Source organism: Cajanus cajan, chromosome 6 (genome assembly GCF_000230855.2).
Source record: "Cajanus cajan strain Asha chromosome 6, NIPB_CcT2T_4, whole genome shotgun sequence".
Lineage (NCBI taxonomy): Eukaryota > Viridiplantae > Streptophyta > Magnoliopsida > Fabales > Fabaceae > Cajanus > Cajanus cajan.
This window is the reverse complement of record NC_138522.1, coordinates 48,397,430-48,450,023: the sequence shown is the minus strand read 5'-3', so window position 1 is coordinate 48,450,023 and position 52,594 is coordinate 48,397,430. Positions and strand designations below refer to the sequence as shown.

At 34.8% G+C, this 52,594-nt stretch overlaps 6 protein-coding genes across 35 annotated transcripts in view; 1 reads left to right on the top strand and 5 right to left on the bottom strand.

The window, feature by feature from the left end:
• Positions 1 to 13,224, bottom strand: part of LOC109788676 (Tetratricopeptide repeat (TPR)-like superfamily protein) — a 25,764-nt gene extending 12,540 nt beyond the window's left edge. For 24 of the 30 annotated variants that reach the window (XM_083077426.1, XM_083077422.1, XM_083077428.1 and 21 more), the window contains exons 1-5: positions 10,360 to 13,224; positions 8,825 to 8,940; positions 8,133 to 8,315; positions 1,124 to 1,318; positions 46 to 117 (exon numbers count right to left, since the gene is read on the bottom strand). In XM_083077426.1, the coding sequence (XP_082933552.1) occupies positions 10,463 to 13,012 (2,550 nt within the window). In that variant the 5' untranslated portion in view covers positions 13,013 to 13,224 and the 3' untranslated portion in view covers positions 46 to 117; positions 1,124 to 1,318; positions 8,133 to 8,315; positions 8,825 to 8,940; positions 10,360 to 10,462. Of the gene's footprint in view, positions 1 to 45; positions 118 to 1,123; positions 1,319 to 7,921; positions 8,028 to 8,132; positions 8,316 to 8,533; positions 8,584 to 8,824; positions 8,941 to 10,359 lie in introns of those variants that run through there. The other 6 variants (XM_083077421.1, XM_083077418.1, XM_083077419.1 and 3 more) reach the window with 6 other exon arrangements.
• Positions 13,225 to 22,233: 9,009 nt separating this feature from the next.
• Positions 22,234 to 25,892, bottom strand: LOC109796226 (uncharacterized). Its single transcript, XM_020355908.3, has 3 exons — positions 25,177 to 25,892; positions 24,720 to 24,907; positions 22,234 to 23,444 (listed from the first exon to the last, which is right to left on the bottom strand). The coding sequence occupies exons 1-3, from the start codon at positions 25,718 to 25,720 to the stop codon at positions 22,932 to 22,934; spliced, it is 1,245 nt and encodes a 414-aa protein (XP_020211497.1). The 5' UTR covers positions 25,721 to 25,892; the 3' UTR covers positions 22,234 to 22,931.
• A 3,757-nt stretch (positions 25,893 to 29,649) lies between these two features.
• On the bottom strand, positions 29,650 to 31,435 carry LOC109796227 (U-box domain-containing protein 30). The gene has a single exon (XM_020355909.3). It carries the CDS (start codon positions 30,917 to 30,919, stop codon positions 29,678 to 29,680), a length of 1,242 nt encoding a protein of 413 aa, XP_020211498.1. The 5' UTR covers positions 30,920 to 31,435; the 3' UTR covers positions 29,650 to 29,677.
• A 2,578-nt stretch (positions 31,436 to 34,013) lies between these two features.
• LOC109796225 (alpha/beta-Hydrolases superfamily protein) lies at positions 34,014 to 36,077 on the bottom strand. The gene is made up of 2 exons (XM_020355907.3): positions 35,492 to 36,077; positions 34,014 to 35,152 (listed from the first exon to the last, which is right to left on the bottom strand). Exons 1-2 carry the CDS (start codon positions 35,926 to 35,928, stop codon positions 34,234 to 34,236), a joined length of 1,356 nt encoding a protein of 451 aa, XP_020211496.1. The 5' UTR covers positions 35,929 to 36,077; the 3' UTR covers positions 34,014 to 34,233.
• Positions 36,078 to 43,841: 7,764 nt separating this feature from the next.
• On the top strand, positions 43,842 to 44,883 carry LOC109796232 (uncharacterized). Its single transcript, XM_020355915.3, has one exon. It carries the CDS (start codon positions 44,238 to 44,240, stop codon positions 44,727 to 44,729), a length of 492 nt encoding a protein of 163 aa, XP_020211504.1. The 5' UTR covers positions 43,842 to 44,237; the 3' UTR covers positions 44,730 to 44,883.
• Positions 44,884 to 50,602: 5,719 nt separating this feature from the next.
• On the bottom strand, positions 50,603 to 51,454 carry LOC145958735 (uncharacterized). Its single transcript, XM_083076255.1, has one exon. It carries the CDS (start codon positions 51,452 to 51,454, stop codon positions 50,603 to 50,605), a length of 852 nt encoding a protein of 283 aa, XP_082932381.1.
• Positions 51,455 to 52,594: the final 1,140 nt, after the last annotated feature.

Genomic DNA, 52,594 nt, shown 5'->3' with positions numbered 1-52,594 from the left:
AATAATGCAGGAGAAATGTACTTGAAAAACAAACTTGTGGCCAACCATAGTGGATGATTCTTCTGACATTTTTGATTTGTTAATACCCATTCCAAAAGCTATCGCGGCAACAATGACCTGATTAATAAAACACATGCATACAGCAAACATGTTATTTGAAAAATCATTTTATGGTTCCAGAATGAAGGAAATGATTGAAATTCTGTAGTAAACACAAACAACATGGGAATAAACAAGGGTAAAAACAATTCAGATCCGTGTCTCGAAATCACCAAACTTACACAAAATTCAGCTCTTCATTTTTTTGAGCGCTTGATTATGTAAAGACTTAAGCAGTAGAAAACAATAAATTACAAAGAAACACCAGACTTACTAATAAATAATAAATTCAACTATTAAAAAATTATCTTAATTTCTTTTATACATCAACTTACTCCATACATAATTTATTTTATGGACTAGCTTCTTAATTTTATTTTATTTTTATAAAAATATTTAAATTAAGATAAATTGATTTTAATATAGAAGTAATAATTTAACCAATATTAATTTTTAAAAAAATTAATATTTAAACAAGAATTAAGATAATCACATTTTCTATAAAATTGTAATAAATACATCAATTAACAAAAAATAATCAATAACCAACACAATCTTTCCTAATCTTTGAAAATATCAAGTCATTTTATATTTGATTGCACATTCAAATATTTTAAATATTAACAACGTTTAGATCCAATGAGAACTTTAGATACAATGAAGATCATCCATGATGCATACATCAAAATTCACATCAGCAAGCAAGGGATTAGAAATAGTCAGACAACTAACTACAACAACTTTGATTATTTTAAACCAAATCTAAGAGCCTTCATACAGAAAATATCGGAAAGGGGCAAGTAGTTAGTCATATACATACAAACAAGAATGAAGTTCAATTCAAAATTAGAGAAGGACTCCAGCCTCATTGCACCCCAAACACAAGAAAACAAGAATCATAAAAAATAGAAATAAGAATCGAGTTCAACTCAAAATCACAGAAGGAAAAGCAATCATGATCGTATCTCAATTTAATAGACAAAAAAAGATAAAGAAAAGAAAAGCAAACGAAAGCACTACTTACACTTGTCCATGTTCTTCGGCTTCTTTATGTTGTCTTAATGTTGTTTCTGGAAGGCCATTTGAACTTCGAAGAAAGAAAAAACAGATGAAAGAGGCGCGGAAGAGAACTCTTCGAAGATAGAAGAAGCAAAAACAGAGGAAGAGCACAGACACACTTAAGAACGCTTAAACTCCGGACACAGTAATGCATTTCTGACTGGTGTAATCAATTTAATTATTATTGTCAGTTTATGAGCTAATTTTTTATTAAATATTAATTATTAAAATATTATCTTAATTCATTTTATTAATCAATTTAATTCAAGGTTAATTTATTTTATAGGCTAAATTTTCATTTTATTTTTTTTTATAAAAACATATTTAAAGAAATAAAAAAAAATGGAAAATGCAGGAAAAACCAAAACAAAAAACTAGAAATTGCAAAAACGAAAAAGCACATCTGTGCAAAAAAAAAATAGAAAGAAAAAACTGTGAAACCCCCACATCAGCCAAGGTGGTAATATATTAATAATACAAAGGTGCTTACATTAATATTTATTAAATTTGTTAATTTATAATTATTAATATTTAGCTTGTGTAACATAGGGATAAATACTTATTTTATGCAATTCAAATTTATAATTAATAAATCTTCTATATATAAATTATATTTTAAACTTATTATAAATAATTTATATTGTTATATACAACTCTTTTAATCTTTGAAAACTTTTTAAATACATATTAAAATTAAATTTAACAAATAAGAATGATAAATAAATAAAAAAGTGATTAAAAGAAACTCTTAAAAAACACTTTCATTAAAAAAAAACTTCCTAAACTCGTTAAATATAATTGTTCTAATTTAAATATAAATAGTTTTTTTAAATCATTAATATATAATTATTTTTTACAGAAAAAATAATCTAAAAATTATCTTATTCTACTTTTTTTTTCTTTCCATTTCTTTTCATACACCCCTTTACTGATCTCATATTAAATATAAAATAATAAAGGATTTGATTTGAAGTTATAGTAGTTAAATGAATAATAAATAATTAATATCTTAATATTTTTTCTTCTAAAGTGAGAATAAAGTAGATGTGAGAAGAATAATGGTATAAAAGCTTTTTTTAAACTAAAATTAACTCATGCACTTTTTAGCAATAATAACTTTAATGTTGAAACTCCACATCTTATGTATGTAATTACAATTGCTCACCATTAAACAGATCCTAGTAATTCAAAAGCTCTCTTATTTAAACAGATCCTAGTAATTCTCTATGCTGATACAAGAACAATTTATTTAAACTTTTCAAAAAATGATTATAAAATTATTATTTATTTCTTAAAATATAGATAATTGCTTATTTTTAAAATAATAAATTTAGACAAACATATAGAAAAATAGAAATAAAATTATTATATTAAAAAAAATTAAATAAAAGAAAAACAATTTACTCTGGCCAGTTTATTATACATATTAAAAGAATATAATAAACTCTATATATATTGTCAGCTTATAACAATTTTGAAAACTAAAACAAAGGCATGATCTTTCTATAATTTTATATATATTTTTTAAATTATTATAGTCAAATTCAAAAACAGGTTTGGGGCCACCAAGATTTTGGGATCCATTTGTACAAATTAAAAAGTTATCAACTATTTTATAATAAAACATAAGTCCTGTCCATAAGACTAGCTAGAGATGATAAAGAGCATAACAAACCCAAATAAAAATAAGAAAGTGGGGGCATTATATAAGCATAAAAACAACACCCTGTTTGCAACAAACTTGCTATCTCAAGCTTTGGCTAGTGCCTGCTCTTTAGATAAATTGCATCTTCTTTTAGATACGGTCTTTGTGGTAAACCATTAATGCACACGTCACATCTACATGAAGGGGGTGTAACACCCCAGTTTTTATTTCATTTTTTATTTTATTTTATTGAGAGTATTTTGGTAATTTTTATAAATATATAGGGGTGATTTAGTAGCTTGGAACGTGTAACGTAATAAGTTATTTCAGAAGGCCCAAAAGCCCAATATGAGTGATTCAATAGCCCAAAACGAGCCGTTCCCAAGCTAGAACGGACCGTTCCAAACTAGAACGGGCCGTTCCAAACTGGAACAGGCCGTTCCAAACTACTGAATTGACCTATAAAATGTAATTGAGAATGGAGTGTTTCAAACCCTAGAACAGGCCGTTCTGGATGGAGTACGGGCCGTTCTAGATGGAGTATGGGGCGTTTTGGAGGGAGTACGGGCCGTTCTGGATGGAGAACGGGCCGTTCTGGATGGAGAACGGGCCGTTCTGGTTCAGTCCCAAAACGGGCCGTTCTGGTTTCAGAACGGGCTGTTCTGCATGTAATTTTTACACATGATGAAGGGGTACAGAACGCGTCGTTCCGGATTCGGAACAGGCCGTTCTGGCCACTCCTGAACTTCTATAAATAGAGTTGGGTGGTTGAGGAGAAAATGAGGTTTTTAGAGAGAAGTTTTAGAAAGAAGGACTCTGGGTCTGTGAGCTCCTTTCTCTCCCAAATTTCTCTGTATGATTCCTTTTCTCCTCTAGATCACTAATGCCTTCTGTCTTTTCTTGAAATTCGGACTAGGAAGCTTGCTTTGGGTGGATTGAAGTTACGGGTTGAGCTTCGGAAAGGGAATTCCGCTTCTTGGCTATTTTGAGTCAATCTTCAGGTAAGGGAAGCTAGATTGTAAAGTTGTTGGTTGTATGTGAGTTGGGAACTCAGTTGGGTACTTAGGTTGATTAGTATGAGTTGTGTTATGTGATGAAAATATTGTGTGTTGCTAATATATGATTAAATATTTACTAATGATGTTGTTGGAGATGCATGTTGTAGTTAAGTTGTGAAGTTGTTTACAAGTTGTGTGTTGATCTATGATATTGTTGAAGCTAGTTAAAATTAAGTTGATAAAGTTGCTATATGTTATCTGTGGATATGTATATGTTGTGAAGTGCATGATGATAATATTGTTAAGTTGTTAGAGAAAAGTTGTATGTTGTTATAAAGTTGTATGTTGTGCCATGTGTTAAAAATATATTATTTTATGATGATTGAGTTGATTCTACTGTTTAAAGTTAAAATGAGATGTTGTGTTGTTAAAATGTGTTGTTAAACAATGTGGATGAGTTGTTATGCTGATAAACTATGTTGTTCAAGTTGAATGTTGATTGAGATGATGAGTTAAAAAGTTGTATGTTATTTAAGTTGTTAAGCTGATTAAGTTGTGATGATGAGTTGTGATCACTAGGACTAGGGGAGATATTTTTGAAGTTGCTCATCCTATTGTGTGGATTGAGATAGTTGTGGTGCTCTGAGAGCCCAATTTGTTGAAAAACCCTCCTTGGGAAGTTGTCTCTTGGAGTGGACGTTGTGTTGTTCTCCTCTAGGACTTAGTTGATCCCGTGTGTGGGAAAGGTCGAGGCACACGTGTACAAAGCGACCATGGTATAGGGGCCAGGCCGAACTATAGTTGCTCAAGTTGTCTATTCAAGTTGATATAAAGATGCCTATTGTTGTGAAGTAGTATAAAGTTGTTTGTTGTTGTAAAGTTGTAAAGTTGTCTATTGTTGTAAATTTGAAAAGTTGGGGACATATGGTGAAGATATATGTCCTATGTTGAGATACATAGTACTAAGGAGATAAGTTGAAAGTTGTTTTAAAGTTGAATCTTTTAGTACTATGTGAGCGACATGGAAATAGTCGATCCATGTCATGGTTGAATGACCAATTTGAGTAATGTATCTAGTTAGAAATGTAGTCTTTGACTAGGTACTGGAGGGTGTTTGGTACTAGAAGGACAGTGAGTGGGCTAACTCCATATGTGGATTGGTGATGCAGCCAAGGCCGTGGTAGGCTCATACCCAAACCCTTCTATCCTGACAGTAGTACTGGACTTCCGAGTCTAAGTGGCACACATGAGCAATCACCTATTGTTGTCTATACCTGGTTCTCTTCGGAGTTCCTAACATTGTTCTATACCTGACCTGGTTGAGATAGGTCAAACATTGGATTGGGTAGGGTTTATGCTACCTAGACTGCTCAACCTCAGTTATTGGAGATCTCCGAGTTGAAATGCATAACGACGCATAAGTTGTTGATGAGTTGATTTGTTGTTGATAAGAGTTGTATCTATGTTGTTATGTTGTTAAGCTGTGATTGTGTGTATGTTGACCCTATTAAGGATGATGATAGTGTTGTTATGTTGTAAGCTGTTTTAAACATGTGTTGTTGAAAGATGTGTAATATATGTGTTGTTTGTCTTCTGTGTCGGATGTGAAGATGATTATAGTTGTTATGTTGCATATTTGATATTTATGAGTTGTTTATTGTCTCTAGCTTACCCTTACATGTTTCCATGTAGTTTGGACTACGATGATCATACGTTGTATGGGAGCAGGGCATGGATAGACTGGAGATAGCTGCTAGAGGCCACAGGAGGTGCCTGGAGATGGATTTTTTTTTGTAGGCTACCTTATAGTAGCATATTTTGTTGTATATAATTGGTTGTCGTTGGTTGCTTGATTAGCAACTTGTGTTGTAAATATTTTATTATACTATTTTAGTATATATTTTTCAGTAGTGTGTAGTGTTATTCGTAGTGTGACGGCCATGGCGGGTCGTTACAGAACGGACCGTTCCGGAATTGGAACGGGCCGTTCCAAACTACCAAAATGAATGTGAGTTAGTAGCCCAAAACGGGCCATTTGAAGTTGGAACGAGCTGTTCCGGACTATTAAAACTGCCTATAACCCTATATGGGAACGAGCTTGGAACGGGCCGTTTCCAAAATATGGTCGTTGTGAGTAATAAATGCAAATCAGAACGGGCCGTTCTGGTTTGAGAACGAGTCATTCTGGATGTATTTTTTACCCATGATTTAGGGGTCCAGAACGGGCTGTTCCAGATTTGGAACGGGTAATTCCGGCATAGCCTGATACCTATAAATTGAGCTCTCTACCACTCCCAATAGGCAAACCTCTCATTTTCTGATTTCTTTTCTTCTGCTCTCTCTTCTTTCCCTCTACTTTCTGCTTCAGACCGAGGGGAACCCAACGAGGGAGACCAACCAGATCTTGTGTACGTTTAGCTTCTACATATCAAGGTACGGGAGAAAGGGGAATTATTTATGTGTAGAGTTACATGAGAAAATTGGGTAGAGGAGGAATCTCGTAGGATTAGGGGTAATTTAATAATTATTTCTGTTTGAGAAATTGATGATCCTATTAGACTGTATATGTATTGAAGATTAGAAATATGCTAATAATTTGTAAGAATGATGATCTGGGAGAGAGAACGAAATTGTAGAAAAGTGCTTGTGAGCTAAGTTTTGGAACAATTGGGGGTTCTATTGTTTATGTTAAAATTCTATTAAATTGATAATTCCATTTATTATTATATTAATTTATGAATGTTATTATTATATTACTTGATAAAAATTGATGATTTAGATGTGAATTGCTTGAGGTGTATGAAACCCATTATTTTCGATTTATCTGATGTGTGTATGGAATTGAACTATGAGATGTTGTGTGGAATGTGAATGAAATGTGATTGTGGTTCTTCACACCTATGACCAGGGGTGAGCACGGCCCGAGATTGTTACATGGGTATTGTGACCTTGGTTAACATGTCAGGGGTGAGCACGGTCTTGAGTTAGGGGTAACGTGACCTTGACACAGTGTTATATCAGGGATGAGCACGACCTTGGATTGTTACGTGGGTATCGTGACCTTGAATAACATGTCGAGGGTGAGCACGACCTTGGGCTAGATATGCTACAAGGGAATCGTGACCTTGACATAGTTTGAAGTGCAAGATTTATGATGATTGGTGTGATTGAGAATTATGACGTGATGACGATGCATGATTGATTGAAACACGATATGTTGAAATATTTATGAATATTAAGTTATAATGAGATAATATGTTGTGTTTTCTCATGTGCTATATATATAGATGTTTTCTTTTCTCACCATATGATTTGTGGATGTTTTAGGTGAGGAAGATCCGACTTTGAGTGGCACCTAGAATGCCAACCGTTGAGTTGTGGGTGTGCTCTGATATTGTGACATCGGGACAAAGAAGTCTAGGATAAATTTTTATATGTATTTAAAGTTATACCTTTTCTTTTGAAACCAATTTGTAAACTCTCAAGTTTTATTTTCAATTATTATGTTGGTTATTGATAAATAAATGTGAAGGTTTTATGTGAATCCTTTTAACAACTTTGAAAGTTTATTTTTCTTAATTTAATTACATTAATAATTAGAAATAGACTACATTGTATCCACCTAGTAAAATTATCATAAAAAAATAATATTAATTTTTCCATATATTTTCAAGTCTACTCGATCATAATATGAATATCCACCAGACATTCTAAGTATGCCCTTTTTAGTGGGCCTTTTACTGGTGCTCCTTTAATATATTTTGAATATGGATCATAGCATCCAAATGGCCATCATAATTGATAGCTTACTGCGAGATGTCTCGATGTGACAAAGGTAATTTATTTTTCTGACTAATCTTCTGTATTTTCCCAGGTTTGACCTCTTCCTGTTCTAGTTGAAATTTGACATCAGGATCCCTACCAGTGTCATTGTGCTTTGAATTCTTCAAACCTATTTCCTCAAGGATCCATGTATAGTTGTCTTTCAAGTTTCAACAATTTCTTTTTTTTGTCAATCTCATGGAAAATATCATTAATTTTCAAGATTCAAATAAACAGATATACAACAACGAAAGTTCAAAGCTGAGGCAATCAACATAAGATAAAAGTAGTTTGATACCTCATTTTTATAACACCTCTACCACACCACTCTTGCTTTTTAAGTAACTCCAGCCTTTTTTTTCTTCCTGTTTTTCTTTTTATATAGCAAAAGAACTCCTGCTATTCTATTTTGACAACATTAAGAAGTGGAAACCACTAAAGTTGTCCAATATAGAATATCCTAACTAGTGATCTAAAAATTGGAACAGAGAGGTTAATCTGTTAATTACCTTTTTCTAAAGAATGTTAAGTTTCTGTCTTGTTGACCTGCAATTCCTTCAGCTACTTCGTTTGCCTGATTGTGTCATTCAACCTGTGATATTTGGAATCACTTGGAATGGACCATATCAACTAAGCCTCCAATACTTGCAAGATTAATAAGTTAATGCATATGACCATTGAAGAACCTGTTCCTTCAATTTAATGATCAATCAATTAATTCAAGGATCAATTTAGCTTTCAAAACCTTGAATATAACATGTAGCTAGCCAGCACAAAACTATAGAAAATTGAGACAAGCAAATAGAAATTCCCATGGACATAAAGAATATAAGAAATAACTTCAACTAAAGAAAAAAGATCACGCTTCTTGTTATATTGAACTAAACAAAAATATTTTTTTTACGTAAAATTAACAGCTCTATCATAAGTTAATGCATATGACCATTGAAGAACCTGTTCCTTCAATTTAATGATCAATCAATTAATTCAAGGATCAATTTAGCTTTCAAAACCTTGAATATAACATGTAGCTAGCCAGCACAAAACTATAGAAAATTGAGACAAGCAAATAGAAATTCCCATGGACATAAAGAATATAAGAAATAACTTCAACTAAAGAAAAAAGATCACGCTTCTTGTTATATTGAACTAAACAAAAATATTTTTTTTACGTAAAATTAACAGCTCTATCATATCTTACTTTTGCTTTTCCTTAGAATCATGGATGATTTTGATGTAACCAACTCATTGGAAAGAGATCAATTTCCAATTGTACAGGCGGTAACGTACTACTGAAGATTGAAGAAATCCTGAAATCTTGCGGAAGAGAAGAATGATCAGCTTCAACCAGAAGAATCCAAGAGGTACATTGAAATAAAGACTTAAGTTGTCAGCATCAAAAACATATTGTGTAACAACCATATTTTCAAGGATGTTTCTTCGACACAGCAGATATTTGGCACAAGACTATGTGATTAGCTTCAATTTGGTGTATGTGGTCTGTTTGAGGAGCATTCCCTAGTAGATATACAAAGAGATTGAGTAGTATCACTTCATTGATGTTTTGCTTTTTATTTGTTGTTTATTGTTACTTGTTTCATTATGGAGGGTCCTTTATCTCCAATTTCCTCCATGAAACAAGGAAAAATATTAGAAGGAATTCATTAAAACAAAAAAGAAAATTACGAAGAAATTGGTGATAAGGATTCTTCTACCATGAAAAAGGGATTAAGCAAAAACATCAATGAAGTGAAGCTTCTCAATCCCTCTACATATAGTGCAACTAGTCAGATGTTTAAGGTCAAATAGGATATCCCTGTAATCTCCTCTCCCCATCGTTTGAGATATCATTTATTAGGGAATTCCCCTTAAACAGACCATATACTTTATACCAAATTGAAGCTAATCACATGTTCTCTCTGTCTTAATGAATTCCTTCTTTCATTAAAAAAAAAGGGGAGATAAATTGAAGCAATAAGAAAAGTTTTAAAATGTGATCCATCAACCTAAAACCAAAATTAAATTGTTTGTTGTTTAATTCTCCCTTTTATTACTTGTTTGTTGGAGAAATTGACCTATTTGTTATCCCAAGTCATTATAATGGCAACGACATACAACAATCAAACCAAAGGAAATGAAATTTCCAAGTCTTACATATCAATCTAGGTGCAAAATTAAATTGTTTGTTGTTTAATTATCCCTTTTATTACTTGTTTGTTGGAGAAATTGACCTATTTGTTATCCCAACTCATTATAATGGCAACGACATACAACAATCAAACCAAAGGAAACGAAATTTCCAAGTCTTACATATCAATCTAGGTGCATACACTCGAACACAACAAAAAATTTTGTTTGTTGTCTAATAGTAGAAGTATGAAAAAACAAAATGGTAAAGGTACATAATGCATAAATTCAACCAAAAAAATTAAATAAAAATAAAAAAGCATAATTAAAAAAGAATAAACAAAAACAAAAAACAGAAAATTAGGTTCTACAAATCATAAGTGTAAATTATAGAGAATTTCATAATAAAGAAGGAATGTAGGAGTTCCAAGAATGACTGAATTCATTTAGCAAATGCATGAAGCTCAACCGTAGTGACAGTTCTCATATATAACTTTTTAAATGATATTATCGGAATTATAACTTTTGAATCATATATAACTCCTACAAAATCCATATGATGAACAATAACTTAATTATTATCAACATAAGTGATAATTGAAAGCATACCTATTAGTTCGGATAGAAGTTATTTCACAATGATATGGGTTGCATCAAGAAATATTTTTCATGATTGTTGCTGAGAATATGAAAGAAATCAATATTTCTCCACTCAATTCTTGCCCATGATTTGAGGGTGTAGTGGAAGGTAAGGTTGAGGAACATAACCCTGTTTTCTCAACTCAAGAAGGAGACTCTTCAGAATCAAATAGATCTCAACAGATTCCGGGTGATTTCCATCAGCAGCACAAAACATATGGGTTCCACCATTGACATCAATCCAGCTGTATCCAGGTATTTTCTGGACTCTGTTTTCCTTCATTAAACTTCTTACCTTAAGAACACTTGCCCATTCACCAGCATCAGCATGTACATTTGAAAGCAATACATAGTATCCAGAATTTTTTGGGTCCAATTCAAGAAGATGTGTTGAAGCTAGTTTAGCCAACTCGACATTGCCATGAAGCCGACAGGCTCCTAGTAGTGTCCCCCAAACACCTGCATCTGGAGTGAATGGCATGCTCTTTATGGTATCAAATGCTTCATGCAAACGACCAGCACGACCATACAAATCTACCATGGATGCATAGTGCTCCATCCTAGCACAAATCCCATATTCTCCAGTCATGCAACGAAAATAGTGTGTGCCTTCATCAACTAGGCCTGCATGGCCACAAGCAGATATTATAACAAGAAAAGTAACATGATCGGGGCGAATCCTAGCTCCCAACATCTCATGGAATAAATCAAGGCATTCTCTAGGGTAACCATGGTTTCCATAGGCAGCAATGATGCTGTTCCATGAAACTTCATTCTTCCCATCCATCAAGTCAAACACACACCGAGCCAAAGCTAATTTTCCACATTTAGAGTACATATCTATCAGTGCACTTGCAACAAAGGTGTCACAAGAAAATGCATTTCTTATTACATAGCCATGCATCTCTTTCCCATAATAGAGTGCTGATGAATTGGCAGCAGCAGAGAGAGCAGATGATAGGCTCACGGAATCAAACTTGGCTCCACTCATTCCCATTTGATGAAAAAGATCAATGGCCATTTCTGGTTTCCCATTTTGTGAGAAGCTTGAAATCATTGAGTTCCAACAAACACTATCTCTTTCGGACATTCTTTTGAAAAATTCATAAGCAAGATCCAGTCTTCCACATTTTGCATACATATCTGTGATGGCAGATCCCACATTAACTACACTGCCCAGTTGTTTCTTTAGAATATCACAATGCAATTCCTTCCCTAATTTCAGAGCTGCCAAAGCAGCACAAGCTGGCAAAACACTAGCCATTGTTAGGGAGTTAGGCACCATTCCCTCTTGAATTAACCACCTAAAAATGTTTATAGCATCAATATTCAGCCCATTAAGTACATAACCTGAGATCATAGCTGTGCAAACTGCAACATCAACCAAAGTATTTTGCTGGAAAATCTTGCGTGCCATCTTCACATCTCCACCCTTGAAGTATATGTCAATCAGAGCACTCTTCAAATAGACATCAAAAGGTATCCTATGTCGCACTATGTAACTATGAACTTCCTTACAATGTTTGAGACTCCCAGATTTAAGGATAGAAGGAAGGAAACTTGCAAAAGTGACCGAATCTGGTTTGACACCAACAGAGATCATTGCATTAAACAAAGGTGCAGCCTCATCTGTAAATCCATTTTGTACATATCCAGCAATCAATCCATTCCATGTCACTGTATCGGTTTGTGGCATTATATTAAATAACTTGCGAGCATCAAAAAGGTTCCCACATTTCGAATACATGGCAACTAGCGTGTTTGCCACTTGCGAATCAAACTCAAACCCACTACCAATAACAAGACCATGAAGCTGAGTACCAACACAAAATTTCCCTCTCGTAGCACACATAGACAAAACACAAGTATACGTCACCGAACTAGGCTTACAGAAAGAGGTTCTCATTTCACGAAAAGTCTCTATTGTATTGTAAAAATCTCCACATTTCACGTAACCGTTGAGCATGACATTCCACAAAATGTTGTCTCTCTGAGGCAATTCATCAAACACAAGCCTTGCATCATTAATATAACCATTATCTGCATACAACTTGATCAAAGCACTACCAACAAACAAGTCCATATGAAACCCCATGTACCGAATCATATTATGAACCACCATACACAACGACACATTTTTCAAACCTCCACAAGCTTTAATCACATAAGGGAATGTGTATTTGTCAGGTGAAACTTGACTACCCAACATCTTGAAGTAAAACAACAAGGCAAAATCAAACCACCCCAACATGAAAAACCCTCTTATCATCTTATTCCAAGGAAGAGCATAGCACAATTCAAGCCTGAAAAACAAGTTTCCAGCATCCTTGATCCTACCACAAAGAACATACAGTCCCAAAATATTTGAACTCAGTGTGCAAATATCACTCATGCCACCAACAATGACCTGAGTATGAACCTGTCTAACTTGTTGAAGCATAGAAGCATCTGAACAAGCCTGGAACATAGATTCCAATTGGGTTGTGAGAGAATCTTGAGTTCCTTGGGGCGAAAAATGTGATTTTGATATAACATTGTTGCAGATGTTTGTTGCAGTGTGCATGAATTTGGACCTTGAAATTGCAACTCTAAATATAGAGCATAGATTTGTTGTGTTGTACATTTTTCAAAGTGAAAGAGGCATAAACCATAATCAAGTTTCAGAAATCAAAGTTAAGTTGATTCGCTGTTAGAGCATATACCATAATCAAACTTTTCACAATTGGTTTGGTGGCATGTCAAAGCGAAACAAGTAGCAGGAGCCAAACATACGAATATTTTGTTTCATGTTTAGTTCTATTTCCTTTATGCTTGCCTGATTTTATTTTTATTCTTCCCAATAGGACTTCGTTTTTCTGTGCCAAAATAAAAAACAAATTATGAGAATTGTGTTGTGATTTTAATAACAAAATGATTGCTTTATGATACTAATTAATTTTGTCAATTGCTTTTTACTTTGCATAATCAGATAAAAAAACAAATTATGAGAATTTTGTTGTGATTTTAATAACAAAATATTATTTTATGACACTTTAATTTTGTCAATTGCTTTTTTTTTTTGCTTTGCATAATCTGATATAGCATATGATCAACCAATTATTACTAGCAATAAATTGATTATTTCCATGTGATACTGAATTTTAATTATTGTTATATTTTTTTTTGTCTCTTTTAATATTTTACTTTTGATTGAATTGAAATCAATGTTATCAGACTTGATCATTAGGTGACTCGGTTAGAATATTGGATTAGTGGTCAAAAGTTGAACTAATAAATTATCAAATGACTCATATGACTCGATCTATATTAAAAATTTATAAATAATTGACAACATGTAAATTTATGCTTCAAAATAAATATTATAAAGTAAAAACATATTATAAAGTTTCCATGAATAGAGACATTAAAATTTTCAAGATTGTAGATACTTATCAAATCAAAATCAGAGCAACTAAGTAACATAATAAAAAAGAATTAAAAAATCAAGCACAAGCTAGTAGTAAAAGAATAACCTTCACCTGATCCAACCAACAAGCAATACACAAAATAATAAAAATTAAAATGTAGTTAACGACCCATGTGTTGCAACCGAAATCACGATGGGACGGCGAAAAATAAATTAAAAAATAAGGAGTCGCCACCAATGTTATTTTTACGAAAAAAAACATTGAAAAAACCATAAAGTAAAAAATAGTCTACGAAAATCAGATTTTTGAGTTCGGGAGTCGATTACGTGTGAGGAATGTATTAACACCTCACAACGTTCGTCCTAAGACGATTACCTTTAATTAATTAAACAAATTATATAAAATATTTATCTCACTAAAATGATCAAATATATTTTATTTAACTAATGCATTAAAAAAGGTTAAAATTATTATTGCTATATAAAAAGGAAGATAATATATTTTTATTTTTTGGCTCGACAATATTTATTTCTTGCTCCTACGTATCTCTATGTGTAATGAAGAATCGGAATCACGTAGTTCTTTGTAAAAAATATTTGTGTGTTGATATTTTTTAATTAAATTTTATTTTTGTTAAATATAGGATTCTTGAACTGTCTCAGTTCATTCACCCTAAAAATATAAAATTGACTAAGGTGTACACCAAAGTCAATTCAATAAAATTTTAATTATAATTATTGCTATAGATATTATTATCTTAAAAGATTTTTTGGTTGGACATTTTTGTTTTTGGAGAAAAAATTTAAAGATATCAAGTTGTCACAACTTGTATTTTAAATTCAAAGGTTAAAAAGATGTCACATCTAATTAACCATTCCTCCAATAAAATTTTTGATACAATACTTCAAATATTTATATTGAATATTCTAAAACTATATTTTGATATTTAATCATATTTTTCATTTAAATAAGACTTTAAGATGACAAATAATCTTTTTTTTAAATGATAGATATTATTAATAAAATAAAAAAAATAAAAATAAATAAATAAAAAGAAGTGAATTCAATATACTCACTATTATTCGCTCAAGAAGTGATAACTTGCTGGTCTCTTTCTTTGAGTTCCCTCTAGTCTTCAGAGAGTGTAGAAGAAGAAGGAGTCCAAAGTAGAGATGTGCATGTGTGGGTGTGTGGGAAGGTCAAGGTGCTGCTGTGTATAGACTTTCAGGAGTGACCGGAATGGCCCGTTCTGGGGTTGCGTATTTACTCACAACAGCCATTTTTGGAACGACCTGTTTCAGTTTAGGAACGACTCGTTCTGGGATAGAATTTATAGGTATTTTGGTAGTTTGGGAACGGTCCGTTCTGGGATAAAATTTATAATTCTTTTTAGTAGCTTGAAACGACCCGTTCCAGATTGGGAACGGCCCGTGCCAGTTTGGACACGGCCCGTTCCAGTTTGGGCACGGCCAGTGCCAGCTGGGGAACGACCCGTTCTGGGCTAGAATTTATATGTCTTTTTAGTAGGTTGGAACGGCCCGTTCCAGTTTTGGAACGTCCCGTTCCGGGCTAGAAATTATATGAAATTTACTAAATTACCCTCCATAAAAGTATAAAAATTGAGGCGTTACATTTGGCTTCCATATTTTGTCTTTTTTATTCTTTCTTGTATATACCTTTTTTGCTATTTTTTTTAAACAAAATTAATATTTTCCGGACGAAATTGGGTTACTACACCATGTATTAGAGAAAGGTCACTTTGAAGTGTGATGAGTAGATGACAAATGTGACGCTGTATGGTAAGCATAGATGACGAATGATGACAAACACTGAAGTTTGTGTCATTGTATGTAGAGCTGTCAAAACGGGTCACTCGGCCCGGCTCGGCCTGGGCCACCACGGGTTGACCATTTGGTGGGCCAACCCAACCTGGCTCATTTATTAGTGAGCTCAAAAAAATCGAACCCGGCCCGGCCCACCACGGGTTGGTGGGTTAAACGGGTTGGCTCACCATAAAAAAAAAATTTCTCATGTTTTTTTTCTTAATATACTAAAGCCCAAAAAATTCAAACCTATTTTAAAAATCTGAGATTCTTAATTAAGAAATCAAAAAATGAATCATTTGTCTCAAACATTAAATGATAATTTTAAATACAATCAAATCAAATCTAAATAATCTTAAATAGATAAATATAATCCAAAATCGTCTTAAACTTCAAATATAATCCAAAATTATCTTAAACTTCAAATACAATCCAAAATCATAAAAATTACAAATCACAATTCAACATTAAATCATTATTGTCTCATGTTGGGCTGCACCATGGCTCAATAATTATTATATTTTTTTATAAAAAAAAATTAATCACGAGTTGGTGAGCCAATCCGGCTCACCACGGGTCCAAAATCAGGAGACAATATACTTGGACATTTTTAAATATTCTTTTGACCTAAGAAATTTTTCCAGTTCAAATGTAAAGTTAAAAATTTCTTCGTAAGATATTGAGTTCTGCCTCGATCTTCTCTTTCTTTTTATTTATACCCTTACCATTCTTTTCACTGCCCGGTCCTACATAATATTTTTCAATATCTTTTCCTTGGTTTGAGAGAGATAATTCAAGATTTATTCGATCGGCTTATTTTGCTTGTACTCGATTTCGAGTCTCTAATTCCAATTCAAGGGAATTTTTTTTTCGATGGTCTAAAAATATCTATTATTTTTTTGTTTCTAGTAATGTTATTTTTATTTTCACTAACATTTTGATTTACATAAAAAAAAATTAAAAAGGAATTTGATTGGTATAACCCATGGATTATTCCTATATGCATTATAAAATATCAAAAATTTGGAAAAGAACCAAAATTCCGGATTCGATTTGGAACGATTTAGTATTTCTCTATTGATTCCCATCCAATCGAAATACTTTCTATCCAGATTTTTCTCCATATCTTTAATACCATCTTTCACTAGAGAATTCTTGATAAATATATTACCTATTATCTCTAATATATCCAAAAATTCTTTTTTATGGGTGTTGTAATTAGAAGAAATCACTTGGTTTTTATTCACTTCAAAAAGGTCTAAATCCATAAATATATGAGTCTTTCTTATCTGCATAATTGATAAAATTATAGGATAAGAGATCATATGTATATTGTTTTTAAATTTTTTTTAATGTGTATACTTGTTGCTTTTTGTAAATAATTAGTGGCTTTTTTCATATGAATCCCATTTGGTTAAATCTTTATGTTTAGTTACATGACATTCAATGATTTTTTCTCCATTTTTGTGGTACTAATCTGGACCATCTACTTTCATATAAGTAATATTGATAATAATGATCCCTTAACAAATTTGTCCATTGATTAATTACCAAATTGGGAGGGTTCTTTTGTTTTAATTTAGAATGAAATATACCTTGTACTCCAAAAAAAGAATTATTTATTTCGTTTTTAAGAAGAAGAAAAATTTTCATGATATTTAAAACTTAATATCTCAATTTTAATATATATATATATATATATATATATATATATAAGTCATCAATCATCATTTAGATAGAGATAAAATGTTAAATTACTTACTAAGCACAAAACACACAAGCAACAAAGCTTAAAACTACACAAAATAAGATATAACTTGCACTCTTATTTATCAAGAGGCTTAAAACACAAAGTAAACTACAAGTTACACTTTTATCTTTCAAGAGACTCATTTGTAATCATCAAAACTAATTAGGATCATGTCTTCATCTTGAGCTTGATCAACAGTAAAGGCAAGACAAAGAGTAGTGAAAGGAAAAGGACTAGGAGTGAGAACTCAAAGTGAAAGGGGAAAGGAAAAAGAGTAAACATGTGGGAGGGGTTAGGGATAGTTAGGTCTTTTAAATTTGTTTTTAAAGTAGTGAGAAAGAATTAAGAATGGGAATACCAAGGTCCTTAGACCAAGTGGATCACTATTCAGCCTAAAAAAAAAGATTTGTCACTTCTTATTCCTTTTCTTCTTCTACAATCAATGTCAATACTCTTCATATTGTAATTCGTTATTTTTATCCTAACATCATTACTTATTTATCCTCTACATCTTTGATTTTTTCCATTGACGAAGGCTATGGTGGAAAAACACATCATGTCACCCACCGTGAGAAACAATTTCTACATTGTTAGATCTATTAAAATTTAAATGAAAGGCCAAGATTTTTTATTTTAAAATTTTATTCTTATTGATATTTTTCCCCCATTTTTCTTGACCTCTTCCACTCCTATACTTTCTTCCCTGACAAAAACAACGCAATGGGGCTTTCTCTCTTCCTCTTCCTTGAGACTTTCTCCCTCTTTCTTGGAGATGTTGACACTGACAACGATAGTACAACAAAAATAAAAGGTGTTAACAACAGAGAAATCTGTGCACTGTATATGCAGTCACACTCCTTATTAAACCCTTGCAAATCAAAAACCAGACAAATTGTGAACAAATTCAGTTGGGGTGAGGGAGGTGAGAGAAGTAAAAAAAATGAGGGAAATGACATTGTTAAAAACGACGTTGTACGACGGAATATAGTGACAACCAAGAAGACAAAATAACAGTAAAAACGAAATGTTTGGATCCTCTGAAGAGAGTTAATATAGGAGTTATTAAGAGTAGTACATCATCATCATAAACGACCTATAAAGATGGATCAAGTGGTCTACCTTATATTTCTTCATAAAATCTAGTTTCAATTTAAATTCAAATGAGGTTGCCCAAATTTCACTATGCTGACCTTCCTCTTGGACCCGTTTCGAAATATGAAAATTTTAGTTACATATTCTGTTTGATTAAAATAGAAGAGGAGAGGAGAAAGCAACTGTTATTGTTTAGTTGACAAAAATAAATAAATTCAATTTCTTTCTCCTCTAATCTCCCTAAAATTGAAGAAAAACTAAAATTGAATGAGAAGAATTTGCTCCGCTCCAACTAGAGCCGTCAAAATGGGCTGTGGCCCGTGGGCCAACCCGGCCCACCTTGAAAACGGGCCGGGCCGGGCCAAAATAAACAACAGCTTTATGGTAAGTGGGTAACTTTAAACCCGGCCCACTTTTACCCGGCCCACTTGGGCTAAACCCGTAGTGGGCCGGGCAGCCCACCAGCCCACCTATTTTTTTATTACAACTGAGCCAACCCAAATACTAAATAGGAACAGAGACTCAGATTCAGATAGCATAAAGTGGAAAAATTGAAAACCCTATTCTAGCAAGGAAGGGACCACGCCACTCTGCCTTCAGCTTCGGCATCACGAAGGCTCTCTCTGCTTCATCTTGGTGCCCCTCTACACTGACTCTGACTCTCCCTTTGCAAGTGGCTTCAACTTAACGAAGGTGCCCCTCTTCACGACTCTGACTCTGTTGCTAAGTTTCATTTTTTTTCTTCTGACTTTGTAATTTGAGAATATGGCCCTTTCAAACCCCCAAGAGATTAGACGTGAGCCTAAACGGACAAATGAATTTTTTTTTTGATATGATTGCACGCAGCTAGACCAATTAATTAACAAACCTTAAACCAAAAACTTGTGTCGAGCGTGCAGGATAGTCCAATAGCGCCGGCCATGTTAGAGAAACCTATCATATGATTACAGTTGCTATTCATCTAATTAAAATATACTTTTTTTTATGCTATTTATTATTATTATTATTTTGCAAAATGGTTTTATTATGTGGTGAAGGCGTGATTGCAATTTCGTGTCTGGGCGGTGGCTTTTCTTGGTTCTTGCAACTCAAATGCTTATTACTTTATTTATTTTATGATATTTTTTGAATTTTATAAAATTTATTAGTTAGATGACAATTTGCAAAAGGATGGCAATTGGTAAAAGTTGGGCAAACGGAGTGTTTGTTTTTGCAAACAAAAAAAAGAGGAAAAAAAACACTATTATTAGTCAACTTTGGTGAGTTTGATTTTTCCCATTAGTATACAGGAATGATTAAGTGGGTCCAAACTAGTTCTAGCTTAGGTGAGCTAACATAAGCCTCTTATTGTGTGTTTTCTAAGGTCTTTTTCCATATGCTCCACCTACTCCTTTGTGTATAAATATATTATTAATGTCTTGTTATACATTATTAATGTCTTGCTATATATTATTACCAATGATATATTGGTGTTTAATTGTATGAGTAACTTCCTTTTTATTAATGCTTTCAATATACAGAATGGAATCTGAAACCCATGAGCAAATTATTGATGTTGGGTTAAATGAACAACTTTCTCCTATTATTGAAGATATTGATGATTCTAGGCCAACTAAGAAGCCTAAAACAACCACATCTAAAGTTTGGGATAATTTTACTAAACTTGGGGTAAAAGATGGTAAAGAAAAAGCTAAATGCAACCATTGTGGTAATGAATATGTTTGTGGTGGTGTAAAAATAGGAACTTCATCCATGTTACGTCATTTGCAAAAGTGTGACATCTTAAAGCAAAAACAAAAATCTGCACAAATTGGAAATATGATAATTGATCAAGCTGGCAAGTTGAGGTCTAGAGAAATAGATCAAAAACATTTTGAAGATTTGCTTTCAAGGGCTATTATTGAACATGGGTTATCATTTAGTTTTGTTGAGTATAAGTGGATTAGAGAGTTATTTTTGTATTTATATCCTGGGTTAAGAATTCCTAGTAGGAATACAGCTGTTTCTAACCTTTGGAGGATTCATGATGAAGAAAAAGTAAAGGTGAAAAATGCAATGCGTAAAGCTAATAGTAGGATTTGCTTAACATCTGACTGTTGGACATGCATAACTCAGGAAGGATACATTTGTGTAACTGCTCATTTTGTTGATTCTAATTGGAAACTGAATAGTAAGATTCTTGCCTTCTCTAAGTTAGATCCTCCACATGGTGGTCATGAAATGGCAAAAAAAATCTTTGAAATCTTGCTTGATTGGGGGATAGATAGGAAAGTGTTTTCCATAACTTTGGACAATGCAAGTGCCAATGACACAATGGTAAATTTCATGAAAGCACAATTTAATTTGCAAAATAGTTTAATTTGTAATGGCTCATATTTTCATGTGAGATGTAGTGCACATATACTAAATCTCATTGTTCAAATGAGTCAAATGCTTCAACTTCTAATGTGTCTCTTCTTCCACCACAACCAATTTCATATACAGATGATGAGCAAGTACTTGATACCTTTGATGTAAGTTAATAATTTTTTTAAGTACTTTATTTAATTTCATTTTTATTTAGTAATTATCATTGAATAATGAATATTGAATTTATTTTTCTTTGCAATCTCTTAGGAATATGTTGATTATTTGAGCCAAAATGCTACTGCTAATGGAAAATCTGAATTGGATCTATATTTGGAGGAAGGAAATCTTGATCCAAAGTTTCATGAAAAGTTAGATGTGTTAGCTTATTGGAGGGATCGTCATGATCGTTATCCAAACCTCTCTCGGATGGCTTGTGATGTGCTGAGTATTCCAATCACTACAGTTGCTAGTGAATCTGCTTTTAGTCTTGGGTCTCGAGTGCTAACTAAGTATCGCTCTACCATTCTTCCTGAAAATGTAGAGTTACTTATTCTAACTCAAAATTGGTTACATGGTTTTGAAGAATTAGGTAATTTTTATAATGAAAATTTTCTTATTTATTTTTACAATAACTCATCCTAACACTTTTTTTCCCTATTTGTAGATGGAGATAAAATGGATGTGCAAAGAGAAGAAATTGTTATTGACATTTCCATGCAAGATTCTAATTAAGTTTATTTTGCAAGACTTTCGTATGATAAAAAATTGAAGCTTTTTATTTTGAAGTTTGGAGTTTGATTATGGTTTGTAGTTAATTTTGTATGATGAGACATTGAAACTTTTTATTTTGGAGTTGAACTTTGATTATGGTTTGTAGTTAATTTTATATGATGGAACATTGATATTTTTTATTTGGACTTTTAGCATGGTTTGTATTTAATTTTATATGATGAGTTATGATTTATGAGTATTAATAATGTTAATTTTATGATAATTATGTTATTTGAAATTTTAATTTTTTTTTTGGTGGGTTGGTGGGCTGGCCCGTTTGACCCACCAACCCGTGGTGGGCCGGGCCGGGCCATAAAAATTCTGAAAAAATATAAAGTGGGCCGGGTTGGGTTGGCCCGTTTTTTAGGTGGGCTAAAGTGGGCCGGCCCACATGGGCCGGGCTGGCCCGTTTTGACAGCTCTAGCTCCAACCAACCAAACTCTATATTAAGGTAAGGGTTAATAGATTAAAAATGTTTTTTTTTTATTAAAAAGTTCATTGTCAATATATCTGTGGTTTCCAGTAAAATCTGATTCATTCATTAACTTTAAAATAATGATTAACAAACTCGCTTGTATATATTTCTATAACAACATAACTTTAAAATAATCATCATACCTTTGGAAAGCAGGTCATCGTAAAACTAGTGATCTCTCTTCTAAATTAATAACCTTCTATTTCTCATGCACTCAACATAAAATATCCACCACGGGCGGGGAATCCGGCAGAGGTGTACTTTACAAGAATATCATTCCATCTGATCATTCAAAGCTATGCAAATAATCACTTTATTGTTTTCAAACAGTTGACAGCAAGGCAATCAGGAGGACGACACCCCAAAAAAAGAAAGAAACAGAGAGATCCTAAACCCTACTACAACCGCCAAAAAAACATGAGAAAATTCAATATCAATTTTTGACGACAAACGAGATTTTATATACACTTCTTGCATCTATCTGATGTACCTTTATGAAACAGAGCTGTTCGGATTGATGCACATATTTCATCCCACATTCTCGTTTTGGCTCTAAAACACAGGTACTAAACATTAAATCGGTCTTAGCTCCACTATTTCCTTTTCATTTGAATTGTTTCAAAATACAGCATCCACCTTAGAACCCATACCTAGCCTTGCGGCAATAAAGATGTAGGGAATAAAGGATTAACAAGTTCTTTTGACTGCTTCACATAGCATCACAGCTTTTGAGCAATTTCGTTCACCATTCATTATGTACAGAAGAATGCTCCAGACACCTGCACTTTTGTTTTTCCAAACATCAGGCAACTCTTTTCACTGTTCTTAGTGTCTACAGGCCCTAAAATTACCACAATCATGTCCGGATTAAAGTTTCATACCACCTTTGAACCTGTGCTGGAACTAACAGGTTTAATGCCATAATCATCATCCTCGAGATCGCTGAAAGATATATCTTCTTCATTCACCATTGGGTGAGTTGTTCCACCATATCCCCCTGAATCAGAATCTTCCTCTGGCCATTCATCATCATCATCATCATAATCCTGAATGATAATATGAGAAGGTCGACCACATTTTAGATCCTTGTTTTCAGTTTTAATAATTGAATTTTCCTCAATAACAGACTTATCAGTGAAATGCACTCCAGAACTTTCAACCATGTGCTTGTCAGTTTCATAATCTGACATCATAGAGAAAGAGGTTGTTCTATATCCAAATGTCCGATTAGGCATGTCATCAGAATAACCATCATCTGATAAGTTGGGAGTAAAATCATCATGCTGTGCAATGTCTCTTGGGTAGGAAGCATTTCTTCCAAAAATTTCAAATTCAGGCTTTGTTTGTTTCTGCAATTCCTGCATCCACATTGCTCTGGCTGCCATGACCTGCAAGCGTTAAAACTAAGACATTGGAAAAGTTCATCTACCCATGAAGGTATATATACTATACTAGCTGATGGTAGAAGTTCAGGTAAGCTTTACACGTGAACATTAGAGACCAATATCGTTGATGATCACTGGACCAATCTAAGCAAAGTAACGCTTAAATAAACTAAATTTTCTTCATGGCTGAACAATAATAGATCCAAATCATCCAAGTCATCCAATATCAAACTATTCTCTTCTCAAAATAGTTATAAACATTCTAATCTGGAAGAAGAAAACACTTCTGTTACCAATTCAATTATTAACCATCCAATCATAATGCATAAGTATAATGAGTCAAGAAAAAATAAAAGTTATAATTTTTCTTCTCGAGCCTTGCTACTATTTTTGTCTATATTTCAAGCAAGAGACATAATATTTGAAGAATGCAGATTACAAGAATATAGTAATCTTCCTTGCCAAAAGAATCAAACATTGCTCTATATGTTTTTCAAAATGATAAGAAAATTGAAAGAATAAAAAGATTTAACAAAATGGAGCACATAACAAATAGTTATTCACTTATTGAAGTCCAAATAAACAACATAAAGACAGAGATGGACAGTTGATGAGAATATATTTTTGAAACCCAAAAAAATCTCCTAAGTGACAGATATTTAAATATTCTTTAGATGACCATTGAGAACTTACAGTGATGAAATCATTAAGAGACTGAATAGTTTCATATTCTTAAATTCAGAGTCTATGAATTCTAGAATGAAATAACTTGAACCAGCGAGAAGGACTTCAAGATGTATTTAAATTTAAGTATTTAACATATAAGCCTTTCAGCTCAATGATCAAATTCCAAAACATACAAAGTTGAGCACTTAGCAGAACACAACAGCAAGGTAACTTTTGTACTCCATACCATTCAGACTGGTTTGTTATTTAAACACACTACTTGTATTTTACAACTATTCTCGCACACCACCACTACATTTACCAATTAATTAGAAAAGATGATTGGTCATTCTTATCCTATAATCTAATTCCCAAGTAAATTCTCAACAGGTGACTTTGAGAACCACCTATTTCCAAACTGCAAGCGAGCTCTTCCATCAAATAACGATATTGGAACATTCATTCCTAGTCAAACGGGGTCTAGAAAATCATAATTATACAAATAAACGCTGAAAACAATTTAATATGACTTCATCACCAACATCTTGCGAGAGATTATACAATAGGGTGATTGCAAGAGTTACGGAAAAGCCAAAATCCAATGTAACAGACCTGGGGTGTAGACAAAATCCCGGCATCTTCTTTATTGAGCCTTGAATGCAAAAGTACAAAATAGACTTTCCAGAAGTAACTTTCGCTCATATGACAAGGACATAGTTCGATTCTGAGGGCAACTAATCTAGGAGTCAATCTTTCAACAACCGCAGCATGCTCTTGTTGTGCATCAGACATGTCAAAATCTAAAAGTAGAATTCATCACGTTAAAATCTCAAAGGCATGTAAGGATGAGCAAAACAAAATCACGCAACCCGTGACCATACCATTACTGATTACTTACAATGTAATATAAAATCAATTTTCATCCAAGTTTGTAAGGCATGTAATGTAATATGCAATGCAATATAATTAACATTCAAGAGTGATCTGGTCTATAAGACTATAACTAAAACCAAATTGGGAATGTGCGTTAATGATTCTGTGATCTGATCCAATTAATAAAGGAGGTTACCGTCGGTGTCGTCTTCCTCCTCAATAGGAAAATCCAACCACGTCTCGGGATGCATAGCGATGTTCATGGCGAATGCCAACACCTCTTCCGTAATTCCAACCGCGCGTAGCTCGAAACCGCAATTCCCTTCCGAATCGGATCCGAAGGAAAACGAATTCGGTTCAGGACCGTTCTCCTGTTCGGCGTCCGAAGAGTGATCGGAAACCGCGGCAGCGTCATCCAATTGTGGTTGAGAAATAGAGCGATGATTGGATTGGTCGGAGACGAAAGGAGAGGGATCGGATTGAGAATTTGAAGGTGGCGGAGCGAGGAAGGAGGCCATTCCCCAAAATTGACGAGTTAGGGTTTGCTTGATTTCGTCGAGGTCCTCTTTGACTCCGCGTCCTTGCGTGTCTTCGTATTCTTCTGGTTCTGATCGGAGCACATTTTCTGGCGGGGGATCTTTCGATGACGTGGTAGGTGGATCGAGTACGACGTCGTTTTCTCCGTCTCCGTCACCATCGAGCCGGAGAGAGTTTGCGAAAGAACGAGCCAGCCATGACATTTTCTATTTTTCTAAAAAAATAAAAAAGGAAAATAGAAAATGGGGTATCCGGAGAATGTGACCTGTGAAAGGTTTATGGTTTCGAATTTTTGATTCAAGAGGAGGTCGTGGGCGCGGATCGGCTGCTTTCTGCACTACCGTGGGCGTCTACTTTAGTTACACGTTTGTTATCACCCCAACAATATACGTAACGGTACAAAGGGAATTTGAAATGCAGATGAGATGTCCACCCTGCCACGTCCACGTCATTATAAGTGAAGGATTCACAAATTAAAATATTATTAATACATCTTCCACTTTTTTTTAATAAAAAAAATACTAGTGAGGTAGTCCCAAGCCTATCTGGTACAATAAATATACTTATATTAAATTTATTACTATTTATTTTTTCAATCTGTATAAAAAAACTTAAATGTTAATTTAAAAAAAATGTATACACATTTTTTTCTCTCCGTGAAATAGCATGAGAATCTCAATGCTTTTACTGGTTTCTAATATTTATGCATTTTGCACTGGGCTATTCAGCTGGGCCTCTTTGGCCTAACCAAAAACAAAAAGATTGGGGGTTGATGATATATACACCTTCTTTTTTTATAAGTACACCTCCTTTTAAAAAAAATAAAAATTTTAAAATATTCTTAATTTTTTTATTTTTATTTTTTAATTTTTTAATTTTACATCCACAACATTTAATTTAGTTTTTTTTTTCACACATCTTTCCTCTCTTTTTTTTTTTCAATTTTTACATGCACCTCCTTATCTTTCCTTTATCTTACTTATTTTGGTAGCATGTGAAAACTAAAAGAGAAAAAAAAAAGTATGTAAAAAAAAAAAGAAAGTAACAAATTGAAAATTAAAAATGTAAAAATAGAAGATTTAAAAACAATATTTTATAATTTAAAAAAAATAATATAAAAAAGGTGTACTTACAAAAAGAAGAGACGTATATATCATGAGCCAAAATTTGGTCATTTCCAATTTGCTTCCACGAAGAGCCAATTTTTGGTGGTACAAAAACGATATTCTCCGCCTTCTGGAAAAAAAAAAAACGATAGTATTCTTCGAAGAATGGGAGCAACTTAGCATAAGTTTTGAAAAGCAATCTGTTATCATACAATTTGTTTTTCATTTTTTTAAAATTTTTAATAATTAACTATTTTACAGAAATATTAACCCTGTAACGACAAATAGTTCAACCTATCACAATATAAATTATTTATTATAATTATAAAATATAATTTATATAAATTTTAAAATTATTATAAATTTTAATTAATCACTTCCACATCTATATGTTAAGTACAAAAAAGTATTTAATTTGTAATGAAGTTGTTCTAAAACATATTATTGAGATAAGGTTATTTAGAGGGTTGTCCAATTCAACTTATTAATCAAAATAACGAGATTTGTGTCACATAGAGGGTATGAGTGAACCTGGCTACTTCTATACCATGTAGAGAGTTAAAATGGACTTGTTCTTACCGGAGATCGGTCAAGGGGGACGATATGCTAGGCAAGATTGGTGAGTTTCTTTTGCTGGGTACGTCGGCTGTTCCGAAGTAGGGGTGGTACCGGCAAAAGAGACTCTGATACTAAAGTTAGTCTTTGATAGTGTAATCATCTCATATATATAGTGCACGTACCTCGATGTTAATTAGGATTTTCCTCTTATGCGAGGGTAACGTTGATTTGGGCCGAGGTTGATCTTGGCCCGATATGTAATAGGACTCTGTTTTGGCCGATGTCATGTGGCGCGTATCCGATGTCATTTAGCGCTTTAGCGCCGAGCTCAAGCTCGATTTCACAATACAAATAATACAGGACTCATTATTCATTAGTTACCATTTATACTATATGCTTTATTTGGGTAAAAGAAAAATAAGTAGGATAAAAAGAAGTAAAAGAGAAGAGATAATGAGTAGATAATTAACATATGCGTAGGATGTTTGAATTGAAAGAAGTAAGAGAGAAATATGAAGAAACAAAATTAGATTTTATTATAAAGACATTTTTATCCTTAATATAAAATACATACTATAAAAAAGTATAGAAAAATAATAGTTAAAATTGTAAATTTAAGTGAAATTCATATTTTTCTCTTCATTTATGTATTTTCTCTTCATATATCTTACTCATAAAAAATACTATATTTTCTCTATTCTCTATTAAAACAAATAACTTGAAACTATTTTTTCTCTTTCACTTATCTCTTCTCATTTTCTGTATTCTCAACGTTTATTCAACCAAACAAAGAGATAAACCCTTGTGTAACATATTGACATCTCACATGCAATTTATCTACTAAAAGAAAAAATATATTTGTAGAATCAAGAGAGTGAAAGACAAAAAAATTTATAAAATAATAAATGATGTGATAAAGAGATGATAAAAATAATATTGTGAAAATTATTATATTTATATCATGAATTGAAAAAAACACATAAAACTAGTAAATCTAACTTATTTTTCAATCAGTATGTTTGTTAGAATATATAATAATATATTCTAATTTATTATAATATCTATTAAGTGTATATTTAGTTTCTTATTTATAGTTAATTTATTTTTTAATTTTAACCAAATTAATAAAATCAGAATATATTATCATATATTCCAACAATATTATTAATACATAAACTTTAACTAGTTAAACTATGGTTATATGTATGAAACTAGCGGGACTTATCCGTTAATTTCAATCTAAAGTTGATTAATCTCGCTACTTTCCTGTAAAAAAAAAAAAAGCTCGCTACTTTAATTTATAAGTTAACCTAATCAACAATAAAACAACTTAATGGCAGTGACATTTTAATATTTAATTTTTAGAAATGTTTCAACATGAGGGGGAAAAAATGGATCAAAACAAACAATCTCGTATGGTAATATTTAGTTTCAGAACATCCTAGTTTTGTTGCGTAATCCTTAAATTGAGGGCAAGAATTGGCTCCAAAATTTTGAGTGTTCAATTGAATGAGCCCGCCAGTCCACGCCATGAAAGACGAGATTTGACAAAATTAAGATATGAAAAAGCATGCCATAAATTATGTCTGTTATCTTGTCTTCTTCAACTTTTTAAAAATGACTAGAGTTTTTAAGAGCCATACATTACAGACTATACAGTCTATTCCCGATCTTGACCACACCTAAAAACACCTAATCCAGATTCTTTCCTGTTGACCCTTTATCTTTGCTCCGAACCAAAACACTTTCTGTCCTATCATCAACAATCGCCCTCTCCTTACAATAACACAACTAAATTCATTATCTGTTTGGACTTTGGCCCACACCAAATAAAGATAATATACATTTTCTTCCATTTAATTGAAAAAGTAGAAAAAATATCCTCTAGAAACAAAAATTAAAAATTATATTTATTTTCTTTTCATTTTAATTCAAATTTAAAATTTTATCTATTTCATGGCTCTCTTTTCATTAAACCAAACAGAGCTTTAATTAACGAATCCACCTCCAGCTAATCCTAACACACAGGAACAAAAAGGTGGGGTTCAGAATAAATTGGACTATTGTTACATTATCTTTCTATGATCTTACAACTCAGCTCCCCACAATTATTTCAAAAGCACACAGCGTTATCCGATCGATGCTGATTTTGAATTTCCAACCAACTCTTACCTAATAAGTACCCACTCGTAGTTATATTACATCCGTCAATTTGTAATTGCCCTTCGTTAATAGAAAATAAACCCCTCTTATAGTAATATTTCATAAAAAAAATACAACACTTGTGCACCATAATAATATACACCCCAAGATAATCTCTATCTGAGACTAATTTTTGAATTTACAAATAAAATATTCATTTAAAAGATTATCTTTTTCTTAACCATGTTTTTATCTATATAGAGACTTAAGGATTATATGGTAAAGAAAAGATACTTAATTGGGTAAATATGAAAAAGAATATGAAGTTAAGTATGAACAAATATATGTGAATTTTCATTGTATGGTTGCAGTAAGCATACAGTTGGAAATCAAAATACCAGTAGAGTAATCTAGACTGCACATTTTCAAAAACTCTGCGGATTTCTGCTTGAGGACGGGGTTGCAACCACTCTGAATGACTAGAAGTAGCTTTGGCGCCAACCCTGCCTCCACAGCTTTGGAAGCACATTCTTGTGGGGCAAGCTTGTAGATAGCCCACAATATCGACAAGGCGAATTGCGTGCAACTCTCCGAAACTCTCATCAACAACTTGACCACATTGGGAATAATATTGGGACACTCCTTCAAAGCCAATCTTCCCTCAGGAAGCGTCGACAAAACCTCGAGAATATGAAGAGCTATCTCCAAACACTCGTTGTTCAAAGTGGGCAAAAGGTGAATCAATTGAGGCACCGCGCCTAGGGTGACAAGGGAGGTTCTAACCGATTCACGCGAACACACGATGTTGAGCAACACGAGTCCCGTTAAAACACTAGTTGGGTGTTTCTTATCTCTAACTAGCCTTAACAAGCCGACTAAAAGACTCAAACTTGAAAGAAACTCAGCGTGGGATTCGGAGGCGTTGGCTTCGATGAACAAGATTTGAATCAAGTTGGCGCAGTTCATCTTGGTCTGAAGGGTTCCCTCGTTCATGATGTCGACGAGCAACGAGACCTTGGAGGGTTGCATGAGGGTCTTCTTGAAGTCGGAAGACAAATCCAAGTTGACGAGAATCCCAATGACCTCGGAGCCAACGGCGTGGGAAGTGAAAGGGCCCAAGAAGGAGGAAATCAAGGGAAGGGCGTTGTGTTCCAGGACGGTTTTCCGGGTGGAGACGTGGCAGTCGAGGAGCTGGCGGAGGTGTTTGAGGGCGCGAACTCTGTTTTGGCCCTTGACTTTGGTGAGGGTGTCCAAGAGGTGTAAGGCGGTGGCGTGGAGGTGGTGGAGTGTCTTGGTGAGGGCGGAGTACTTGTGGGAGAACCAGGTGAGGATGAGGTGGCGGAGAGTGGCGTTGGGCGTGAGGGAGCGGTCCCAGAGGTCTTGCATAGTGGTGGGACACGTGTTGTGGCCGAGGGAGAACCACTTGAGGATGTTGGACCGCTCGTAGGTTTGGCCCGTGCAGAGGGTCACGGGGTCTTGCATCGCCTCCAGCGATATGGGGCACACGAACACGGAAGGGACTTCCATCGTTGACGACTCCAGCTCGCAAATCACCGTCTTCAGATCCAAGGCCTTGCCTTCTTTCGCTCCAGCCATGCTTGCATACGTGCGCTAGCTCTTCCGTGTGGGAGAGAGAGAGAGAGAGAGGGACAACCTTTCTTTAACTACTGTGTCACCTTTCTTTGGTCAAAAAACGAGTGCCCCGCTTTTTTTTATTCATCATCAACCACATGATTGACCCTTAATTAATTTCCCATCGCCATTCGCCAATACCGAGGTTGCCACTCTTCCTCCTCAACCCAAGCAAAATAAATCATTCACCCCGGCCCATAAGAGGACAACAAAATGAATTCTACAGACTGTACCCAAACATACAAAAATTTAGTTGGAAGGAATAGAATACTGAATACCCAAGAAAAAGCTGCCTTCTGTATTTCTTCTGCTTCTGCCACTGGGAGGGATATATGCTACTACTTATTTACCCACCTCCAACAATAAATGTAAATATAATCTTCTCTCAATTTTCTTTTATTTCTAATATAATTCCACATGCTACATGTTATTTCACGTGTATTTATAAAAATACTTTACTAGAATGTTAAAAGAAGGGACTAGGGAGGGTTACGTTGCGTTAGATCTAAAATTGTGATTGGACGTTAGAGCCTTTATTAAACGACCCTGCAGCACACGGGTGCAGTGACATGTAATTTTTTTATTAATTTTTTTTATGTGATAGTATAGTATGTTAAGGGACAATCTTGAGCTTGAAGACGCAACCTGGGACCCGGACAGATAGTCAAAAAGGTATACACATGCCACCGAACCAGAATTATTGAAGACTGTGCTCAAGCACAAGCTCAAGCGATGTCGTTTCTTTCTCTCGAGACTTTCCAACTATTCCAATTTTGTTATTCATTTCGTAGAATAATTTTGATAAAAAAAAAACATAAGCGGAAAGGTGTATGCGCAGAATGCAGATAACATTTTTAATAAGTATATGAACCACACGATTGGTATCTAGGTGAGTGTATATAGTATATTGTTGTTACTGGAGCAGAACAGAGTTTGGAGGGAGAAAGGCGTGGGCAGAAAAGAAAAAGATTAAGCAAGTGCACGAGGGCATGTCTCTCTTTTGTATTTGCGGAAAAAGTGGTCAAAACCAAGTGTCAGGGGTGGAAACAAAGAATGAATTCTAAAGAAAAGTAAAGTAAATGTGGTCAAAATATTTAGCTGGAGGCCAAAGGGTGTCTAGTACGAACCCTCTATCTGTGAACCTCACTCACGGTGGGAGGAATTCAACTTTCCATGCTTCAACTTCCAACTTCGAACAACTGCTTCTTCAACCACTGTATGTTATTCAATGCTTGCCTGTCACCATGTTTCCATTTTTAAATCTAAACAAATTACCGTCTCATAAAGTGAACCAGACCAAAATCAATAATTTTATCTCCTTTTTTTTTCTTCAAATTTCCAAATACAGAAATATTAAATAGAATAATACAAGTCCAACAACCTTTTAAGTTACGTTTGATTTCAGAAAGAAAATGAAATGAAAAAATAATGCGAAAAACAGTATGTTATATTTTTTATGTTATTTATTAGAAGAAAAAAGTTATAAGATTTTTTTTTCTTACTTGATCGTGTAAACAAAAAAAATAGTAGTATATAAGATAAATATAATTAAACGATTTAAAAAATATGAAAAGAACGAGGACTGTTTGGTCTTTTTAAAAAATAAAAAATACTCATCCTTTCTTATGAGTTTACTTTGTTTAAACTTTTTTTTTTCTTATAAAAGGCGTTTCTTTTTAATAAAATAAACATTTTCTTTTTTACTTTTGATTATGTTTATTTAAACTTTCTTTTTTAAAATAGTAACTTTCTATGTTTTTAAGAAATAATTTTTTATTTATTTTCAAAGAATTATTTTTTAAAATATTTTTTTTATATATCAAAATTTAAGTTTGATTGTAAGACTCGTACCTTTCTTGTTACTCTTCCCACTCATCTCTTTCTCTGTTTTCTTTTTAACTCACTTGTTTTTGGTTGAGGAACCTCAAATTCAAGGATTCATATAGATGTTGGACAGGAGCTAGAGTATACGATCCTGTTTTATTTTGTTTTGTAGAATACTGTAGTTGGAGTAATATTTTTTGGTTGGCATTGCATATATATTTTATGGACTATTGAGCCACTTTTGTTGGATGATCGTAGTTTTACGTGTGTTGATTAATAGTATACTATTTAGTATATATATATTTTCAGTTGATTTTAGTTGTTCCTTTGCAGTGTGACGACTAAGGCGGGTCGTTACATTAATCTTCATGGTAATCATATTTATAATCTTTCTTATTTATAAAAAAAATACAAGAATCCATTAATTATGTTGATTCTATTTAAATTATTAATATGTTAATCAAAATTTTAGAAAAGTAGTTCAAAGTTTAAACATTATTTTTTAAGTCAAAAATTTTTGCAGATCACCACATTCCTTGAGTACGTGGTTAAATTTTAGGTCAATGTGTGTAGAATGACTCTTGTTACTTGTTAAGTGGTGTCAACTACATAAATAAATATCAGTACTTAAAAAAAAAATCAGTTATTGATTCTTGAAAAAAAAATTGCATTAAATAAAATGTTAAAAATTAATTTATTGAATTAAAAATATTTAATCAGTTGTTGAACATAATCTAATTGATGAAATTTTTTAATAACAAATATAATAAATAAATATTAAATATATATACAACTGTTATATTAAAAAATTAGTATTTTCCTTGATATTGCAATAATAATATTTTTAAACGAGTTTTTAAATATATAAAAAAAACTAATATACTCAACATCAATTTTCTTAAAATTAAAATTTTTTCTTTTATCAAGCGCACCCCTTAAGAAGATGAAGGGAAAAAAGAAGAAAGAAAACTTAGAAATTAATTAATTAAGGAAGCTGACAACAATCAAAAGTAAATAAAAAAAAATAAAGAAATAAAATCACCAAGTCCACCATATTAAAGAAGAATTGAGACAAATTTGGGTTAATGCAGAGCCAAAATTGGGTCCTGTTAAATAGGAATAAATATCAAATATTGAGTTCATCTATCCGAAGACAGGTTAGGTTGTCAATACTTTTTTATGAATGGTTGATTTTTCACAATTATATATCTACGACTCCAAAAGCATCTCCCCATTGATGGAAAAATGTTATTGTCTTCATGTTATAATTCACGTTAATCAAACCAATCTAATCAACTGTCTCTCTTCAATCTTTCTTGTCATCTAACCAATCAAATAATTAGTACCACAACATTTTAATCCTCCTATGAACAAGAACATGCGAAAAGAAATCCCACGCAAAATTTAATCCGCTGACAACGGATATTTAACTACGGTTCAAGTGCATTGATCATTTACTCCGAAAGCACATTGATTAAATCAAGCTCAGCACGGGAATTGATTTTACTGATCTCACCTACTATTTGATTAAGTGCAACTTCATCTTTAAGTATTGAAGTATGCGACACCCCATCCATCTTGATCACTTTCAGGTACTGATTTCCCTCCTCTTTCCACAGTGACTGAAGCGCCAACAAGCTCAACATGTTGACCGTTCCATCACCATCCCCATAAGAAATTTCTGGCCGTTCATCAAAATCACCGTTCCCATAAAACAACGTTTCCAAGGTTCTCACGCCCGTCCCCATAATACAAGTCACAGGCACTTGTGGTGTTTCTATGTTGGATATCAAGGGCACAATGCGAGTTTCATAAGGGTATACCCCTTCTGGAAAACCAATGTCTTTGAGAAAATCAACCATATCATGTGCTGAATAGGTTCTATTGGGAGTGATAACTATTGGTTTTTGGGGACCGAATACTTTGGGATTAGGCAAAAGCCATAGGTTACTCTCGGAGCTTCTTTGTTCGGGTCTCACTAATAAAGGGTCCACTAGGGGCACTCCTAGAGTGTTGCCAGATGCAAAGGTGTACGTTTCGTCTATAGCACCACCCCATGGAGCTGAGAGAGCAATGAAGTGTTTGATGAATTTTTGGCGCCAAGAGAGGGGGTTTCTGTTTAGGAGTTGAAGTACAAATAAGCCTCCTAAGCTATGGGAGAGAAGTATCACTGGCTTCCCCCCATTGGAAGCACTTGCCTCTTCTATCAAATTCTTTAGGTCTTTTAGGAACTTGGACCCCACTTGGGAGGGGTGCCCTTCAGCAGCTAGGCCATATCGAAAGTCATAGGGGGCTCCAAACAGAGTTTCACCATCAGCATAACCAAGCTCTTGCAATGAATCTACCAGGGGTGCCATGTATCCAGTGATATGCCTATTCATGTATAAGGTACCATTTATTAATGAAAAATGTTATAAACAAGGTACCAACATAATTCAGACACGATCAAGTATTATTCGAATAGTAAATTTTAATCTATCTAGACCTTATTTAATTTTTATCTTTTTAATGTGCACGCGTCTCATAAAACTATAGAACTAATGATTGGACAAAAAGTTATATATAGGACCAATCAATGTTTGTTTTTGTTGAACTTTAGCATTTGTCTAGTAGTAATATAAACACATAGGTAGTACCAAACAGTCTGTAAGGGAAAAAAAATGGAAGAAGCAAGTGCAATGGGAGAGAGTAAAAAGAAAGGGACGTGCTTACTTGAGTCGAGGATTGAGATAAAGAAGGGAGTTGGTGGAACCAAAGTGAAGGACGCGGGTGTGAACTCCAGGGGTATTAAAGTAATCATCGAGTTGTGGATGGTAATGGAGCATCATGCGTTCAGTAAAGCATTGCGTGAAAGGGGAAAGGATGACACTGGTATCAAACCAAATCCTGAACCATCCTTTCTTTTTCTTGATAAGAGGGTACCACGAGTCGCAGATGAAACTAGAGGGCTTGTACTCATTGCTCAATTTAGCTTCTAGTTGGTTCCCTCCGTTACCAGGTATTAGAATTAAGGGGTGGAGGTTGCCACCAGTGCTTGCGCCACTCGTGCATACCAATGACAGCATCACAACCACTGTCACTGTGACAACGCCAATCTTCACACTCTGTTCCTGTTCCTGTTCCTGTTCCTGTTCTTGTTTGTTCATCATAATATGGACTACCCCTTTCAAGTTTCAGCTTCTGGGATTTGTTTTTAGTGCTATAGACGAATGTGTTATCAATTTATCATTCATGCCAGAGGTAGGTGATATGAGAAGGACGAAAGTGTATGTGGTGGAGATTTTTTTCCCGATTTGGGATGCTAAGATGCCATGTTGTCATTTGTTTTTACCACTTATTATCACACCCATGGATTCAAAGGATTCTTTTTGGGTCAAGATCAAACTAAATTCAAAAGGCCCAAAGACTCGCAAACACACAACTTATAAGTTTGGGCCTAACTTCTTCTTTCGTTAAAGGTTCATCATATATACACCTTCTTTTTTTTTTTTTTTTATAAGTATACCTCTTTTTAAAAAAATAAAATTTTAAAATATTCTTAATTTTTTATTTTAAATTTTTTAATTTTACACTCACAACATTTAATTTAGTACTTTTTTTTTAATATATTTTTCCTTTTTTTTTTTTCAATTTTTACATACACCTCCTTATTTTTCCTTCATCCACCTATTTTGGTAGTATGTAAAAATTGAAAGAAAAAAAATGTGTGAATAAAAAGAAGAAAGTAACAAATTGAAAATTGAAAGTGTAATATTAAATTTTTTTTAAAAAAATTATAATATTTTATAATTTTTTTTTAAAAGAAGGAGGTGTACTTATAAAAAAAAAAAAAAAAAGGTGTATATATCACGAGCCTTCTTAAATTGGCCTGTCCCGGCATGGATTTGTTTCCGTCCAAAACTTTCGCCTCAAAGACCTATTTTCATTATGGACAAAAATAGAGCTATTATACTGTAAAAAAAAAAAAAAAAAAAAAAATATATATATATATATATATATATATATATATATATATATATATATGGATATTACATTTTATTAAGAATTATTATTAGTAGTTAAAGTAAATATATTTTTAGTTTCTGAAAGTGTAATATTTCCTTATTTTTGTCCATATTCATGTTTTTTAAAATTTTGTATTTATATTTAACAAATTTAATAAGAACTAAAAACACGTGATCTTTGTAATTCTAAAAGATAAAAAAAAAAAAAAAGATTCTGCGACTTTCCTCGAGAGGAAGGGTGTCGATCTGAATTTTAATGACCCGTTCAAGCTATCCTGTCACAGCTAATTAAATGGAGGTCAACTCAACGATATTTTTTGGGCACATGACATAACCCATAACGAATTACCAATAATTTAAGTTGAAAATTTGTCTGTTAATTTGATTCTATATTAATTTGTATGTATTGAGGGTGCAAAGTTGATGATATAGATGATTTTTTAATTGAATTTTAATAAACGAGTATAAAAATATTATCAATTATAATATTATAATAAGTTATTCAATTATTCATTTAAAATATTAATTTAACTTATTCATTAATAATTTTACATCGATGTATATTTAACTCATTTTTTAAAATGTATTGTATTATAATTTCCTCAAATTTTATCACATATCAAAAGAAACTTCATTTTTTGTCAATGCAAATTTTTTTTACTAAAATTTTACTCTTTTGGAACACTAAAAGAAAACATTCCTTAACGATTAAAAAATGGAAATAAGATAAACTATTTTTAAATTATTTGAATTAATTTATTAAATGTTCGATTATATAAACACAAACATGTTTGTTTATTTATTAATTTTTTACAATACTATATTAATGAGTGGAATTCAAGTTTGACAACTCAATAGTCTAATTTCAACTTCCGCATTATTAATTTTGGACATTAATTGTGTCCTTTGTATTTGTTTTCTTCCACTTGCATCAACTGCATGTACTTTACTTCCTCGGCGTAATGACTATTGGATTCACCATCTTATATAAAAATTATAGTATAATATTTCATGATCATATCTATAATTTTAATATGTTTATAACACTTCACACATTTTATTATTCTACATTTGATAGAACACATGTGCCGAAAGGGATGGTTTTTGTAGTTTAAACCGCAAATCTCAATTCACATGATCCCTCAGATTTTGAATATATATAAAAAAATCATATTTGTTGATTTTAAATATAAGTAAATTTTACTCTATTTAATGTTGTCATCTTTAAAATAGTCTTTCATATAATTAAGATAGTATTTCTAATGCCTTTTTTTAATCTTATATGAAGCTTCAAAAAATGAGTTTAGAAAAATAAATTATTTTTTAGTCAGGATTAACAAAATTAAATTATGTAAAAATTTTATTAATTAGCTTAAATTATTTTTTTCTTCTTATTTTCAAAATCGGAGGAAATAATGTCTATTGATATTTTCTTATTTATTTTAGTACGAATAATCATTTTAAAAAAATCTTGCTTGTAGTTTAAAACTTAGAACATATAAAGAGTGCATCCTAGTGTTTCATAACCTTGACTTATTGTCGTTATATTCTGATGTTTAAATCATTGATTAATGAGACAATCTTTGTACACAATTAATGTCTTATATTGATAAATTATTTACAGTATTTGGTCATCTATTGACCAACGCCTTACACAATAATATATAGAAGAAAAATGTTAGCAAATTATGGAAATAAAGTCAGAAATATATCAATTTATTAAAACCTTTAATTCTTAGTTTATTTTTGAGAAAGTACACTAATTCTGAAGAAAGATGTTAACTTATGGAAACAAAGTAAAAAATATATCAATTTATTAAAACCTTTAATTCTTAGTTTATTTTAGAAAATACACTAATTCCTTAGCCTCAGTAGCAAAGTGCAAAAATTGTATCTAATAATATCTATTTAGTATATTACCAATTTGTCAATACCTTCTTAGTATACTTTTCAAAGGGTACACTAGTCCACAACTTTAAACACAAAGTGCAAAGAGGCTTTACATCACCATCCTCGTGTTTCAACCGAGTTCTCTACCAAAATATTTTCGATCGAGAGGGTGTATTGATCATGATATTCATCTAATTTAATTCCATGCATGCTCTCTTTAACCTAGTTAAAACATCTTCATTAGTTGGATTTTTAATTGTATGTTTTAAAATTTCAACGTGTTATCATATTATGATTGAATATGCCCAACATTGTCTTATAAATTTTAATTCAACATGATCTATTTGTTTTATATAGTATATATCAGTTCTTAATTTAGCCAAATTCAATTTCAAATAAAAGTCCTTGTAGTTATAATGTTTTTTTTTTCTCTCGATAAAATATAAGCATGGATAAAACTGTGATAAACCGTCCTACAATGTATACGAGTGTTTTAGTTTGAAAGATATAAATATATATACAAGCTAGGTTAGGAGGAAGAAATACTTTACAATTATTGGCAAATTGTTGTAGTTGTTAGTTGAAAAGTGGTCAATTAAGGGGAGGCTTCTACTTCTTCTTCAAGGATCAAGCCTCCATTAATTTACACGTTTTCATTGTCATCGCTTAATATTCGTTTTCATAGAGACGTGATCAATTTTCTCTGTTCTAAAACCTTTTCATTTCGAATAATACTACGCATGATAATATGTTCTCCTGATTAATCATATCGAACATAATTGTAAATAAAAAACTTACAAAATAACATGTATTTTATAAAAAAACAAATTATAGAAAAATAGTATCCAATTAGTTAAATTTTACACTTTCGAGTGAAGGTTAATGTAACAGCCCAAGCAACCCGCATGTGGATATTGTCCGCTTTGGCCCACGGCCGCACGGTTTTGCTCTTGGCAATGACACGCATGCCACCCCAAAAGGCCTCCACACAAGGAAGGTATCCACACCCATATATATGGCATGCTTCGTTCGCCTTCCTAACCGATGTGGGACTTCACAATCCACCCCCCCTCAAGGGAGTCCAGCGCCCTCGCTGGCACACCGGCCCGGGTCCCGGCTCTGATACCAAATGTAACAGCCCAAGCAACCCGCATGTGGATATTGTCCGCTTTGGCCCACGGCCGCACGGTTTTGCTCTTGGCAATGGCACGCATGCCACCCCAAAAGGCCTCCACCAAGGCAAGTCCTGCCAACCCATCAGAGTAGCGCAGCGACCCCACATGGCCAGATATTGTCCCCTTTGCCCTCAGGCCTCAGGGTTTTGTCCTAGGCAATGCCCTCATGGCATCCCTAAGGGCCTCCACACAAGGAAGGTATCCACACCCATATATATGGCATGCTTCGTTCGCCTTCCTAACCGATGTGGGACTTCACAATCCACCCCCCCTCAAGGGAGTCCAGCGCCCTCGCTGGCACACCGGCCCGGGTCCCGGCTCTGATACCAAATGTAACAGCCCAAGCAACCCGCATGTGGATATTGTCCGCTTTGGCCCACGGCCGCACGGTTTTGCTCTTGGCAATGGCACGCATGCCACCCCAAAAGGCCTCCACACAAGGAAGGTATCCACACCCATATATATGGCATGCTTCGTTCGCCTTCCTAACCGATGTGGGACTTCACAATCCACCCCCCCTCAAGGGAGTCCAGCGCCCTCGCTGGCACACCGGCCCGGGTCCCGGCTCTGATACCAATGTAACAGCCCAAGCAACCCGCATGTGGATATTGTCCGCTTTGGCCCACGGCCAGCGCCCTCGCTGGCACACCGGCCCGGGTCCCGGCTCTGATACCAATGTAACAGCCCAAGCAACCCGCATGTGGATATTGTCCGCTTTGGCCCACGGCCGCACGGTTTTGCTCTTGGCAATGGCACGCATGCCACCCCAAAAGGCCTCCACCAAGGCAAGTCCTGCCAACCCATCAGAGTAGCGCAGCGACCCCACATGGCCAGATATTGTCCCCTTTGCCCTCAGGCCTCAGGGTTTTGTCCTAGGCAATGCCCTCATGGCATCCCTAAGGGCCTCCACACAAGGAAGGTATCCACACCCATATATATGGCATGCTTCGTTCGCCTTCCTAACCGATGTGGGACTTCACAATCCACCCCCCCTCAAGGGAGTCCAGCGCCCTCGCTGGCACACCGGCCCGGGTCCCGGCTCTGATACCAAATGTAACAGCCCAAGCAACCCGCATGTGGATATTGTCCGCTTTGGCCCACGGCCGCACGGTTTTGCTCTTGGCAATGGCACGCATGCTACCCCAAAAGGCCTCCACACAAGGAAGGTATCCACACCCATATATATGGCATGCTTCGTTCGCCTTCCTAACCGATGTGGGACTTCACAATCAGATTGTGAAGTCCCACATCGGTTAGGAAGGCGAACGAAGCATGCCATATATATGGGTGTGGATACCTTCCTTGTGTGGAGGCCCTTAGGGATGCCATGAGGGCATTGCCTAGGACAAAACCCTGAGGCCTGAGGGCAAAGGGGACAATATCTGGCCATGTGGGGTCGCTGCGCTACTCTGATGGGTTGGCAGGACTTGCCTTGGTGGAGGCCTTTTGGGGTGGCATGCGTGCCATTGCCAAGAGCAAAACCGTGCGGCCGTGGGCCAAAGCGGACAATATCCACATGCGGGTTACCGCATGTGGATATTGTCCGCTTTGGCCCACGGCCGCACGGTTTTGCTCTTGGCAATGGCACGCATGCCACCCCAAAAGGCCTCCACACAAGGAAGGTATCCACACCCATATATATGGCATGCTTCGTTCGCCTTCCTAACCGATGTGGGACTTCACAGTTAACAATCTTCGCATTGCGAATATTCATATTTTAGTTTGGATGAAAATTAGTAAATTTTATTTTGTGCAATAAATTATTCTTAAATGACCAATAAATTTAATGAAAGATGGTAATTAATGATACAGACTTATAGGTTAAGAAAGAATTTAACTGCTATTCCCATAATAAAGAAAAAGAAAAATACAAAAAATAAAAAATACTTTATAAAAAGAGCAACGATAAATATTTATATATCATTAAAGGTAGCTTTGGTAATAAAAAATAAAAATATTTTAAAAGGTATACGATTTTAAAATAATATAAAAACTTAAGAAAAATTGGATTATGTCTAACTTGATCAATTTTCCATGTGAAATCATTTTATAATTTGTATACTTTTTATCATTTTAAATTTTTGTTTGATGGATAAATTCATACTATATTTGTTTAATACATTTTATTGTACAATTAAAATATTAAAACTAATAATAGATTTTGTATATATTAAATAGATATAAAATAAAAAATAATTTCACATTTTAATAGGATAAACGAACTTTTTTATATTCATTAAAAATATGCATATATTGAGTAATAAAAGATTGATCATTTATAAAAATATACGGTTACATAAAAAAAAACTATATTTTTTTTGTAAAATTAAATATAATTTACTAATGCACAAATACAATAAAAAACATAGTACATTTGACATGTTTATTTATTTTTTATTTTAAAATATTATTTTATCATGGATAAAACTAAAATATTTTTTCTTATATTCCTAGCATAAAAACTTTCTTCTAAACAATAACAGGCAGACGTTTTTCCTTTCTAATATTAAATAGTACTCTCTAATTTCCTCATGAATATATTTTTTTTCGATGAATTCTCATGTATAAATTTGTACCTATTGAATCTTTGTATCACATTTTCACATTAAATTTAAAAAATAAAATAAAGTTAATGATAAAAATAAGATAATTAAGGTAAGATATTTTTTTTATTCTCTTTCGGTGTGATGGTATAGCAAAATAATTTTTTGTTGTTGTCCTTATTTAGCTCGAACTGGATTACTTATAGTGGGAAATATATAATCTCTAAAAGAAAAGAAGATTTTTTCACTCAATAATAAATACACTTAATTTGCTTGTGGAAACTGCCTAACGATAAATAAAAACAGCTTAATTAATAATGTTGTGAAATATATATGGAATGTCTTAAGTTTTAACGTTTACAAAAACTCACTTCAACGTTGCTTTATTTGAAAGAACAATACTTAAGTTTTTCTCTTCACTACAAAGACATGTTCATTAACAATGTTTGTTCATCACTACTTTACACGTTACTCGTACGTTTTTATTTAATAATATTGCACTCTCGCCTGCACAACATTAATTATGATGGGGGATCATGATTTTTTTTAAACAAAATATTTAAACATTCACTGATTCTCAATCTTAAGCTCACCAAACTAACTTTTTATTTAATTAATATCTTAGCCCAAACATTCAAAAGTCATTTGATTTTCGTGACTGGTTCGTTTTCAAAGAGAAATTATGTGAAAAATTATGGATTAAAAAAATCTGTTTTAGTCTTGTAATCTCAGTCGTAATTTTGTATTAGAACAGAATTAAGATCGACTGTTTCAAAAACATGCACAATTTGGTGAATTTATATATGTGTATCTCTTTATCTTTGAGTTTCTTCAGTATAACAAACATCTCTCCACGTACTTAACTATTTCTAAGAAAATAAAATAAAAAAACATCCTTGTTCCGTGCTTGTTTGAACTTTGACTCTGTTAAAATAACAGAACTGTATTTTAAAATATAAATATTTTGATAAAAAATGTAAAAAAGTATAATTATCTTTAATTTTTAATTTATGTATCTTAATTCAAATTCTGAACAATTGTTTTTTATATTTATAACAGCGTCATCGTTCCGTAAAAATGAATGCATGTACAAAGTACAGTATCACTATTTAAGCATTTATTTAGTAAGTTAACCTTTTATGAATTATGATTATTAGATTTGAATAGAACGTTGATTTAGTAAACCAGCAGAATGTTATTGTCAGGCATACGTAAGAATGTCGTGTTTCTTTTAACCTGCTCGGCCGTTTATTTTTTCCATGCGTTACTTTCTTTGACCTTCTTCAATTCTGTTATTTATTAAGCCCTAAAAAATGGTTTACCATAACATGAAATAGAAATCAATGTTAACACAGCGCATACGAAAACGTGCATGTTGTGCATCCCCTATCGCCTATCTTATTATAACATTTTACCTCCTTTTATTTTACATGAAATTATATCACTTATTATAATTCTTGAATTTTGCATCCGTATAAAATAGAAGAAAAGATAGTTGATCTTTTAGGCGTTTATATAGTGTATAAAATAAGCGAAAATATGATGTTGAAAATTGAAAGGGTAGAGTAGAGGTGCTTGGTTTGGAAAAAATAATAATAATTGAACAAGTGCATAATGAGTATAGATTATAATAATGTTAATTTAGGGAACACGTTGGAGGCCTTTGTTCTTATCTTTGTGTGTTGTGATGCGGTGTGCTTGAAAAAGTCAGGGTTTCATACCCACCTTCCTAGTTCCTCCCAAAACATAAGTGATAGGTGATAGGTGATAGGTGATAGGTGATAGTTGTCTCTACAAAACTGAAAAGATCCTGTCTGAGAGCGCAAAGGGGTTGAAAGTTGAAAGCATGAAGAAGGGGAAGCAGAGCAAGCTGGTTCAGATCATAACGACGCCGTTTAGAGTGTTGGGGAAAGCGAGGGACATGTACGTGAGGAGCATAACGAAGTGCGGTCACAACATGAACTATAGCAACCCCGTCGACGCGGCGGGGCGGTTCCAGGCTTTGCCAAGAAGCTACAGCGCTGCCACGTCACGCTCTGACAACGACGATTTCGCCGAGCTTTTGAGGGCCGCCTCCGCCAGGACTTTGGTCAACACAATCGATATGGATTTGGTTCTCAAGCAGCAGCAGCAGCAGCAGCAGCAGCAGGCCCAGGCCCAGGCCCAGCCCCGCCCCGTTTCTTCCAATGGGTTGCCCAAGTCCACCAGCGTTGGCATGGGCCGGATCGACGAGGACTCGCCCTTTGATTTGGGCCAAGGGGAGCTTCCCGCCCTGCCCAAAGCCTACCCCAGAAGTAGAAGCTACGCTGTTGGAAAGACAAGTGCTGTTTTGGTTTAGCTTTCTATGGATACATAATTGCTTAATACATACATTCTGGTAATTTCAAATATATATCTTGTCATTTTGTTTTTCTGTAAAGTTTTTTTTATCCCTTTTTATTAATAATCTTATGCTGTAAAAGTAAAATACTTATCGGCTTTTCACTGATTCATCTCAAGAGTCCAGAGCTATTTGTCCCTCTATAATGTTCATCATTTTTGTTAACTACCCCATTAGCTTTGCTCCTGTTTTTCTTCTTTAGTATCTTAAAATGTCTTCCTAATAATTGTTATAAAATATAAAATAAAAAAGCATGGAGCGTGTGAAATATTTTAATAAAAGATTATCGTTTTAGATTTGCGTTAACTGAACGGCACTAGACGGCGAAAGAGAATTGATATTATGGAACTTAATTGTTTAATGGAGTGGGATGAAGGAATGAATTAAGAATGAAAGAGAAGAATAATGAGGGGTATTTAATAGTAGCATTTTGGTTGGCGTAAAGTGTAATAAATGAAAGAGAGCAATTAAAGTGGGTGACAGCACTACAGAGAGTTAAATATATATTTATGGCTAATTAATATGCTTTCAAGAAATTATGGCTAAAGTTGGTGTATTACCTCTAACTGACCATCACTTTTTAACATATACTGTAACAAATATTTCAAAATGAATCGAGCTCACATCTTTTAATATTATTTTTAATCAGTACTTTTTTTAATTATTTAACTATTATACTTAAAAACAATATATTTATTATTGTTGTTATTAAATTGTGTGTAGAGATAGAAAGTATAACATTTTGGATAACGACTTATTACCTCAATTCTTTTATAATAATTTTTTAAACATGTGTTATAGTAATAAAATTTTCTACTTTTTATAGAATGATTTTAGTATTTTTTTATTATAATTATTTATTTTTACTTCATAATAACTACATATGTAGATTAATCAAAAGTTTCCGGATAAAAGGAAACTGACGAAATAATGTGTTCAGGTTTGTATGTTACGAGTTTAAACTAAATTAAATATGATTTATTTTAGTAGTGGATTAAAAAATAAGCTCAGGCTTTATTGCTCATGACAACTCACAAATCACTATGGCTAAATGGGTTAAATAATTATTAAGTGTTTATTCAGGTATGAACTATTGTATTGATTTTTCATTTATTAAAATTATAATGATGATATTAGAATTTAAAATTTAATATTATATTTATTTTTTATTTATCAAAATTCTAATAATGACATTAGAATTTAAATTTAAGATGATATGTGTACTACTTAAAATTTAACAAAACAAAATCTGGAGGACTTCTCCAAAATACATTGGAACCTAGGTTCCTTACACCCCAACTAACAAGCGTATGAGCTACTGAGTTTATTTATCGAGGAATATGACTTACGTAAACTACCCAATCCCGAGCTAGCAATCGCTGAACACGCCGAATAACATCATAGTGCTTGTGCAGATACTCCCTATCCATTGGCCGATCATGAAACAACTTAATAGCTCCCAGGCAGTCACATTCGCAGCTCACCTTCCGAAACCCACCTTCCCAACAAAACGAGAGGCCCTTCTCCAAAGCCAACAACTCAGCACGTAACGCATCACCAGGTAAGGCGCCTCGCGAAAAGCCCCCCCACCACATACCTGCCCAATCACGAATTACTCCACCCATTCCCATAGCAGAAGTCTCACTCAACCAACTCCCGTCCGTGTTTAGCTTGACCCATGGGTGCTCCGGAGGCCTCCAAAGGGCTTGCTCCACCCATAAACGCCTCTTAGCGTTATACGCACTATTCTCCACCATAGATAGTATCACCTTCCGACGGACCGCCGAGATTTGCTAGAGCTCATCATTAAACACCATGTTATTCCTAAAGCGCCAAACCCACCACAAGGTGATGGATAGCGTAATAGCATCCTTGTGCAAGATAATCCCCTTTAGCCACTGAAAACAATCCATTACAGAGAAGGACCACCCCACACTGCACCCGCCAGACATCAGCACCTCTCGCGAATATGGGCAATCCCGAAGAGCGTGTAAAATGGTCTCGTGAGGGCAAGAGCAACGCGAGCATGCACCTGACTCTGCCAACCTCCTATCCGCCCGAACCTGATTCGTTGGGAGGGCTGAATGAAGGCATTGCCACAGAAAGAACTTAACCTTCTCAGGGATCCTTATCCTCCAAAGCTTCTTCCAAACTGCATCCCCCTCTGCTGCCAACCTCGGGGTTAGAAAACGATATCCAGATGCCGCTGTATAGCAACCCGAGATAGCACTCCCCCACACAAAGTGATCTAACCCCAAAGGGGAATTGACAACACTCAACTGTTGGACCGAGTTTATCAGCTCGGTCGGAAGAACCGTATACAAGGCATTGAAGCTCCATTCTCCACTAATCTAGTAGTCGGCAACCGTTTTGTTGGTGTCTGCAATGTGAACAAAAGGGACTTTCCCGCACCAAAGCCCATTACATGACCAATCCGTGTACCAAAGTGATGAGGCGCCCGAACCTAGATGAGGCTGGAATCCCTCACGGAGTGAATGAAGGGCCTTCATAATACTCGACCAGATTGGAGAAGCACCCCGCTTATTTTGAGCACACAGGATAGAATCTCCATGTAGATAGAGGTTGCTGAGGAGTTGAACCCAAGGCTTCTGCGGGTCCGAAAGCAGATCCCAAACTAACTTCCCAAGGAGTGATACATTCACCCTGGGCGCCTCCCTAACCCCTAGGCCACCTAACTCTTTAGATTGAGTAACAACATCCCAACTCACTGGAGACCAAAATCGTGTATTATCAGCCTTTGCCCAGAGTATACGACGGCAAGCCTGATCAATTCTATTACACACTGCTTAGGGGAGCCACAATGATTGCATGCTATAAACGAGAATAGAGGAGATGGTAGACTTCACCAGACACAACTTTCCTGCCTTATTGAGGAGGTTGGCCTTCCAAGCCGCGAGTCGACCCTGAATCTTATCCATCACATCATAGAAATCTGCGCACCTCGGCTGACCATGAGTTATGGGAACACCCAGATACTTCCCAATCCGAGCCGTATAGCTAATCCCTAGCAGTCCTTCCAACGTATCAATCCTCCTCTGCGAAACCCTTCTAGAGCTCACAAACTTGGACTTAGTCAAATTGACTCTTAAGCCTGATGAACGCGAAAATTCCTCCAAGAGAGGTGCCACCAAACGAGCCTGGTCCTCTGAAGCTTGACAAAACAGTAAGATGTCATCAGCAAAGAAAAGGTGTGAAAGCGGTAGCCCCCCAGGAGATAGTTGAATCGGTTTCCAAAGACCCTCATGGAGCAACTCAGATATCCTAAGGGATAGGCGCTTCATGCAAAAAACGAACAAATACAGAGATAATGGGTCTCCCTGCCGAAGGCCTCGGGACGGGACAAATCACGGTAGTGTGCTTCCATTCCAAAGGAGGGAAATTGACGAATTCTTCAACCCCCACATGATAAGTTGGATTATGATCGTAGGAAACCCAAATTGCATCAGCGTAGACTCCAAGAACTCCCATCTGACCCTATCGTATGCCTTTTCAAGATCGATTTTTAAGGCCAAGGAACCCACACCCGAGCCGTCTTTCCGAACGAAATGAAAGGCTTCCTGAGCAATAATACTGTGGTCACGAGTCCCCCTCCCAGGGATAAAGCTGCCCTGGAAAGGCCCAATGACGCCCTGCAAGAACGGTCGAAGACGAGCTACAATCACTTTATAAATAACCTTCCAGGCGACATTGCATAAGCTAATAGGACGAAATTCTTTGAGGCTAACTGGGTGGTTCACCTTCGGAAGTAACACCATTTGCGTCTCCAAAAGTGATGTGTCCGAGTACCCCAACTGAAAGGCATCCCTCACCGTACGCCATAATTCATCACCCACAATAGGCCAATACTGCTTGAAAAAGAATGGTTGAAACCCATCTGGCCCTGGTGCCTTGAACGACTTCATGCTCATCACCGCCCGGCGAACCTCCTCCTTCGTGACTAGGGCAGTTAAGGCAGATCGGGCCTCAACTCCCAAGCCATGTGAAATCCCAGCATGCATGTCTAGAGACCCTTGATCGTTCTCCACCGAGAAAAGCTCCTTATAGAACCTGACTGCCTCAGTTTTCATGACCACAGGGTCTGTATGCCAAGTTCCATCTGGTAAAAACAACCCCTGTATTTTGTTCCTCCTTCTTCTCGCGAGTGTTTGAGCATGGAAGAAGGACGTGTTGCGGTCCCCAAACTTCACCCACTTCTCTCTAGATTTCTGAAACCATAGATACTCCTCCTGAAGACAAGTTTCGTCCAACTCCATTTGTATAGCCTTCTCCAAGCGCGACAGGCTCTCTGAATCCCCTATCTTCAGTTGTAGCTGTACCCCTTTAAGACGACGTTGGAGAGCCTTCTTCCTAGTAAGGATATTCCCAAACACCTCTTTGTTAAACTTGAGGGCATATACTTGAACAGCTTGTAGCCCATTAGCAAGGGTCGGCGTGCTACGACACCACGCCTCCCTAACGATCCGCTCAAAGTCTTTATGGGTGGCCCATGCAGCTTGGAACCGACAGGGTCGATCCAGAGATTTGTCCCTAGAGCCGTCACGCCGTAGTAAGAGTGGGCAATGATCAGAATAGACCGGGCACAGATTCTCAACATATGCTTCCGGAAACATTGCTTGCCACGCGACATTACACACTGCTCGATCTAACCGCTTTGCCAGCACAACCCCTCGTTGATTTCGATACCACGTAAAGCGAAGGCCCTTAGCCCCCATGTCGAGAAGATTGCAATCATTAAGAACCTCTAGAAACTATGATGCCCATGCCATCGAGAAACGACCCCCATGACACTCCGTTGACAACAAAATTTCATTAAAGTCCCCAAGCACTAGCCATGGAAGCGTAATCCGTCCTCCCAACTCCCGAAGGTGAGCCCAAACCTGTTGTCTGAGTTCCACCCGAGGATTAGCATAAACGGCAGTACAAACCCAGCTCTTGCTCCCTTCAACAACCGTAAACGAGATGGCCTGAGGGTGAGAGGCAAAGTCGGACGTGGTAGCAGAGCAAGACAAGGCCATCAAAACCCAAATACCCCCAGAATTCCCCGTAGCCTCAATGCTATAACACAGCTTATAGTCCAAATTTTTCCAAAAGGATTCCACCGAAGAGAACTGGCAATGAGTTTCCAAGACAATAAAAATAGACGGGTGGTGGAGCCTTACTAACTCGGAAACCCTCCTTTTATCCTTGGCATTAACAACCCCTCTAATGTTCCAACTCAAGATATTGAAATTTGTAGACATTAAATAAAGCAAAACTCGACAGGTACTTACACCATCATGGCCTCCTCTTCCAATGGCTGATCATAGTGCATCACATCTTCTGTCCCCGATATGTCTCGCCCACTATCCTCAGACTCGTGAATTACCAAGGTCTTGCCACCTAGTTGTGCCCACTTCATGCTGATTCACGGGCATCACATGGCCTATATCAACACCACTTTCACGTTCGCGGTCACCTTCACGAGAATTCACGTTCACTGCACGTTGTGCATGGCCCTGTTCACGTTCACGTGGACTCACTTTGACTGCACGTGGGTTTTTAAAAACCTCACGTGATTCGGCCTCCATATGGGATCCCCGCGTAGGGTAACGCGGAAGGTTCTGATTCTTCTCCGTATTTTCCGCAATCCTATAATGAGAGGGAGATTTACCCTTGCTCAACGGTTTGCCGAGATTGTTTTTCCGAGTTTTCCGTTTCACGATCAGCCAATCCCCATGCGGATCTGGCATGATTAGCTCCCTTGCGCGCGGAGTGGATTGCTTTCCTGATTGAGCCACAGAATATGCACTGTGCATTGCTTCCCCTGACGGCTATTCCACAACCTCCTTCTCTCCCACGCCGTTTGCCTTTGCCACAGGCCTAGCTGCATGTGGACAGTTCCGCAGAATGTGCCCATAACAACCGCACGACGAACACAACAGATGTAATCCCTCATACTCCACGTTATACCAAACACCATTGAGGAAAAATCTTCCCACGACTGGTTCATTTAGATTGATCTCGACACATACCCGTGCAAACCTTCCCCGTGTCATGTTGAGAGTATTCAGATCCACCTTAACTGGCTTCCCTATGGCTGAAGCGATAGTTAGGAGAACACTCTCATCATAAAACATAACTCCAAGCCTTGGAAACCTGACCCAGACAAGAGTACTATCAACCTTCGTTGCTGAAGCTACGAACTCCGGGGACCATGGTCTAACAATCAGGTAGTGATCAAAGAGCATCCAAGGACCCCCGTGCATGACCCGTTCTCTATCCGCTTCCAAGTCAAACTTCACCATGAAGTAGCCATGTGACACGTCCAACAACTCTAGGCCTCCTTGGACCTTCCACAAGGCAGGCAGCCTGTCCCGCAAGGTTAGGAACCCCACATCTCTCCCTAGCAACTTGATCACTAGACACTGTTCCCATGGTTCACACAATTGCTTCAGGGTTGGTGCTGTGATGCTGAACTTGGGTAACAACCGATCTTCACCCTCGAAATCCAACGTCATAACCCCTTCCTTAATAAGATCGCGAACGACCGGCCTCATAGCCGGGGCACCCAGTACCTTCTCCTTGAAGGTCATGGTCTGGCTCATCTTTAGACCCACATCACCCTCATCCGGCGGCTCCGATGGTGGTTGGCGTCCCATAGGCATTCCCCAAATCCTCTCCATTTCAGAATTCCACAGAAAATTTAGCGTTTAAAAGGTCTTTGTTTCACGGATTGATAAACGTTAGTTACATTAGTTTTATAAAAAGCTATTTGTATTACATTTTTCAACTACATTTTTTTATTAATAAATAAAAATTGATAAATTTAATAATTTAAGTGATAATTTTTATAAAATTGGTGAATGAAGTAATTAATGCTTATAATTTCAAATACTAATATAAATATTAACTTGTTCCAATTACATTTTCCAGCAAAGTGAAGGGTGTACATGCATCACACTAATAAATTATATAAAAATAAAAAAATAGATATTGGTAACATGATGTTGGATTCTTCTCACTTGACAAATCTGATAATTTGTTGTTATTTATGAATATCTATTTTTTTAGTGAATATCACATTTTGTTGAAAAACACAGAAGAAAAAGTTTCTGAATAATAGTGTCAATTTTTTTTATATATGCATTTTTTACGCTTTACCAATAGCACAAGAGACACGTTTCAAATTAAAAAGAAATTGATGATTTGCAATTTTAATCGATTGATTTCCTTGATTAACTGATTGAAGCATTTATTCATGTTCCATAATTTGCAACTTTAATTAATTGAAATTCTTAAATAATTGATTCAACAATTAAAATATCGATTAGCATGAAATAACGTATTCATGTTTCATTATTTGTAACTTTAATCGATTGAAATTTTTAAACAACCCATAAATCATTAAAACATTCCTTCTGCACCATTTTAATGGAGTATACTTTGAAAACAATTAATTACAAATGTGTCAATATATATTCCAAGTGAGTTATTTGTTAAGGACAAAAATAAAATTTATTTATTTATATAATTTCTTTCATCTGTTTTCATCAAAATCAAACAATTTTACAGTATTATTTTCTTCTTCCTTCTATTTCTTTTGAATTACAAAACACAAAAATTGTACTTTATTTCTTATTTATTCCTTTCTTTTCTATTGATTTTCGCTCTATATCTTTAATTATTAAAAAAGAAACACCAAAAAAATATTTTGGGTACATATATTATACTATTACATAACATGCTTGTTAATGATAAACGACACAAGATAATTTCAATTATTTTCAACCACTTTTAACTGTCCTTATTTTCATTTTGCAACA

Bases quoted from the DNA above. Each gene is read 5' to 3' on its own strand.
- LOC109796226 (XM_020355908.3), bottom strand. From the start codon at position 25,720: ATGTCATGGCTGGCTCGTTCTTTCGCAAACTCTCTCCGGCTCGATGGT. The intron at 24,908-25,176 runs GTAACCTCCTTT...TTCTACTTTTAG, and splicing joins GGAGGAAGACGACACCGACG to ATTTTGACATGTCTGATGCA. The intron at 23,445-24,719 runs GTCTGTTACATT...TAACGCTTGCAG, and splicing joins GGATTTTGTCTACACCCCAG to GTCATGGCAGCCAGAGCAAT.
- LOC109796227 (XM_020355909.3), bottom strand. From the start codon at position 30,919: ATGGCTGGAGCGAAAGAAGGCAAGGCCTTGGATCTGAAGACGGTGATT.
- LOC109796225 (XM_020355907.3), bottom strand. From the start codon at position 35,928: ATGATGAACAAACAAGAACAGGAACAGGAACAGGAACAGGAACAGAGT. The intron at 35,153-35,491 runs GTAAGCACGTCC...ATACATGAATAG, and splicing joins TATCTCAATCCTCGACTCAA to GCATATCACTGGATACATGG.
- LOC109796232 (XM_020355915.3), top strand. From the start codon at position 44,238: ATGAAGAAGGGGAAGCAGAGCAAGCTGGTTCAGATCATAACGACGCCG.
- LOC145958735 (XM_083076255.1), bottom strand. From the start codon at position 51,454: ATGGAGAGGATTTGGGGAATGCCTATGGGACGCCAACCACCATCGGAG.